This window comes from Cynocephalus volans, chromosome 10, assembly GCF_027409185.1.
Source record: "Cynocephalus volans isolate mCynVol1 chromosome 10, mCynVol1.pri, whole genome shotgun sequence".
NCBI lineage: Eukaryota > Metazoa > Chordata > Mammalia > Dermoptera > Cynocephalidae > Cynocephalus > Cynocephalus volans.
This window is the reverse complement of record NC_084469.1, coordinates 73107238-73179326: the sequence shown is the minus strand read 5'-3', so window position 1 is coordinate 73179326 and position 72089 is coordinate 73107238.

Below are 72089 nucleotides of genomic sequence, written 5' to 3'. Positions count from 1 at the left end.
AGAGATTACAAGGGCCTACACTGGGCATTGTGGCCAGGCTGTAGTGGATGAGGGTTTTACTTTGTCTACAGTAACTGGAAATAGGAAAATTTATGGGAAAATGAGGCATCATGGTTGGTAAAGAGATCTATGGGGACAGAAACATTGGTGTACAATAAAAGTCTGAGGACTCATGCAAGATTCTAAACAGAAAAGAGGTGCAAAAACGAAGCAAGAGGAGCATGATTCAGGACAAAACTTGAGGATGAGAAAAAGCTGCCAGAGATGCCTTCTTTTTAGGCCTTGTGATGTGGGAGTTACTCAGCAGGCTTAAAGGGACGAAGCTAGGCTCTGGTAGACAAGGTATAATCTGAAGAGGTGGCACATTTGGTATCATTCTGCAATAGTGACAGAAGGAGGCTCTTTAAATGCTTGAAGATCCAGCTCTAAGGGCCAAGACAGATGGTGAGCAGCAATGACCAAATGAATGGATAGGCAAATGTAAACTTCACAGAGCATTTTATCTCCCATCTGTTTCCCTCTACAGTTTCAACTTGGTGCCATAAATCCAAGTTCCACACTTTCCCTCTTCAGGCTACCCAGGTTGCCTCTGTTTTAGAAGTTGACAGGCAGTCAGGCTGTTTTGGAAGTGACCTATTCACCCAAGATGTTGAGCTTAGAATTTTCAAGGATGAGGTCCTCCTTTATGTTTTCGGATTGCATTAATATTTTCCTACACTGGGCTTTGATTTTTCACATACAGTACCTTCATAAAGAAGTAGAAAATAATTCATTCAATAGCTTTGTGTTCAAATGCTGTGCCTTAGCCATTCAAATACCTAACTTCACTGGTAGATTGATGTATGAATTTATTTATATCTCTGTCTAGGCATTGGCAATATAGATATAATTTGATGTGGTCTTTGCCCTTAAGGATCTCATGGTCTAATAGGAAAGAAAAAGAATGGATATTGTTTAGCTATCTATACAATAATTTATGGTTTCCCATAAACCCATGGGTTGGCCGTGAGTTTGCTGGGGCTCAGCTGGGAGGTTCTTCTGCTTGCCTTGCTTGGTGGTCTCTCAAGCAGATGCATTCAGCTGGCAGATGGGCTTGGCTGGAAGATCTAGTGTGGCTTCACTCATATGTCTGGCACCTCAGTGCTCCTCCATGTGGCCTCTTTCCTTCTGGTATCTCATCATTCAGTAGTCTAGTCCAAGTTTCTTCACCACAAGGTGATCAACTTCCCCAGGGAGAAAGTGGAAGCTGCCAGGCTTCTTAAAGGAGAGGACCAGAAATGGCATCACTTATGCTGCATTTTTATGGGTCAAGGAGAGTCACAATGCCAGTCCTGATTCAAGAGGAGGGGTTATGGACTTAATGGGTGAAGTGGCACACACTTATAGGGAGAGAGGGAGTGAGGGAATTGATGGTAACCCTTTTAGGGTCAGAATGGGTAGAGTTACAAATAAATAAGAACCATAGCTAAAATTTAGTAAGCTCTTCTGAGCCAGACAGCAGGCCAAGTACCTGACATGTATTATAACATAAAATCCAAACACATGAAATTCTCAGTGAAGTAGGAGTCATCCTCATTCCCATTTTATAAGCAAGCAAATGGAGGCCAGCAGAGGTTAAATAAATAACCCCAGGTCAAATATCTAATAAACGGCTGTGTCAGGATTCAAACCCCTTGGAGTTTGATTTGTTGTTGTGCAATGAGAAGGAGTGGAGTGAAATGGTTAAGAACCCAGTTTGCGGAGTTGTCACACTGTAGTAAATGCTATGAGAGAGGGTTCAGAGAAGAGAAATTCCTTCTGGCTGGGAGTTCAGGGATGTCTTCAGGAAAGGTGACATTTGAGGTGGACCTAGATGCTTAAGGATGATTTAGACATGAACAAGGATTTGTTGCAGGCAAGAAACATCATGAACATATACTTGAGGAGTGAAAGCAGGGGCATACACTGAAACTAACAGGATAGCTCTTGTGGACTCTAGAATTCAAAGAAGGAGACAGCAAGAACTGATGGAGGCAGGAAGTTTGGGGCCATATTATGAAAATACTTGAATGCCAGGCTGAGATATTTGAGTCTGGGGAGACATTTAGTGTTTTGGAACAACAGTATTATTTTTAAAGGGTTAAAATCACAGGGGCAGACTTGATACACTGACATAGAGACACTGAAGACAGAATGAATAAAGAGAATGCTTTCTCAGTGGGTTCACTGAGATGGGAAAAAGACCTTGGGCTTTTTGTTAACCATCCATTGGGATGGAGAAGGGATATGAAATAGTAGAGAAATTGAAGAGTTTGATGGTTGAGAAAGGAGTCAAAGAGATCTAGAATATCCAGCCAGAGTAACTAAAAGAATAGAGATGGGGCAGACTTGGGGAACATACAATTATTTAAATTTTGGGCTACTGAATTGACTTCAAACAATGCTATTGACTTGATGAGGGCCAAACTGGACTTGTGGGAATTCGTCCAAAGGTGAGCATCATTTATAATAAAAAGGAACATGCCACCTTTCCTTTTAATTAATTTTGCAAGTTGTAGACATGGTTTTCTCTTCTTCTCTTTGTTGCTCTCAACCAAACCCCAAAATAACCCAAACCCAGTTACTTTTCTGGCCTGCTCCATTGCTGTTGTTATCTCACACCCTATTTCTTCCCCTGACACCCTCGTGTTAACCTCATAAGAACTAGAGCCCTGTATCAAGGTATTAAGTGCTTGATGGGGCACTATGCCTTGACCGACTGTTTTACATGTACGAAAAATCAGATAGAGCAAAATTAAATGACCAGCACAACACAGAGCCAGGATATGTGTGCTGACCTGCATGCGAGTGGGGAGGAGGACATCTATGACCTACATTCACAGAGCGTGGGCAGGTGGAAGGCCAAGTCATACTCAGGTAAAGCACATCTACAGGGAAGAGGTGGGTACTGCTTTGTGGCCTGGCAGCATCAGGAATAAGCCTGGGATAGAGAGAGCTGTGAGCTGGTGGCTCGGTTTCTTTTTCAGAGGCTGGCAAATACAAGGTTTACTTTATAAGAGTCCTAATAGGTTCGGGGTAGAAGACTCTGTAATGATGCAGTGATTGAGGACTTTAATTCTGATTAGAATCACACACTGGCAAAGGAGTGGGAACCATCAGGACTTAAGTAGCTGCTCAACAGAACAAACGCAGTCATTTCTGAAGTGCGTTGTTAACTTAGTACTTGCTCTCTTGTTTTTCCTTTGCTTCAGATCTGGCTTTGTGGATTCTGGGGCCTTGGGAATGGAGCTGGGATTTGAATATTTAATGTGGAGTGCTTCCTACCACTCTGCCTCATTACAGACACTTACCCTCATTGTTCATCAGAAGATTGGTAGCCCCTTGAGGAGAAGTGGGAGGTTGGGCTTTGCCTCTTCACACGTGCTTTGTCAAGCCTCTGCTTATTTGTGTCAGTTGTCTGTATGCGGTCCCATGCTGAGGGAAAGGGACCTAGGTAGGAGCAGGTTTCCAAGAGCCCATACAATTCATTGAGGGCCTCCGAGGTCAATATATTATTACCTGTGCACATATGCTAAAACAATACTACCACTGTTACTACTACTAATATTCATAATAGTAACTGTGACAATAACTATCATTTATTTCACAATTTTCAACCTGTCTTACAATGGGCTGGGCCAAGTTATATTTATTATTTTGAGTCCTCATGGTAGCCCTTTTAACAGATGAGGAAACAGATTTCTCAGTTCCATAGCTTTAATGCTGGTTTGGACACCAAAGTTTATGCTTTGTCTTCTGCGATGGGAATTGAAATTGCTATTTTTTTCTGCCTTACATGATGAGGACTAGGAATATTAGGACAGGCCTTTGGATATCGTCTCGCATTGTTTCCATGCCATCTTTTGGTTATTTCAGTGAGTGTGGGCCGTATGTGTATATAGCTCCCAACATCACATTTCTTCCCCATCATCATGGTACAGCCAGATTAGGATGTTCATGGGGGTAATTTCGACTCGGACACGAGGAAAGACTGGGCCAGACACAAAATACACCACAAGGACAGAGCATGTAGATTCATTTTGGATCATCATCTCCTCTGAAGCTAGGCTGGCTTCTGCCAATGGGAGGTGAATATTTTGAAGCTATTCACGAATCAATACTTACCAGGCTTAGCTTAAGGTAATAGGTAGTATTGATCAGAAGAGAAATCTATTGCATGTGTAGGGAAATACAGAAGGCTAAGCAGGCAGCTTAGTTTAGTGAAAAGAAACAGATTCTGTAACCTAACAGACATTGGTTTGAATTTTGTCTCCACAAGCAACTTTGTGACTTCGAGCAATTTTCTCGATCATTCTGAGCCTCACTTTCCTTGACTGTAAAATGAACGTACCTCATAGGCTTGTTCTGAGAAAGCTATGACTACTAGTTGCAAAGGCTTTCTACTCCTCAGGCAGTATAATAACTGCTTTGAGTACTCTCTGTATGTATTTATGCTTTTATTGATGTTTGGAGGCTCACAAACCTTTACTTTGGAAATGTGACCATCAATTTCTGCTGTTATATTTTCCTTTATTTTTCTTTCCATTTTGGTGGTTATTAAAGCTGTTTTTGAACACACCAACCTCCTGCTCTACTTGACAGAGAAGACATGTTTGTTAACCATTGAGGAATTCTAAGGAGTAAGTAGGATGCTCCTGGAAGCTATTGTGGAATAAAGAGAAAGAACCCAAGCAGGAGGCAAAACACAGAGGGGTTGTGTGCAGGACTCCTCATGCAGCTGCCTTCTCTCTGGGAGAACACCCTCTGGAGCCCTAAACCCTTAAGAGTCCAAACTCACCTGTTTTGGTATACTGAATTTAAGAAAAGATATTAATCCTTTGTTATGTCCCTTAACCCTTTATTTACACTTTGTCTTCAGACTTTATCAAATGCTACTTCACACTATATATATTTTCTAAGAATCTTACCACTGTTTTTTATATTACAAAGTCATTCCCAATTCCATAGTACCTAGTTCAGAGGTGGCACAGGTAGGTGCTTACGTGTGGTTTTTTTTGTTTGTTTTTTTCTGTTGTTGTTTTTACTTTAGGAGAAAAATTAAAAAGAGGGACTTGCCATTTCAATTAACCCCCATAATACTTTATGAAGTTGTTGTTTATATTTGTTCAGTTAAATACGTATATGTGTCTGTTTCGTACGAAGCTAGATTCTGAGTATACAAAGAGAAATAAACATAATTCCTGCCCTTGAGATTCTCAGTTTGGTGTGCAAAACCATCACACACTCAGAATATTTCATGATCAAGCACTGGATGTTATGTAAAAAAAAAGAAGGGTGGAAAAAAGAAGAGTACAGTTTTCTGGGGTCTCAGGGAAAAGTCCTGGACATGGCACCTGTGTTGAACTTGAATAAATGGGCAGACGTCATCCAAGGGAAAAAAGAAGGTGGTACATTCCAGGCAAAGAAGACAGCATAAGCAAAGTGAGAAGATATAACAGGTACGTGGGAAATTTGGTGTCTTTCCAGAGTTTGTGGGAAGCAGTTTAGAGTTATCACACCAGAGTGCAAAGTGAAGCATTTTGGAGGTGAGGAAAGGAGAGTGGATAGGGGTCAGATCAGAACTGATAACTATATATAATGCTCAGATAAAGGCGCTATCTACGAATAAGGTGACATTGTGAGAACTGTCTTTAGCTAGATCAAAATAGCTACTGGGGGAGGATGAATTTGCATTTTGCAATAGTAGAAGAAGTTTGTTGAAATTATGAGTTTGTTGAAATAGTTCAAGTGACAGAAATTAAGGATCTAATTTAGGTCAGAGAGGAGGAAGATGGTAATGATGACCAGGAAAACACTAGTGCTACTATTACTACTGATAGCAGCAACATTAATTTTATTTATGTATTTAAACATGTTTTGTTTTGTTTTTATTGGCTATGAATATTCATGGAGTACAAAGCAAATTGTCGCAACTCGTGCCTAAGATGTGATGGCCAGATCCATACTGGCAGCATGTCCATTACCACAAATTGTGATTATAGCCCATGTCCCCCACCCAATTATCCTCTCAATTATCCCCGATCTCCCTCTGCATCCCCCTTTTCCCACTCCACTTTGTATCCCTACGTATGTTCTCTCCCTCGATAGCGGCAATATTTAAATAATGCTTGCTATATTACGGCTTCTTTTTAAGGAATTTTACTTGTACTAATTCATTTGTCGCATTGACCCTATGCAGTTGATATTAATATTATCCCCATCTTACAGATGAAGAAACTAAGAGTCAGAGCTTAAGTAGCTGGTCTGTGATTCCATAACCAGAAGTGGCCACGCCCAAGTTCAGATCCAGGCAGCCTGGCCTGAGCCCGTATCCTAACACTACTTCAGGCTACTTCTCTTGGTCTTGAAACAACAACAGGTTTGTTGTTCTGTTTCTATTTTCATCAAAGGAATCTATTCCTTAGTGAATTCCCATAATTAAAAATTAACTTTCTCATTTGCTTACTACTCATTATAGAAAATTTAGTAAGCATTGATAAGCAAAAAGAGAAAAATAAAAAACAACTGTTTCCAATATCCTTTAGGTAACTACTGAAAACAGTTTGGGATTTTTTTCTTTTGTTTTCCCTGCCTCCCTTTCTCTCTCTTCTTACCTTCCCTCTGTGTGTGTGAGTATGTGTGTGTGTGTATAAACATGTGCTTTTGGGGCATCATTCTAAGTCATTAGATATTTTGTAGTCTTATTTTTACTAATTACATAACACTCCTTTTTTGGGGTAAAGTTTTAGAATTATTTTTACTCTTTATTCTAATTTTTGTCTTTAAAATTTTTATTTTGTAACAACCAAATTTTGGGGGCATATAAGAATTGCATATATTTAAGGTGTACAACCTGATGTTTTGATATACATTGTGAAATGATCACCACATTTCTCGATCACCTTTACATAGCTACCATTTTTGTACCCTTTGACCAACATCACCCCATCCCCCTCTCCCCCAGGCCCTGGTAATCACCATCCTACTCTCTGCTTCTATGAGTTTGAATATTTTATATTCCACCTTTAAGTGAGATCATGCAGTATTTCTCTTTCTGATAACATTCTTTTTTAAATGGCAGGATTTGGTGACTGGATCAACTTGGGTGGGTAGGAAGAAGGGTGATATATTTGGTATGATCTCATATGTATGGCTATGTGTGTGATGATGCTATGAAGAACAGAGAACTTTGTTTTTTCTTTCTTTTTTTGCATCTGGCCAGCATGGGGATCTGAACCCTTGACCTCAGTGTTACAAGGCCGTGCTCTAACCAACTGAGCTGACCAGCCAGCCCAGAACAGAGAACTTTGGAAGGCCTGTAGGTTTGCAGATGAGAGAACATGGTTTAGACTTGCTGAGTTTGTGGGACTTATGGATTATTTAAGCGAGGATGCCCTCAGTGAGCTGAAGGTATGAATTTGAAGACCAGAGAAATTTATTATAGTTCCCATTTTACACTTGGTGAAACTGAGACTCAGAAGATGTCATCTTCACAAAGTTCAAAGACCTTATATAACTGACTAATGCTCATATGTTCTTTACACATTAAATTTACCATTTCACAGGTAAACAAATTAATGAACAAATTCATCAGTGAGATAAAAGTCTTTTTTTTTTTTTTGACTGGTAAGGGGATCACAACCCTTGCCACGGTGTGACCTGCACCATGCTCAGCCAGTGAGTGCACCAGCCATCCCTATATAGGATCAGCGCTACCAGCACCGCACTCTCCTGAGTGAGCCACGGGGCCGGCCCTAAAACAGTCTTTTTGATAATATTAAATGTTAAGCTCACTTCTCATTCTGGTCACCCTCACCTCTCACTTATTCCTCCAAGAATACAAGAATGGTCTTGTCCTAAGAAAGTTTAGAAGCTGTATTTGTTTAATATTGCTTTAGGGATCCAGCACTCTTTGGCTGTTTGTAATTATTTAGTTACTTTGTTGCTATTTGAACAGACAGGATTCCTTGAAATCAGGACAAAACAAACAAATAAGAAAACGGACAACAAATAAGAACACCAAAAACTTGATGAGACTTATAGGTAAGGAAATGGAAAGATTGAGATGTTCCTTGACTGTTAGTGATGTCTAATGGTTTTACTTTGCCCATCTGTCTAGTAGTTGTTGCTGCTGTTTTAAAGCTTTATTCCTGTGACTTACAGGAATAAGCAAGTGTAACTCATCTGTTTCATGGGGAGAGCTATGGGGATGAGGCAGTGTCTTCCAAATGAGAGGAGGCAGAAGGAAGAATGATCTGATAAGATGACCTGTGCTTAAGGGACAACCACAGTGTGTAGAACTCTGGCTTGGGCCCTCAGGGGAAAAGACCCTGGATTATCCCCATTGCATATCTAGCTTTTTTTCCAACATAGGTGGCCTGCCATTGCCCAAATCACTGCACACATGTGGAGTTCCACTCATGGGACTTAGTTTATCCCTCTAGAGCTACACAGAAAATGTTGTGCACCTCTTCCCCATGATATATCTTTAAATAAATCCAGGCATCACAAGACAGCTTCTATATCCCTCCTGACTTTCCTTCTTAAATATCTTAATTCCCTCAATTAATTCTCACCTGATAGTTTTCCACTTTGGTACCTTTTCTTTCAAGGCATAACATCCAAAATGTTGGTGCACTCAGAGTTTTAAAGAGTTTAGTACGGAATCTTAATATATAAGCATAGAGTGGAAGCTTGGTAAAACATATTGAAAGTCAAGAGGGCTTTGTTCCTGAATTGCCTGTGCAAATTACTGTGTGGAGTCTTGGGGACACTGGTTCTTTATTCTGAGCATCGGTTTTTCTATATGATCTATCTAAATTGAAGGTCTTGAATTCAGAGATCTCTGTGGTTCCTTCTCCCTCTGGATGGACCCAGTGACAGTGGAGGATAAATATTTTTAAAAATTAATTTATTATGGAAATTTAATACAGAGGATTATAGAAATGAGTATAAAAGGACCTTAAATCCAACACCTAGATATCCTCTGCTAATTTAAAAATGTTTTACCTGTAAAGAGTTAGAAAATTTTAAAAAATATTGTAAGGTATAAAGTAAAAAGTAAAAGCCTCCCTTCTATTTCTCCTCCTCTTCTCCCTCAAAACGACAGTATCAACTTTTAAAATAAGAGCATAGAATTTCAAAATGTCTGTTTCTTCTTTGTGGTCTTGAGGAAAGGGTTGCATGGGTCCATGTCAATTCTCCCATACAGTTTCTCTCCTGGCCTGTGCAATTAAATAGTTGACCTTAGTTAGGGCTAAGTCATAGAAATCTTCGGTAATTATTGCGGTTTGGTTTATAAACTTGAATGCCAAAAAAACAGAGTCTGAAGTAAGTGCTCAAAGATGAGTGAAATGGCTTATAGGAGATTTCACTGGGATGGCAGCTTTTAAGTAGACCCCAACACCTAGTGAAACTATTTATGAGAATTCTTATGATTGTCATGAACCTTCACTTGGTAATTGAATAAAGACACCTTACATGGAGCATTATATTGAAATAAGTTCTTTTTCCTTTCATCCCAAGTATGTGGGTGTATTAGTCTGTTTTGTGTTACTTTTAATGGAACACATGATACTGGGTAATTTATAAAGAAACAGAATTATTTCTTACAGTTTTGGAGGCTGGGAAGTCCAAAGTTAAGAGGTGCATCTGGTGAAGGCCTTCTTGGTGGGAACTCTCCGAAGAGTCCCAAGGCAGTGTTGGGTATCACATGGCGAGGGCTGAGCAGAAGCTCACACTAATGTGTTTTTTCCTCTCATTTTAAAGCCACTAGTGACTCTCTTGTGATAACCCATTCATCCATTATCCCATTAATCAACGAACAGGTTCATCCATTCATACGTACAAAGCCCTCATGGCCCAATCATCTCTTAAAGGCCCCACCTTTCAAATACCATATTGGGGATTAAGCTCCAACATGACTTTGGGGGGACATTAAAATCATAGCAGTGGGTCAATGTTGAAGGAGCCTTGTCTTATGTTTTATGGTCTCAAGAGGAGAAGAGTGCTTATATGGATGGTTGAAATAAACCTCCTGAAATCCCATTGATTTTCATTTTAGATTTTGTTCTGGCCCTTAAATACAATACTCAGATATTCCCTACTAACTTAAAAAAAAGTTTTACATGTAAACGATTAGAAAATTAAAAAAAAACACTGTAAGGTATTTTAGCCATATTGGACTTAGACTGATATCTTATAGGAACTGAAAATTCCACTTTACCTAAAATATCTCCCCCTAATATGGCAAGTGAAATTCTCACTACTTTAGATATTTTTTGGGTTTGCTAGGATATGTTTTAAGGGCTGTCCCCAAGGTCCAGGATTTGATCCCTGTATCAGCCAGTGGCCCCCCAAAATTTGTTTTAATGCTTTATGATTACAAAATATTATGTGCCCATTTTTATTGAGACATAATTGATATGCAACAAATGGCACATATTTAAAGTATGTATTCTAATACATTTTGAAAATGTGTTTACCTAAGCAGTTACCATTTCTGGTGCTCTTCATCCATTGTGTAGATCCATATTTCCATCTAGGATCATTTTCCTTCTGTTTGAAGGACTTAATATGCAGTTGGGTCTGCTGGTAATGACTTCTTTCAGCTTTTGTATTTCTGAATATGTCTTTCTCCTTTCATTTGAAAAAAGCTTTATTAGCTGCTATCACCACCCTGGGGCCCTGCCGGGGTCCTGAGGTATGGGGCTGGGGGAAGCCAAACCCAGCCACAACCAACCAGGTAAAAAGCACACCAAAAAAACCATTTTCACACAGGTAGCCCACCATAGCCACCGCCATTGCCATGGCTGCTGCAAAAGTGGCTAGTCTTTATAGCAGCAGTCACAGCTACCATGTGGATGGCACGCCAGACTCTCAACTGCATAGACACAAGGAGAAGCACCAGCAGAGACCAAAAAAAAAAAAAAAAAAAAAAAGAAAGAAAGAGGAGGTCTTCTCTCTACAAAGCACACTCCAGAGTAATAGAAGCATCTGATTTACAATAATAAGGGAGGACTTGATCATACCTGTCTCAGTAATGGACAGATCATCTAGGCAACTAACCAACAGATGAACAGTTAATCTATCAGATGGAAAGAACAAATCTATGGTTATTGGAGGGAGGAGGGGGAGGGAGGGAGGGAGAGAGATTGGATAAGGGGCATAAAAAATAAGTATGATTTATAACAGTGAATATGCTAATAAAAAATAAAAATAAAAAGTTTTATTGAACTATAATTTATAGATCATACAATTCACTTGTTTTAAGTGTACAATTCAATGGTTTTTAGTTTATTCACAGAATTGTGCAACCCACATCACAATTTTAGAACATTTTTATCACCTCAAAAAAAACCCCTGTACCCTTTAGTTATCACCACCCTATTACCCCAAATCCCTAGCTTAAAGAAACTGCTAATCTACTTCTGTCTGTAAAGCTTTGCCTATTTTGAACATTTCATACGAATAAAATAGTCACCTGTCCATATCCATGGGTTCTGCATTCGTGGATTCAACCAACTGTGAATAGAAAATATTTGGAAAAAAAAAACCAATAAAAATATTAATTCAATGATAGAAAATAATATAAATAAAAAAAGATACAGTCTAACAACTAGTTACGTAGCACTCCCATTGTGTTGGGTATTATAAGTAATGTAGAGATGATTTAAAGAATACAGGAGAATGTGTGTAGGTTATATGTCATTTTATACAAGGGACCTGAGCTTCCCCAGATTTTGGTATCCATAGGGGTCCTGGAACCAATCCCCCACAGATATGGAGGGATGACTGTAATAATGTTGCCTATTGTCACTGTCTGCTTTCACTTAACATGGTGTTTTCAAGGTTCATCCATGTTGATTTCTTTTCATTTTAGAAAGTTTTTTTTTTGCTAGGTATAGACTTCTAATTTGACAGCTTTTTCTTTTAGTATCTTAAAGGTGTTGCTCTACTGTTTTCTCTCACATTGATTCCAATGAGAAATCTGCTGTCATTCTTATCTTTGTTTCTCTCTACATAATGTGTCTTTTTTCCCCCTCTAGCTGAGTTTAAGATTTTTTTCTTTTTACCGTTGATGTGAACTATTTGATTATGGTGTGATGATATAATTTTTTTTTCATGTTTCCTGTTCTTGGAGTTCATTTAAGCTACTTGAATATGTGGGTTTATAATTTTTATTGAATTTGGAACTGTTTTGACCATCATTCTTCAAAGATCTTTTTTTTCTCCCTTTCTCCTCCTTTGGGATTCCAACTGCTCATATATTAGGCTGCTTGAAGTTCCCCCACATTTCACTGATGCTCTTTTAATTTTATTGTATTCTGTCACCTTGAGGAATTCATTAGACTCTTTCCTCTCCATACAGGATAAATGAGGAAAGTGCTCTTAACCGAATAGGAGAAAACCACAAGATAAATATGAACGGTATGGGTACTGTTGATTTTACTTAATAAATTTTACATTTATTTTAAAAAAATTTATTGGATTTTTTCCCCCTATGTTTCATTTTGAATAGTTTCTATTGCTTTACCTTCAACTCACTAGTCTTTTATTTGCAATGTCTAATCAGTCATTACTCCCATGCAGTATATTTTTCATCTGATATATTGTATTTTTTCATCTCTAGAAGCTTGATTTGAGTCTTTTTATATCTTTCATGCCTCTACTTCAAATTTTGAACACGTGGAATACAGGTATAATAATTATTTTAATGACCTTGTCTGCTAATTCTTTTTTTTAATAGTTGGCTGGTATGGGGATCCAAACCCTTGACCTTGGTGTTATAAAACCACACTCTGCCGGAGACCAGTTCCGCAGGATTCGTTGGACCTGAATAGGTGGTGTGGTGTTGGCGAGGAAAGAAAGAGACGGACCACAGATGTCTAGTGCAAGTGTGGACAACAACCACATGAATCTTGCTTTATTTATATTTTTTACTTAACCTTTACATGATGATTTATCTTTTAATCAAAACATTTATTATTTTATCTCTATAGAAAAAGAAAAATCAGAATGTTCCAAAGCATTCATGCTGTGATAAAAGCACCCTCTCATGCATCAATAGTTTACCCCAAAGCCTGTGGCTTGTGGCCAGGAAACTATACAATAGCAGCATGCTTGGCATTAGAGAGCGTCAGACTTATGGTCTGAATCACAATTCTTGACCTTTTAAACTTACACATAAACTTATATTCTAAATCCTTATAAAATCTTACTTATACTTATTTTTAACAATTTAATGTCTTATGTTTATATTTATTATTCTAATTTATGACCAAAATCACAATATATACAACATGATTTTATATAATGAAACTTGATTATAACGTTCTATTATATTTTATACTACTATTAAAAACAATTATACTATAAGCTAATCTAAACAAAATCTATTAATATCAAAAACCTTTTTATATATTTTTATTATTTTAGCTATTCATCTTATAGTAAAACTTTCTAATTTTTTTACCAATTGACTCTGGGAACAGTACAAGGAACAAAGTGAAAAGTTAAATGATCCTACTCAAACTAACAAAAACGCAATATATCATTGTTATTATTACTAGGGAAATAACATGTTCTTGGTGAATCAAGTGAAACTATGGGAGTGGGGAAAAACAAAGAAATCTGTAACTGGTTGATGATCAATTAGTTATAAACATTACTGCACTCGGACCCATCATCTCCCTGGGGGAATGTAAATAGAAACCTAACATAATAGCTTCATTCCACAGGTACAAGAGCATGACCACAGCCACAATGGGTCCATGCACACATCACTAACAAGGAAGATTAATGACAAAATTAAATGGAGCCAACCCATACTGGGAACATGCATCAAAAACACCTTTAGTACTGACAATATCTTTTAAATAAACCAGTTAATTTTGATGTATTTTAACACATCCTTTGAGAAACTCCAGGGAATTTCCCAAAGCCATACTAAGCAAAAGGTTAGGCTGTTAATTCTGGGAAGCCTTGTCAAGCAACCAAAGGTGAACAAACAAGAACTTCCATGGAGCCGCACCACACACATGGGACCCCCTTGTAGCCTGCAGAACTAGGGGTATCACTCAGGCTCCCACGCCGTTCCCTATAGCAGGATGGTTCACAGCAACACTCTAACCAACTGAGCTAACCTTCTAACCAGCTGCTTTGTCTGCTAATTTTAATATGTGCTCCAATCATGGGTCAGTTTTGATTGATTGATTTTTCTCTTCATTCTGGTTGTATTTTTTTTTAACCTTTTGTTTTCAATAATTTCTGATTGGAAACCAAATATTGTAAATTTTACCTTACTGAATATCTTAGTCCATTTGGGCTGCTATAACAAAATATATTAGCTTGGGTAATTTCTAAACAGTGGAAATGTACTGCTCCAAGTTCTGAAGCCTGGGAAGGCCAAATTCAAGGTGCCAGAAGATTCAGTACTGGAAAGAGCTCAGTCTCTGCTTCAAAGATGGTGTCTGTTGCTGTGTCCTCATATGGCAGAAGGGGCAAGGTGGCTCCTTTAAGCCTCTTTTGGAAGGGCACTAATCCTTATAAGGGTGATTTAATCATCTTTAAAGTCCCCACCTCTAAATACTATCCCACTAGGGATTATGTTCCAACATAAGAGTTTTCGAGGGACACAATATTCAGATCACAGCACTACCTTTTGGCCCCTCAAATTCATGTCCTCCTTACATGCAAAATATGTTTATTTCATATCAGTAGCCCCTAAACTCTTTGCTTTTTCTAGCATCAACTCAAAAGTCTAAAGTCTAGTTTCTCATCAAAATATCATCTAAATCACATGTGAGGGAGACTCAAGGTAAGATTCATCCTGAGGCAAATTGCTCTCCAGTTGTCAACCTGTGAAATCAAACATGTTTTGTGTTTCCAAAATACAATGGTGGAACAGGCAGAGGATAGGCATTTCCATTCTATTTTGGGGAGAAAATGGGAAGGAAAAAAGGAGTAAATGGCCCCAAGTTAAGTCCAAAACCCAACAGAGCAAACATTAAATCTTAAGACTTGAAGGTAATCTTCTTTAACTCCATGTTCTGCCCTCGTGACAACTGGGGCAGAGGTTGGGACTCCAAGGCTCCAGGCAGCCTGCCCCTATGGCTTTGGTGGGTGTAACCCATACAGCAGCTCTCATGGGTTGGAGTCTCAAGCCTGTATCTCCCCCAGGCTGAAGTTGCACATTGGTCACTCTGCAGTTCTGGAGTCTTGGGTCAGGCCCATTCCCATGGTTCCACTAGGCACTGCCCTAGTAGGGGCTCTTTGTGGTGGCCACACCTCTGTGCAAGTCTCTGCCTGGGCCCTGAGACTCTCCAGGGAATTCTTTGTAATCTAGGTGGAGGCAGTCATGCCTTCACAGCTCTTGCATTCTGTGCATCTGCAGAGTTAGCACCACATCGATGCTGCTAAGGTTTACTACCTGTACTTTCTGGAGGGAGAGCCACTGAAGGTTTTACCACACCTGCGCTCACTGGAGTCACACCTGGGATTGCTGAGGCATGCCCTGCTGGAATGCAGGGGGAACAGATTTGAAGTGGCACAGAACAGTGAGTGCTGAAGTCCCACAGGTGCCTGAAGCACCTCTTTTGATGAAATTTTGTCCTCCAGGTTTTGGCACTCTGCATCTGTTATGGGTGTGTATTTCCTATGATCTCTGAAATTCCTTTGGGGTCATTCTTCCACTGTGTTGATGGATAGCATCTGGCTTCCTTCTATCCATTCTAATCACCTTATAAAATATTTGTATGGCCACACCCTTGGTTTTCCTCCTGAACATGCTTTTTTATCCTTTACAACATGGATAGGCTTAGATTTTTCCAAATCTTCAAGTTTTGCTTCTCTTTTAATTATAAATTCTATCTTTAATTTGTTTCTCTCTTCTCACATTTTACTATAAGCCATTCTACACCCTCAACACTTTGCTTAGAGATTTCTTCCACTGATGGAGTTTGGGTGTGTTGTCCCCTCCAAAAGTCATGTGGAAATTTGATCCTCAATGTGGCAGTGTTGGAAACTCATTGAGTTATGGGGGCGGATCCCTCATGAATGGATTAATGCTCTCCTTGGGGGAGGGGGGATTAATGAGTGAGTTCTTGCTCCATTAGTTCCTGTGAGAGCTCGTTTCTTAAAAAGACCCTGGCACCTTTTCTCTCTCTCTTACTTCCTCTCACCATGTGATCTGCTTGTACCCACTGGCTGCCTGCCACTTTCCACCATGAGTAGAAGCAGTCTGAGGCCCATGCCAGATGCAGCTGTCCCAGAATCATAAGCCAAATAAACCTCTTTCCAGGCCAAGCCCGTGGCGCACTCGGTAGAGTGCTGCGCTGGGAGCGCAGTGATGCTCCCGCCGCAGGTTTGGATCCTATATAGGAATGACCGGTGCACTCACTGGCTGAGTGCTGGTCACGAAAAAACGACAAAAAAAAAAAAAATAAATAAAATAAAATAAATAAATAAATAAATAAACCTCTTTCCTTTATAAATTACCCAGTCTCAGGTATTTCTGTTATAGCAACACAAAATGAGATAATATATCCACCAAATATTATATTTCATTCCTTAGAAGTTTTATTTTTCACAAAACACTAGGGCATGAACACAATTTAGCCAAGTTCTTTGCCACTTCATAATGAAGATTACGTTTCCTCCATTTTCCAGTAACATGTTCCTCATTTTTGTCTGAGACTCATCAGAATGGCCTTTACTATCCATATTTCTACCAACATTCTGATCACAACCACTTTGGTTATCTCTAGGAAGACTGAGGTTTTCTCTATAGCTCTCTTCTGAGCCCTCACTGGAATCACTTTTAAGGTTCCTTTCATGGCAGTCTACCTCAAAATGCTTCCAGTATCTACCTGTAACTCAGTTTCAGAGTTTCTTCCACATTTTTAGGTATTTGTTATAGCAGGACCCCACTTCTCAGTACGAATTTCTGTCTTAATCTGTTCAGGCTGCTATAACAAAATACCTTGGACTAGATAATTTATAAACAGAAATTTATTGCTTACAGTTCTGGAGGCTGGGAAGTACAAGATGTGCTAGCAGATTCAATGTTTGGGGAGGGCTTGCTCGTCGCTTAAAGATGGCAACTTACTGCTTTGCCCTCACATGGTAGAAGGGGCAGAAAGGCTCCCTCCAGCCTATTTTATAGGGGCACTGATACTAAATCACCACTTAAAGACCTCACTTCTTAATACTATCATATTGGGGATTAAGTTCCAACATACGAATTTTGGAGGGACATAAACATTCAGACCACAGCACTGACTGCTGGATATTTTTGCATACCTGTAAATATTTTTGAAGTTTGTTCTGGGACACATTTAAGTTACTTGGAAGTAGTTTGATACTTTCTTTTAAGAATTATTTGATGGAACTGGAGCAGAGCTCAATCTATAGATAGTTATTTTTCACTACTGTGGCAAAAACCTACTGTGTACTCTTTCCAACAGTCTATGAGTCCTGTGGTTTTCTAATCTGGCTGGTGGGAATAGGCACTATTGCCAGCCCTGTTGGCACACTGGATACTTTAACCTTTTTTGGATAGTTCTTTCCCTGGGCCTGGGTAGTTCCCTGACACACATGCACTAATCAGTTATTAAATACTAATCACTCATTAAATACACAAGGGGTATCCTTGGCAGATCTCTGGAATTCTCTCTCTGTAGACTTCTCTCCTCTCTGATACTTTGTGTTATGAACTACTACTATGTTCTATGAGCTACTTTGGTCTCCCTGGACCTTTAGATTTGTCTCCTCAACTCAAGGAGTCTGCAAAATTCTGCCTGGTGTCCCCTCCCTGTGTAGATGTCTGGAAACTCTCTTAAGATAGTACACTGGGGCAATCACTTGGCTCACCTTGTTTGTTTCCCATCTGTTGGGGATCACTGCCTTTGTTGCCCTATGTCCAGTTTCATTAAAACTTTTGTTTCATATGTTTTGTCTGTTTTTTGTTGTTTCAGATGTGAGAGTAAATCCCATCTCTGTTACTTTATTGTGTGTGCCCAATTTTAAATATTGAAAAATATAGACAATAATTAAGAAGACATAAAATTAGCCATCACCTTATATTCTAGAAATAACTATTGCTAACTTTTATTTTTAGTGAATTTTCATCCACAAATCTTGTATGCTGTATAGTAAAAATGGTTTTTGTGGTCAAATAGACTTGGGACTAAACCTGCCACTTATTTTTTTGTGTTATCTTTTATAAGTTCCAAAAGTTTATAGCCTTGGATTTCTCATCTAAAATATAGAGGTAATAATATTTATTTCATGGGTTGCTGCAAGGACTAAATAAAACTGTATTTGTAAAACACCTAGTACAGTGCCAGGTACATTATGAATGTCTGAGAATGGGTAGTTAATGCTATGGTCATGAGTTAGGGAGAAAATAAGGCAGAGAGAAACAGATTTGAGCATGAAGATAGCAATTAGTGAGTCCTAGGAAAAATACTGCAAACTGCTATGGTGCATCCTTGCTATGGCAATTTTGGGCATTAGACCCTTGATACTTAGATTTGGTGACAATTCAGAAAATTTCATAGTTGGCTTGCATGGGAAATGCAGCTGGGGTGGGGGGATACAGGAGTCCATTCTGAAGATGTGAACAAATAGGTATCAGTGTGGCATAGTAATAACCATCATAGAAAAGGAAAATCAGAGTGATACAGCAGGGGGGAATGACTTAGGGGTTCACCCATGCAGCTCTAAATATAAAACCCATTTGGTTTTACATACAGATAAAAAATAAACCCATTTGGAAAGTCCAAGCTCCAGTGGATCAGTTCTTTGGTTCTGGAATTGCTTGTTCTTTGGACAGGAGAAGAAAGTGGAATGGTTGATTTTAGCATGAAAGGGCTTAGCTGAAGGCCAGTTGAGGCATTTTTAACTCTAAGAGCTCTATGAATAACATAATTTAGCTTTTTAAAATCCTCTCTTGATAGATTTCTTTATATCATCAAATTAATCATTTGCTGTTGCTACTAGTTAAAGCTTTTACGTCCCTATCTTGGTTGGGCCAGACATGGTGTGGAAGGTGACTCAAGGTCAGTAATTTGGTCTCTGGCTTCTAAGTTATCACTCTGTTGTCTTTCTTTAGTAGATAAAAGGGACCCATGAGCACTGTAGTCTGTTGAGTGACTTTCATTTATAACTTTAAAAGAGGTTGTCTGAAGGCTTAAAAAATTTCCCAAGGTGGGAGTTTTAATATTCAGAGATGCAGCCTTCTTTTGGAAGCTGAAGTCTTTTGTTGCTGACAAAAATCAGAAAAGCTCTAGACGTAGGGGAAAAGACTCTTGTTTTTAAAATTATTTCTGAAATCACTGTGTTATTGTTAGGAAAACGTTCTCTTTGTGGATAACGGGGACATACTGGTCCCCATGCCTGCCCTGCCCAAGGGGCTCAGTGCTTCATGCTGTTTGATGCCTTTTTTTTTTTTTTTTTTAAAAGATGACCGGTAAGGGGATCTTAACCCTTGACTTGGTGTTGTCAGCACCACGCTCACCCATTGAGCAAACCGGCCATCCCTATATGGGATCCGAACCCATGGCCTTGGTGTTATCAGCACCACACTCTCCCGAGTGAGCCACAGGCCGGCCCCTGCTTGATGCCTTTTGAGCTGAGGTCAGACATTCCAAAATCTCTCTTTCAGTTCAACACAGCCATTTTGTGTTGTATCTTAAAAAATTACCTGAGTATCACCTCAACCTTCTTTTTTCGTAAATGGCAGAAATCAGACACATGGTGACCCCAGGCTTATATCTTTAATACTGGGAAAGGACCAAGATAATGGTCTATGAAAGGAGGCCCCGCTGAAGCAAAATAGTGCCTAAACTCGAAACCTTTCTTCCGTACCTCCCAAGCATGGCATAGTGCAGGGTTACTTAAGCTTGGCATTGTTGACATTTTGTGCTTTGTTGTGGGGAGCTGTCCTGCAGATTGTAGGATGTTTAGCAGCATCCCTGGCTTCTACCCACTAGATGTCAGTAGCACCCCTTCCTCTGCTCAGTGTGACAATAAAAAAAGTGGTTTTCATAGAAGTAGAGAGAATAATGGTTAGCAGAGGCTGGGAAGGGAGAAATGGTGGGTGGGGGGAAGAGAAGCGGTGGACTAATGGGTACAAAATGATGCTATCTACACTAAGTGAATCATTGTGCAGTACATGCATGCATTAAAACAACATACTGTACCCTACAAATATATACAAGTAAATGTTAAAATAAAACAAATGTCTTCAGATATTGTCAAATGCCCCCTGAATAGGGATGTGGATTGGGGTCCAAAATCACCCTTGGTTGAGAATTACTGGCACAGCAGTTAGAAGCCTGAGCTTTGGAAGCAGGCACTTCCTAGTGAAATGTGGCTATTATTTATCAGCTATATGGCTTTCCTCTTTTAGGTCTCAGTAGCTCCACCTGTAAAACAGGGATGTGATCACCTACTTCATATACTTGTTCTAAGTTCTAAGAGAAACAATGCCTGTACCAACAGCATGATGCCTACTAAGGCTCTTCCTCGGTTGCCTCTATTTCCTCCCTGGATTCCTGGTGTCTTACTTCCCTGTCATCTTCTGCTGGCTCTGGTCTTAGAGTGATCAAAATATTTTGATTTTCTTACTGGGATATGATGTTGTCTCTTTGGCTTGTTTACGGACTTGTGACCCAATGGTGACTCTTTTTATCTTAACATTAGTAGGCTTTGGTGATGAGAAGGCCTGGGGTAGCATCTGTGCGGTCATGCTTCAGTTATCTGAACTACCATCTCAATTTCTGTTAGGTCACTGAATTCAGAGGATCAGGCAGGTACATATATGACAAACATCAGGAAGAATTTCAGGTTACCCAAAGAAAGAAGTTTGGAACATCATGGTGGGAACCTGCTGGAGGGGTTATTGAGAGAAGATAATATTCACTTTCCTTGGAAATGGATGACAAATGAGTACATAGCTCCTGCTTGAGGTTGTTTTGATACAGTCTGCTTTTGGAAGAGCAAAAATTAAATCTGTCCTCTAATATTGCTAAGAGGAAATATGTCTAGAGTGAATTCTAAAAAGCAGTAATGCGTTTTACCACAAAATCAATAACATTAAAACCTGATATAGGGACTTAAACAAAGAACAGTGAAATCAGGATTGTTAAGATAAAATTGAAGCCATTTTGCTCCATCTCCTCTGAAAAATAGACATACACTCACCTTCCATACAGCATTCCTGATTTGTGGCCATTCAATCTCTTCTTGAACACCTTGAATGATGGGGCTATTACCATGTCCTCAGACACTACATTCCATATTGAATGCTTGTGAGAAAAAAACGCAAATGCAATATGAGACCAAAATCTGTTACCTTGAAACCACCACCCACTTGTTCTTGTTATGGTTTCTTTTCTTTTTTTTTTTTTTTTAGTTTTTTATTTTTTATTTTTATTTTATTTTATTTATTTATTTATTTATTTTTAAATTTTATTTTGTCGATATACATTGTGGCTGATTATTGCTCCCCATCACCAAAACCTCCCTCCCTTCTCCCTCCCCCCCTCCCCACCAACAATGTCCTTTCTGTTTGCTTGTCGTATCAACTTCAAGTAATTGTGGTTGTTATATCTTCTTCCCCCCCCGGTTTTTTTTTTTTTTTTTTTTGTGTGTGTGTGTGTGTGTGTGTGTGTGAATTTATATATATATATATATATTTTAATTTTTTAATTTTTTTAATTTTATTTTGTCGATATACATTGTGGCTGATTATTGCTCCCCATCACCAAAACCTCCCTCCCTTCTCCCTCCCCCACTCCCCCCCAACAATGTCCTTTCTGTTTGCTTGTCGTATCAACTTCAAGTAATTGTGGTTGTTATATCTTCTTCCCCCCCCCGGTTTTGTGTGTGTGTGTGTGTGTGTGTGTGTGTGTGTGTGAATTTATATATATATGTATATTCTTAAATTTTTTTATTTTTTTAATTTTATTTTGTCGATATACATTGTGGCTGATTATTGCTCCCCATCACCAAAACCTCCCTCCCTTCTCCCTCCCCCCCTCCCCCCAACAATGTCTTTTCTGTTTGCTTGTCGTATCAACTTCAAATAATTGTGGTTGTTATATCTTCTCCCCCCCCCCGGTTTGTGTGTGTGTGTGTGTGTGTGTGTGTGTGTGTGAATTTATAAATTAATTTTTAGCTCCCACCAATAAGTGAGAACATGTGGTATTTCTCTTTCTGTGCCTGACTTGTTTCACTTAATATAATTCTCTCAAGGTCCATCCATGTTGTTGCAAATGGCAGTATTTCATTCGTTTTTATAGCTGAGTAGTATTCCATTGTGTAGATGTACCACATTTTCCGTATCCACTCATCTGATGATGGACATTTGGGCTGGTTCCAAATCTTGGCTATTGTAAAGAGTGCTGCGATGAACATTGGGGAACAGGTATACCTTCGACTTGATGATTTCCATTCCTCTGGGTATATTCCCAACAGTGGGATAGCTGGGTCGTATGGTAGATCTATCTGCAATTGTTTGAGGAACCTCCATACCATTTTCCATTTTGCAGTCCCACCAAGAATGAATGAGAGTTCCTTTTTCTCCACAACCTCACCAGCATTTATCGTTCAGAGTCTTTTGGATTTTAGCCATCCTAACTGGGGTTAGATGGTATCTCAATGTGGTTTTGATTTGCATTTCCCGGATGCTGAGTGATGTTGAGCATTTTTTCATATGTCTGTTGGCCATTTGTATATCTTCCTTAGAGAAATGCCTACTTAGCTCTTTTGCCCATTTTTTAATTGGGTTGCTTGTTTTTTTCTTGTAAAGTTGTTTGAGTTCCTTATATATTCTGGATATTAATCCTCTGTCAGATGTATATTTTGCAAATATTTTCTCCCACTCTGTTGGTTGTCTTTTAACTCTGTTAAATGTTTCTTTTGCTGTGCAGTAGATCTTTAGTTTGATATAATCCCATTTGTTTATTTTTCCTTTGGTTGCCCATGCTTTTGGGGTCATATGCATGAAGTCTGTGTCCAGTCCTATTTCCTGAAGTGTCTCTCCTATGTTTTCTTTAAGAAGTTTTATTGTTTCAGGGTGTATATTTAAATCTTTAATCCATTTTGAGTTGACTTTAGTGTATGGTGAAAGGTATGGGTCTAGTTTCATTCTCCTGCATATTGATATCCAGTTCTCCCAGCACCATTTGCTAAAGAGAGGCAGTCTCTTCCCCAGTGTATAGGCTTGGTGCCTTTGTCAAAGATCAGATGGCAGTAAGTGTATGGGTTGATTTCTGGATTCTCTACTCTATTCCATTGGTTAGTGTGTCTGTTTTTATGCCAGTACCATACTGTTTTGGTTATTATAGCTTTGTAGTATAGTTTAAAGTCAGGTAGTGTTATGCCTCCAGCTTTATTTTTTTGCTCAGCGTTGCTTTGGCTATGCGTGGTCTTTTCTTATTCCATATAAATGTCTGGATAGTTCTTTCCATTACTGAGAAAAATGTCATTGGAATTTTGATGGGGATTGCATTGAATTTGTATATCACTTTGGGTAGTATGGACATTTTCACTATGTTGATTCTTCCAATCCAAGAGCATGGGATATCTTTCCATCTTCTTGTATCCTCTCTAATTTCTCTCAGCAGTGGTTTGTAGTTCTCATTATAGAGATTTTTCACCTCCTTGGTTAACTCAATTCCTAAGTATTTTATTTTTTTGGTTGCTGTTGTAAATGGGCAGGCTTTCTTGATTTCTGTTTCTGCATGTTCACTATTGGAGAATAGAAATGCTACTGATTTTTGTGTGTTGATTTCATGTCCTGCTACTGTGCTGAAATCATTTATCACCTCCAAGAGTTTTTTTGTAGAGGCTTTAGGCTGTTTGATGTATAGGATCAAGTCATCTGCAAACAGGGACAGTTTGACTTCATCTTTTCCGATCTGGGTGCCCTTTATTTCCTTCTCTTCTCTGATTGCTCTGGCTAGTACTTCCAACACTATGTTGAATAGGAGTGGTGAGAGTGAGCATCCTTGTCTAGTTCCTGTTCTTAAAGGAAAAGCTTTCAGCTTTTCCCCATTCAGGATGATATTGGCATTGGGTTTATCATATATGGCTTTAATTATGTTGAGATACTTTCCCTCCATACCTAACTTAAAGAGGGTCTTTGTCATGAATGAGTGTTGAATTTTATCAAATGCTTTTTCAGCATCTATAGAGATGATCATATGGTCCTTGTGTTTGAGTTTATTAATATGGTGTATCACATTTATTGATTTCCCTGTGTTGAACCAACCTTGCATCCGTGGAATGAATCCCACTTGATCGTGGTGATAATTTTATATATGTGTTGCTGTATTCTGTTTGCTAGTATTTTAGTGAGGATTTTTACATCTATATTCATCAAGGATATCGGCCTGTAGTTTTCTATTTTGGTTATATCTTTACCTGGTTTTGGTATCAGGATGATGTTTGCTTCATAGAATGAGTTTGGGAGATTTGCGTCTGTTTCAATCTTTTGGAATAGTTTGTAAAGAATCGGTGTCAATTCCTCTTTGAATGTTTGGTAAAATTCTGCTGTGAATCCATCTGGTCCTGGGCTTTTCTTTGTTGGGAGCTTTCTGATAACAGCTTCAATCTCCTTTATTGTTATTGGTCTGTTCAGATTTTCTACATCTTCATGGCTCAGTTTTGGGAGCTTGTGTGTGTCCAGAAATTTATCCATTTCCTCCAGATTATCAAACTTGTTGGTGTATAGTTGTTTATAGTAGTCTTGAATGATTCCTTGTATTTCAGATGAATCAGTTGTAATATCACCTTTTTCATTTCTAACTTTTGTTATTTGAATCGCTCTCTCCTTTTTTTTTGTTAGCCATGCTAATGGTTTGTCAATTTTATTTATCTTTTCTAAAAACCAACTTTTTGATTCATTGATCTTTTGAATTGTTTTTTGGTTTTCAATTTCATTTAGTTCTGCTCTTATCTTAATGATTTCTTTCCGTCTGCTAACTTTAGGTTTGGATTGTTCTTGTTTTTCTAGATCTTTAAGGTGAAGTGTTAGGTTGTTCACTTGCCATCTTTCCATTCTTCTGAGGTGAGCATTTAATGCAATAAATTTCCCCCTTAATACTGCTTTTGCAGTATCCCACAGGTTTAGGTATCATGTATCATTATTTTCATTAGTTTCAATAAATTTTTTGATTTCTTGCTTGATTTCTTCTTGGACCCATATGTCATTAAGTAGAATGCTGTTTAATTTCCATGTGTTTGTATAGTTTCCAGAGTTTTCCTTGTTATTAATTTCTAGTTTTAATCCATTGTGGTCTGAGAAAATACATGGGATAATTCCATTTTTTTTGAATTTACTGAGACTTGATTTGTGACTTAATATGTGATCTCTCCTGGAGAATGATCCATGTGCTGATGAGAAGAATGAATATTCTGAGGTTGTTGGATGGAATGTTCTGTAGATATCTGCCAATTCCAATTGGTCTAGAGTATTGTTTAGATCTTGTGTTTCTCTACTGATTCTTTGCCTAGACGATCTGCCTAATATTGACAGTGGTGTGTTCAGGTCCCCTGCTATTATGGTATTAGTGTCTATTTCCTTCTTTAGGTCTAATAGAGTTTGTTTTATAAATCTGGCTGCTCCAACATTGGGTGCATACATGTTTATGATTGTTATGTCTTCTTGATGGATCAGTCCTTTTATCATTATGTAGTGTCCCTCATTGTCTCTCTTTATGGTTTTTAGTTTAAAGTCTATTTTGTCAGATATAAGAATAGCTACTCCAGCTCGTTTTTCTTTTCTGTTTGCATGGTAAATCTTTTTCCATCCTTTCACTCTTAGTCTGTGTGAATCTTTATGGGTGAGGTAGGTATCTTGTAGGCAGCATATAGTTGGGTCCTCCTTTTTGATCCAGTCAGCCAGTCTGTGTCTTTTGATTGAGGAATTTAAGCCTTTTACATGAAGAGTTGTTATTGAAAGGTGTTGATTTATTCCTAGCATTTTATTGGTTGTTTGGTTGTCTTAGGTGTCTTTTGTTCCTTGCTTTCTGATTTACTGTTTGTTTTCTGTGTTTGTTGGTTCCTTAGGTTGTAGATAGCCTTTTTGTTTGCATGTTTTCTCTTCATGAATGCCATTTTTATTATACTAGTGGGTTTTGATTTTTCTTGGGTTTTTATGGCAGTGGTAGTTATTTTTCAGGAACCAAACCCAGTACTCCCTTGAAGATTTCTTGTAAGGGTGGTTATGTGGTAGTGAACTCCCACAGTTTTTGTTTGTCTGAGAAATATACTATTTGCCCTTCATTTCGGAAGGATAGCCTTTCAGGGTAGAGTATTCTTGGCTGGCAATCTTTGTCTTTTAGTATTTTGAATATATCATCCCATTCCTTTCTAGCTTTTAGGGTTTGTGATGAAAAGTCTGATGTTAGGCTGATTGGGGCTCCCTTATAGGTGATTTGATGCTTCTCTCTTGCAGCTTTTAAGATTCTCTCTTTGTCTCTGAGTTTTGCCAATTTGACTATAACATGTCTTGGAGAAGAACTTTTTGGGTTGAATATGTTTGGTGATCATTGAGCTTCCTGGATCTGAAGATCTGTGATTTTTCCTATACCTGGGAAGTTTTCTGCCACTATTTTGTTGAATATGTTTTCAGTGCAATCTCCGTTTTCCTCCCCTTCTGGAATACCCATGACTCGGATATTTGAGTGCTTAAGGTTGTCTGATATCTCTCTCAGATTTTCTTCAATGCCTTTGATTCTTTTTTCTTTTCTTTTTGTCTGCTTGTGTTATTTCAAACAGCCCATCTTCAAGTTCAGAGGTTCTCTCTTCAACTTCGACAAGCCTGCTGGTTAAACTCTCCGTTGTGTTTTTTATTTCACTGAATAACTTCTTTAGTTCGGCAAGTTCTGCTACATTTTTTTTTCAGGGCATTGATTTCCTTGTACATTTCCTCTTTCAGGTCCTGTATACTTTTCCTCATTTCATCATGATGTCTAGCTGAGTTTTCTTGCATCTCATTCAGTTTCCTTAGAATTATCACTCGAAATTCCCTGTCAGTCATTTCAAGGGCTTCTTGTTCTATAGGATCTAGAGCTTGAGATTTATTATCTTTTGGTGGTGTAGTTTCTTGATTTTTCGTATTTCTGGTATCTTCTTTGATGTTTATTCATTGTGGCAGGGGGTTTCACAGTTCACAGATCAGATGAAATGAGCAGAGTATCTTCTGTTCCACTGGGCAGTCTGATGTACACAGCAGGCAGACCGGCTCTTTTAGGGCGAGTTGGTGGGAGCAGCTGGCTGGTAAATGTCCTTCAGTCAGGTCAGGTCCAGAGGAGGAGTTGGGTGGGAGGGTGTGCAAATGCAGTCCTTGGGGTCCTGGGGCTTTGGCTTGAGGAGATATTGTTGGGGCGCCTGGGTCTGGAGAGCCCTGATGTTCAGGTGAGGAGGGGCCGCCGCTGCCGCCGCCAGGTGAGGAGGTGGTACCACTCAAAGGATGCAGCTCTTTAAGCTCCTGATATTGACATTAGTTTCTTAGGTCTCCTGTGCATTCTCTTTTCTATAGCAAACAACAGTACTTTCATCTCCTGGCTGTCTTCCAGGTGAGTTTGGCCAACAGAAGGCAACAGCAGGACTGGAAAAAGAGGCTGGGGTCTTTTTTCTCTGCTTTTATACAGCACCCCTGGCAGCGGCTGTGTCCCTCCACAACGACAGATTCTGCTGGGAGCCTTCTCTCCAGCTGGCTCAGCTCCCCCAGATCCTGGAACATGGAGGTTCCAGGTCTCCGGGGACGATGCGGTCCTCAGTGAATCAGACTGGTCCCCGAGTGACTCATCTGTCTCCCACTTCGTGAGAAACTTTTTGTGGTCACCCCCTCCCTGTCGATGCAGCTCGTTTCCACAATTGTCTCTTCACTTTCCTCTAATCCCACCTCAGTGGGGACTGTCAGCGTCATGCGGGCCCTGCCCACACTCTGCCTCCCAAATTAGACTTTTAGAGATGAACACTATAATGTCTGGCCGGTTTGGCGTCGCCTTAGTAACTGACATTTCTGAAATCTATGATACAGACAAGTATTAGGTGATCTACCTGTTGATTCCCTAATTCTGTAGTGGAAAAGGAGATTAATCATTTTTAGGTAATTAATAGGAGCACTGAACCTTTTGTTCACATGTATACAAATCATTAACAGAGCAAGGCACCAGCTGGAGGCGGGTGATTTTCCATCTCCTCCAGAGAAGTCTTTGGGGATGAATATTTTTCAGATTTTCAAGCTTCATTGTTACTAAAAAAGAGAAGTAAATTTTTAATACCCATGTTTAGCTACCTCTGTTGTTACACCGGTGTTTTAGTAGCGTGCCCCAATTGATCTATTCCATGGATTATGTGAGTTTATTCATTCTTCAGGACCATTTCAATTCCTTATCTGCCTAATTCTGCATTCAGTTTTTCCTCTCTATTAGGTTTCCTTTCTATTTCCGTCAAATACGAAATGTATGGCTAGATTGACTGGCCAGCCCCAGTCCTTCGCATCTGCCCATATCATATTCAATCCCCCAGTGACTGGGTAACCCTTTGGGAATAGATGTGTCACTGACCCAAAATTTGGACCCTCTTTACTTTTTCAAACGTTCCTGCTGGTTTTCAGGTTGCAAAGTGAACTCCTCTATGGAATACTTGAGTGGTTTGGAAAAAACTGACATTCAGTGGGCTTAAGAAGTCCCATTAATGAAAATTAGTCTTTGTAAAAAATCTTTCTTTCTGTCCTTGTTTCCTTCCATTCTTCCTTCCCCTTTGTCAGCTGAGTATCCACTATGTACTAAGTTTAATAACCACTTGGTTTTAAGGAGTGAATACTCTTCAAGCTTGGTTAAAGTATAATAGAGAAAGGTGGAAAAATATCAAGAAAATAAAAACCAAGCTTTATGAATGTCTGGAATCAGTATGCTGAAAAGCCCCTGAGAACCATGGCAACTTTTTCTACTCCTTTTTCTTCCTTTCCTTCCCTTCTCTCTTTTCTCCTTTTCTTCTCTGTGAAACATTTGCTAATCTCTTGTCTAAGACTCTGTATGGTAAATCAAGTGGTAGGGAATGCATGTAGGTGGAATCAACTGGCTATTTTCTGGAGATGTTACCTGCCTTTTTCAGAATGAAAAGATACTTTCTCTAGCTCTTTCCTTCTTTTTCCCCATTCTCAAGGAGCCCTGTTTACAAGCTTGGATTCTTTTTCAGCAGTTTTTTAAATTCATGAAACTAGGACAGAGATTTATTCTAACGTTAGTTAATTGCTTAATTCAACAAACATTTCCTGAATGCCCAGGTTCTGATGATAGAGATGGATAAGAAAATGCCTACCCTAGAGGAGCTATGAGTTAGTAGGAAAACTTACAGTGAACTTATTTAGTAGGAGCTTTTTGCTCAGATTTATGGAGTAAAACAACCCTCCCCTTTTTTAAAAATTCAAACTTTGTTCCTATAAGTGTCATAAAGGTCCTACTTGAATCAAAAATGTCACAGCTCTTGGTAGGGCATGTTGTTTGCTAGTTGTATTGAGTTTTCTTGGTGGTATTCTAAATACTCTTTAATTCAAGAAAACTGAACTCATTCATCATCTACCACTTCCTCCCACTTCTTAACACACACTGGCATGCAATCACATGCAGAAAAAGGCATCACAATTTACCCAGCTGTCCAAGTTAGAAATTTAGAAGATATTCTCAACTAATGCCTCATCTCCATATCCAATTGATTTTGTTCATCTAGTCCTTTTTATTTTTATTTTTGATTTTTTAAAAATTTTAAGTTCTCAATATACATTGTAGTTGATTTTCATGACTTTTTACCCATTCTTCTTCCCATCTAGTCCTTTTTAAATTTTACTAATACATAATATCTCAAATCTGCTTCCTCTACTTCACCCCTTTTGGTATCACTTGCAGACAATTCATTATCTCTCCCTTTAATCACTGCTGTAGCCATCTAATTGGTTTTGCAGTTTCCAATTCATCCTCCTTCCATCCATTCTCCAGGAGTAGTGTCTGACAAACAGTGGTTATTGTTAAAGTTGGAAAAAGAAAAGAAAATTTGATTGGTGTGTTAGTTACCTTGCCCCAAATTATCTTGATCTTAAAAAATCTTCCCAGGAAGACTCCAAGTCTCTGTTTATTTCGTGTTTGGCCATCTCTAGATCTCTTTTTAGTGCTAAGATGGTGGTAGTATTTATATTCTCTATTGATTGAGAAACAATTGTTAAACACCTTTAAATGAATTGTTTTGTTTATTAAAACCTCATATATAGATATTACAAATATGTACAAAACATTATTCATTTGTAATCTATACACTACATCTTGTAGATAGAGATTCACATACTATGTGTAATACCTAGTAGGCCTCTCCATGAACTTGTGGTCTAAATTATAGAAATCACTGTTTTGGACAATGTCTTCTCCATGATAAAGCAAAATGCAGCCTTTCTCTGGTAAATAATAAAATCTAAGTCATCCTCCAGCAGTGACCTGGTAATTGCACTTGATGATAAGCAGATCCCCATCCATAAGATTCAATTATTTAATTCATCTAAAACTTTCTTTCTAGCTTATTTTTCTCTTGTTCCCTGATGAGTATTCTAAATTCTCATCATACTTTAATTTTTTTAACAAAGAACAGAAATTTATTCCTCACAGTTCTGGAGGCTGGGAAATCCAAGATCAAGGCATTGGCAGGTTTGGTGTCTGGTGAGGGCCGAGTCTCCACTTCCAAGATGGTGCCTTGAATGCTGTCTCCTCCAGAGGAGAGGAACACTGTTCCTCACATGGCGGAAGAACTGGAGAGCTAAGAGACAAAAAGGGGTGAAACTCACCTTTTTAAAACAGAAGTAATCCCACCCACAATGGTGAAGCTAATCCCTCTTAAAGGTCCTACCTCTCACACTGTTACAATGGTAGCTGAATTTCAACATGAGTTTTGGAGGGAACAAACATTCAAGTCATAACAAAACTCTTTTATGATCCTTTTCTAGAGTATCATATTCTCTTTCCTCTGAAACAACTGAGTTAAATTTTTTTTCATTTCTTCTTCTACTAACATTTATTAGGAGCCTACTGCATGCCAAAGGGAAAACAAACATGAATTAGTTCCTTCCCTAAAGGATTGTACTGTCTTCTAAAGAAGACAGACACATTTACACACAATCCTTGTAGTTAAAGGCATTTAATATTATCTTCTCTGTGAGATCATAGTGATCTCGAGATCATAAATCATATTTTAATCACCTTTGTGTCCTTCCTCAACACTTAATACATCAATTATCTTAGAGTGGGTACTTAAATATTTGATGAATGAGTGAACACAGTAGCTAATGCTTATTGTCTACTTACTAAGTGAAGGTTACAAGGTTAGGTACGGGGTGGGGGTAGCAAAAGGAAGATAAGATGTGGTCTTTGGTGTTACATTACTCCTCTATTTGTGTTGTTGCATATACCCACAAATGAAACAAAAATTATTTTTTGTCTTCAAATGCATTAAAAGTAATAGGCCAACTCTGTATTGTTCCCAAAATGCATGCGTGGTGTGGGGGTGAGCATGTGGAGAGATGAATTGTGTGTCAGGGTGGCATGATAAGACTTTAAAGAATTTGTATGGTACAGGATAGGGGTTAGTTGGGGACAGAATTTATACAAATAATGAAATTTTAGTACTTCAGATAAGAATGCTATATAAAGTCTGAGAAACAAAGCAGAATTATAGAATAAGGTGAGCACAATGCCTGAAGCACAGTTAGGGCTCAATACATATATGTTAGGAAGGAAGAAAGGAAATAAGCCAAGGCAACTATCATGTGTCTGAATAAACAGAAGATACTGAGTAAGAGCAAGACCAAAATGGAGTCAATAAATGTGAACCAAAACTAGAGACCAATGGAGCAAATGAGATATTAGTCTTATAATTATTATTTTATAAACAATACTATAACAACTTAATGTGTTTTTCTCCTTGCACTAGGCATCTCACATATATGAACGCATTTATTATTAGAAGAGCACTTAATTATAATATATTATAATTACTTTATGAATGAAGAAATTAAGGTTCAAGGGAAAAGAAGCTTGCCAAAGCTCACACAGCTAGCAAATGGCAAATGTAGTACCCCGTGCTCTACAGAACGAGGCTTCCTTAAATTACTCGCGGTGACACTCTTCCTGGAAGACACAGATGCTTGTCGTGCCTAGACCCCATCACTGCGCCCACCTTTTTCAGCTCAACGGAGGTGGACAGTTCCTCTTCCTGCTCCCATCCCACCTCGAGCATGCGTGCCATGGTCTCTTTCTGGTTTTCTGCCTCAGGACTTTTTCTAAAGCCACCGCAGGACAGTCAGCTACTCACAAGCTTAGATCAGATGTGTGAGAGAGCAGTCTGTCACCAACAGGGAAGAAGAGTTGGCAGAAAAAATGCACCAGATTTCCTCCCTTTAGCCGGACAATCCCAAGGTGCTTTCTACATGGATTCTTAGAAGTTCCTCAGTGGGACTGAACTCCAGGTGACCCAGAACTAAACAGCTCAATAACCCCTCTCCGATTTTCCCTCCTTTCTTCTCTTACTCGTCCCCTTCCACACTCCTGCTTCTGGCATCACCTTCACTCAACCCTGTGCCTCGGATTCTGCTTTCAGGGCAACCTGCATCAAGACACTAATGAGCCCCATATGTCATATCAAGTTCATACTCTCTAGGGCCTCTTAAGGGAGCACCAGGTATCTGAATCTGTGAAGCCGTCAACATCTTTGCTTGAGAATTCTCCCTGTGTGATAGGGAACGATGTGTTTTTTAAAAGCCCACTTTTTGATCTGACGGTGGTGGTGAAAGTCATCTGGAGAGTTCTCATTTCTTCATTTTTCTATGTTCCTGTGATGGAGACCCGTGGGGTTGATTTTTGGAAAATGACACTTATTTCAGAAAAAAAAAAAAAAAAAAAGGAAATACAGGCAGCTGCGCGTGCTGCAACGTTAAAAAGCTGGTTTTGGATTGCGGGGCGGCTCATGGACGCTGGTGGACGCGAGGGGGCGGCCTCTCGCCGGCCTCCGCTCCCGGACGCTTCTTTTTTCCTCCTTCCGTGCACAGTCAGTAAAACGCTCCAGATTCGTGGAAGCAGATTGATTTTTTTCCCCCTTTTTCTTTATGAAGGACTTGAATGAGGGACCAGGGTTCACGCTGCAGAATATCACAGAAAGTGTGTGTCCTCGCGTCTCACCTCTGAGGGCCTTTTGATTACGAGGACGAGGCACCAGCTCCAAACACGCTGCTGGTCTAAGGACGCCCGTCGCCTCCCTTGCTTTGTTGTTTTCAAGCACTGTCAAAGAACTGCTGTGTGCGCGAGAAAAAGAGCACAGAGCTCCTCCTGGAAAGGAGCAAGGTGGACTGCTCCTGTGGAAAAACTCTCCCTTGTGCCTGGGTGACCTCGTCCAATCCCGTGACTTTAAATAACAGGGTGTTATTTAAGGGGTGGCAGCTCCCGATTTGATGCTTCTGTTCCAAACATCTACTCAGAATCCCAGATTTGTATATTTCTATATCCAACCATCTAGCTGGTGTCTCACGTGGGTAGCTAATAGGCAACCAAATTTGGCCAAAAAGAATAATTTCTAGCCCCTTATTTTTTTTTTTCCCAGGGCCTATTTTTCTCATCCCCCATAACAGTTATCACCACTCATGTGATTGCTGAAGCCAAAACCCTACCAGTGATGCTTCCCTCCTCTCTTTTCTCACCTCCTCCCACTTTTAACCCATTCATATGCAAGTTCTGTTGACCCGACTTCCCAAACACATCTCCATCTCTACCGACACCTCCACTCTCCTCTCTCACCTCCTTGCCTGCTGCAACCTCCTTTCTAAACTCTACATTTTCCCTCCTACGCATCTGCCAGGATGATCTTTTAAAGGGAATTGAGATCACTCCTCTGCTTAAAACCCTCTGGTGGATTCTTTTTCACCTGTAATAAAATTCATACCCCCTGTCAAGGACGTGTAAAGTCTGTATTATCTACCCACAGCCTGCTGCTTCTACCTTATCTCATACCACTCTCCTTCTCACCCCCTTGGTTATAGACACCTTAGTCTTCTTGCTGTTCTTAGCAGCCTTAGGCCTTGGCACCAACTTTCGCTTCTGCATTTATGCTTTCCCCTCTGGTCTTCACATGAATAGCCCTCCCTGTCATTCACGTGTCAGTTGAAGTGTCACCTCTCAGGGAGAGCTTCCCTGGTCATTCCAACCACAATAACTGCCCAGTTACTGTCACATCCCTCTATTTTAATCCTCTGTAAGCTCTGATACTAGACTCATTATCCTTGCTTATTTATTTGTTGGTTATTTTCTGTCTTCCTCCACCAGCATACAAGCTTTGTGAAAGGTAGGATCATGTCTGCTTTGGACATTCAATCATGTCCTGGTGACTAAACAAGGCCCAACACATGCAAGATGCTCAATTAATAAAGTTTTTGGATAAATAAATGATTAAATGGGTGTAAATACTACATCTAACCCTGCTGACGGTGGGCTGCAGGGTCCTCTACTATCAGCTTTCTCTTTGACCTTCAGTGAACCATTTCTTCTCTCTGGGCACCAGTTCCTTCTTTCAGATTAATGATATTCTGTGATATGTTTATTCTAATCCATGAATATGCATCTCACTCAAGAACTTCTGAAGAAGTGTTTGAGACACTGTGAGTGGAAAAACCTCTTGCTTAGTAAAAGTTTTTAACACTATTGAAACTGGTGGTAAGCACTAAGATTAAATGGTTGCTGTCATTCCATCCATTCACTTTCATGGAATGAATGAAAACCTGAAGTTCCCAGAGTTTTAGAAGTCTCCTGTGAAACTGGTCCTAGGTCATAAAACAGACCAAGCTTACCCTCCCAAGATGGCGGCTCCCTGAGTGAATGAGTTCAGGCTGCTTTTTCTCTCAGTCTTTGGTTAGTGGTACCTGGTTTGAAATTCTGGCCCTGCTATTTCAGAAACAATTTAAGCACAGCATAACCATTCTGTCTTATTGTACTTTAGGTTTTATCTAAATGAGGCAGCAATTACAGACTCAGATTCTTCAGGATGTTAAAGTGCTATTCATAACTAGCCAGGAAAGGTCACCGAATAAATACTTGGACATCTTCTAGGAAGGGAGATTAGTGAAAGTCTTGACTCTCTGTTCACCCAAATCCCAGGATGTGGGGGAGTTTTTATTCCCTTTCAATTCTTTTGTTGCTCTGGGATTCTGATGTGTTCCTAAGCTTTAATTTCTTGAAAAGCCCTTTCATCAACCCTGTTGACTGTGCGCTGAGATTCCCTCCTTCCCCCTCCCCTACATTTGGGTCAGCCTGTACCAAAGGAGAAGGTTATCTGGGCTGTTAAACCTTTGACTCGGTGTCTTTTGAAGAGTGTATTTTGCATTTTGTTATGTCAGGATTGTAATTAGATCCGTTAATTAAGGGAAGAATGAACTTTTCCCAAACTCTGCACCTCTTTGAATTTTTGATAAGTTTGCTTAGGTTGTTGCTGACCTTTGCTAAGGGGTATGACACTGCTCATTAATTGGCAAATTTTAATGAGGAGAGCTGATGAATGAGCTGGCCTTGACCGTAAATAAAGCTGGATACTTCAGGCCTTCCCACCTTCGGTTGCTTCAAAGGATGTAGTGTTTCTTGACTAGTGACCATTAAACTTGAAACACTCAGTTGACATTCTACTACATGACTGAGTTAGGGCCTCCCTTCCCAGACATTATCCTGGATGATTCCTCATCCACTGTCTCATTTTATTCTTGTAATAATCTCATTATACCTGTTTTATAGAAGGGAATACTAAGGCATAGGGAAAGTAGCAACTTGCATAGGGACATGTAACTAGTTAATAATGATGATGATCACAGACAATATTTAATTTAGATTTAATTATGTGCTAGGCACTTTCCCAAGCTCTTTACATGTGTTGTATCACTTAATACTCAGAACAGCCCTATGAGATAGGCATTATTTTTGCCCCATTTTACAATGAAGTACTAGGGACAAGGCGAGCTAGGGTAATTTGTCCAAAGTCACACAGCTTACAAATAGTAGAATCAGTATTTAAACCTAGGAGCAGGATGCTAGAAACAAGACTCTCATCCATACTAAGTGGGTAGCAAGTCAGATTTCCAACTGGGGTCTGCTTTATTTTAAGGCCTATGCTCTGTCCTCTTTGCCCATTTTCCTCATTGATTTAGACGCACTGGGTGTTTGTGTGTGCACATGTGCGCTTGTGTATGTTTCTGTGCATGAACTTAAATTGTTTTAGTTCTCTGGGCATAATTAATTCTTCTGGAGTTATAACAACATCTAGAATATTCTCTGGTGATTCTAGGTATTTAGAATACAAAGAAGAATAAAATTCAGATTTTCTGACTCTGTCACCGTCTCCATCTCTCTCTCTCTCTCTCACACACACTCACAGTCACAGATTTCTCTCAGATGTGAATTTCCACTGCCCCTTGAAACCTAATGAGCTGTGACACTTGAGGATATAATTAGAGGTACAATACTTAACAGACAGAATTGAATGATGAAAGATTTACTTAGTGATCAAAGTCTGGGATGTAAATTTTGGCTTTATAGCCATATTCACTATGACTTGCAGTGAGTGAGAGGGTATCTTCTGTTTGGGGGGCATTGGTAGGGAATAGAATAAGCCTGAGGGGTAGTCATAAGCAACTCTTCAGAGTTCCTTTTAAAGGTCTTCCAAAATACTATAACTTTTGGTAATATAATATATAGTGCTGATGTCACTTTGCCCCTTGCACTCCTTCTAATAGTCTACAATCATAATAACCCTAAAAAATAGTAACTAAATGCTCAACGGTTTAAAACACACCAGCATCCACAGTTGCCACAGGCATTCCTCATTTTTTTTGCTAAAGATATCTTCTCTTGCTAATGTCACCATCTTTAGAATTTCTGTCTCTGAACATTGCCCTAAATGACTTCTTAGAAATTTCTTCCAGCTGTTGGTGAAGATAATTTGACATTGCTGGGTAGCTGGTTCATTTGGGAAATGCCGTTCACATTTTATTCTCATCATGTTCTATTATGCCTGTTTTATAAAGGGGAGACATTGAGGCAGAGAGAATGTTAATGTCTTGCCCGGGGTACCACTTAGCAAATACTTTATTAAAGTGTACTGATTATGAATCTCAAAATAAACCCATGTGTTTGAATATATGTCCTATGATATGCTAGTAAGGTGAAAGCTCTTATTACCCTTAGAGCCATGTATGTAGGCTGCCAGATCTGGAAGGGAATTCATTTCACATACCGAGAGGAGGAAGAACTTGCTCAAAGTAACATTTTAAGTTAATTTATGAGATATTTCTGGAACTCATCATCTAAATCTCAGAAAATAGGAATTTTGATTAAAAAATATCTCTTAAGCTCATGAAAAAAACTGGAATTGCAGGAAGCAGTGAAATCAAATTTCCCTTTCACCAGGCATGGCCTTGCTCCTTTGTTGGGATAGTGAAAGAGTTTGTTATAAAAGTGAGAAAAGAGTGCTGGGATTGTCAAGGGGGGATCTAAGAAGATTTTACAGTGAGGGCAGTGTCTGAATGGAGCCTTGGAAAATGGATTAGATTTCTGTTTCTAGATGTGTGTTTTCTATCCCATCAAAGGCCTATTTCCTCTCTACCATGTGAATGAAAAGAGGGTAACACATCTTCAGGAAACCAGGGTTATAAGACCTTCATGGCATTCTATTTTCTTCTGAACTCCTGCAGAGGGAAGAAATAAGAGCATTTCCTTTTCTACAAATTCTGAAACAAGCAAAGCCTTATAAATGTGTTAAAAATAAAGTAAAACAACCAAATCTATGATTGCGTACTGTAAAGATGAATAAGCCAACTATACTGATCTAACCAACACATATTCTACACAATTATTGAAAATCAACTTTGTACCCCACATGTATGTATAATTTTAAAAAAAGTCTAGAAAATTTATGAATATCTCATTCCAGTTCTGGAGACTGAATGAATCAGTAAATTGGTAATATTAGGCTCCACAGTGTTTGCAAGGAGGTGAACTGTTTTCCCTGGAGTTCTCAAGTTTAAACCCAGGACAGTCATGAAACCGCATGGTTATTACAATTGGAACACAGCAGCCCCATCTTACAGGACAAGAACCAAAACTTTTTACGAGCATTGTATCAAGAGGTAAGGGCCAACTTTTCAAGTAGCTGAAATGGTGCAAATTAGAGTTATTAAAAACAGAGAAACAAAAAGCCTAGTCTTCCTTATTCATGCTCTCTCCTTCGAATTCCTTTCCAGAGCCATCATCTAGACCTACAAACCCCTTTTCATCCTAGCCAGTATTTCAACTGAATTAATATGAGTAACACATATGGCATTGTCTCTTGAAAATATGTGTTTCTTGGAACTGGTTCTGGCATTTATCAGGGATTGTGTAGTTTGGATTCTCCCAACAGAGGCTCAGACATGAACTTGGGCAGTTAGTTTATTTGGGAAGTAACATCAGGAAGCAGGAATGAGGGCGTTGGGGGGGAAAGACATAGGTAGGGAACGAGGAAAATCAATGCAAGTGTTATTAAGGTTAGTGCTGTGGGTGATGAAGGTTCAAATCTTCCAGGAACCCCTGAGAAGGTTCCAGAATGCCTCTCGGAATTTTTCATGTGAAGAAAGGGTTGCTGGAGCCTTTATCCACAGACCTCATTCCCCATTGGTTGAGTTTTGTCTTGCGAGCTGGGGAACACTAACTTACCTGCATTTTTATTTAGGTCAACAAGTGACCCGAGGATCAGAGAACCTCAAGGGCAGACAGAGAACATAGTGCATTTTGAGGCAAGATGCTGCTAGTTAGCCTGAGCCCACATGGAACTGTCTGCTGTGGCCACCACTGAATCACAGATAGGCCAAGAGAATGTGACTGCTGTAGTCTGTGGCCACAAATGAGATATATATCTGCTAGCATAATGTCAGCCTTGGCATGAATGGACTCAGTTACAGATACTGTCTCAGTTTGTTTTTGTGCTGCTATAACAGAATACCATAGACTGGGTAATTTATAAAGAATAGAAATTTATTTCTCACAGTTCTGGAGGCTGAGAAATCCAAGATCAAGGTGCTGGCAGGTTCAGTTGTCTGATGAGGGCTGTATCCTCCGGAGGAGAAGAATGCTTTGTCTTCACATGAAGGAAGATGGAAACGCAAGCTAACCAAACACTGCATAAACACTTTTTTTTATAAGGACCTTAATGCCATTTACAAGGGAGGAGCCCTCATGGTCTAATCACCTCTTAAATGCCCCACCTCTTAATACTATCACATTGACAACACCAACATTTTGGAGAGGACAAGTTCAAACCCTAGCAGATACTATGGGTAAGTCAAATCCTGTAGCTGAAGAGATCTCAAGAGCAGATCCCAGGTGAGATACAGGCAGGGAGTCCAAGAGCAAAAACAGGTAGGGGGAAGGAGGTAGAAGTCAGGAGGGGTCTCTGGGGAGACTGTCAGCAGAGAGTCAGTATGTTTGGGTCAGTCCCTGGACTGTTGTTTATCTTCTTATTGAGTTCTTTATATATCTTGGCTACAAATCCTTTGTATGATGTATGTGTTATGAATATTTTGTCACAGTTTGTGGCTTGCTATTTCATTTTCTTAAGTGTCTTTTGAAGGGCAAAAATTTTTAATTTTCATGAAGTACAATTTGTTTTTTATTGAAAAATAATTGACTATACATATTTGTGGGGTGGAGTTGAATATCAATACCTGTGTACAATGTATGATGATCGAATCAGGATAATTAGCATGTTCATCATTACAAAATGTAATAATTCTTTGTGCCCGTTAACCAATTTCTTACTAACCCCCCTTCCATCCTCCTTTTCCACTTCTAGTAACCACAGTTCTGTTCTCACCTTCTGAAAGTTTAATGCATTATTGTGATTGTTGTTTCTCTCTCTCTCTCTCTCTCTCTCTCTCTCTTTCTTTTGCTCCCACTTATGAGTGAGGACATGTGGAATTTCTTTTTCTGTGCTTGGCATGTTTCACTTAGCAATTTTCTCCAAGCTCATCCATGTTGCTGTGGATGGCAGAATTTCATTCTTTTTTTATGGTAGAGTAGTATTCCATTGTGTATATGTACCACATTTTGTAAATAGACCTGTGATAAATGTGGGAGTGCAGGTATCCCTTCGACATGATGATTTCCATTCCTCTGGGTGTATACCCAGCAGTGGGATAGCTGGGTCATATGGCAGTTCTATCTGTAGTTGTTTGAGAAACCTCCATACCGTTTTCCATAGTGGCTGCACTAATTTACAGTCCCACCAACAGTGTAGGGGGGTTCCCCTTTCTCTACATCCTCACCAGCACTTTTTATTCTCTTTTTGATAATAGCCAGTCTAACTGGGGTGAGGTGCTATCTCAGTGTGGTTTTGATTTGCATTTCCCTGATGCTTAGTGATGCTGAGCATTTTTTCATATACTTGTTGGCCATTTGTATGTCTTCCTTTGAGAAATGTCTATTCAGCTCTTTTGCGCATTTTTCAATCTGATTATTTGTGTTTTTACTATTAAGTTGAGTTCCTTGTATATTCTTTAATCCCTTGTCAGATGTATAGCTTGCAAGTATTTTCTCCTGTTATGTAGAACGAGCAGGAGAAGGAATTTCTGAACTAGAAGACAGGCTTTTTGAATTAAGACACGGTTGGACCAAAAAAAAAAAAAAGAAAGAAAAGAAAAAATGAAGAAAACCTCTGAGATCTTTCTGATAACCTTAAGCATACAAACATCTGTATTATAGATGGATTTGAACAGCCAGTCTTTGTTTTTATTTGTCTGGGAAAGATACTGTTTCTCCTTTATTTCTGAAGGAAAGCTTTGCTGGTTATAATATTCTTGGTTGGCACATTTTCTCGTAGCGCTCTGAATATGTCATCCCACTCCTCCCTGGCCTGTAGTACTTCTGTTGAGAAGTCTGCTGTTAGCCTGATGGAGATTCCCTTACAGGTGATCTGAAGCTTTTCTCTTGCTGTTTTTAGAATTCTTTCTTTATCTTTGACTTTAGACAATTTGACTATAATGTGTCTTGGGGAGGTTCTTTTTGGGTTTAATCTCTTTGGGGATCTTTGAGCTTCTTGGATCTGTAAGACTGTATATCTCCCAATAGTTGGGAAGTTTTCAGCTGTTATTTCACTAAATAGGCTTTCAATGTCTTTTTCTTTCTCTCCTCCTTCTAGTACATCCATAATATGGATGTTTATATGTTTAAATTTATTAGAAAGTTCTCATAGGTTTTCTTCATTTTTTAAAATTCTTTTTTCTTTTTCTTTTTTTGGCCCAATTATGTTAATTCAAAAAGGCTGTTTTCTAGTTCAGAAATTCTGCTTTTTCTAGCCTGCTGCTTATGCGTGGTTGCATTTTTATTTCACTGAATGAATTCTTCAGTTCCAGGATTTCTGCCGGGCTCTTTTTTATTGTTTCTATCTCTTTGTTGAATTTCTCACACATGTCCTGGATTGTTTTTTAACTTCATTGTAATTTCTATCTATTTTTTCATCAATCATATTGAGTTTCCTTAGCATTGAGATTCTTCTTCAGGCAATTTGCCAATTTCCTGTTGTTTGGGATCTGGTATTGGAGAATTGTAGTCTTCTTTTGAGGGAGTCTTGTTTCCCTGTTTTTTCATGCTTCTCATATTTCTGCATTGATGTTGGGGCATCTGGTGGTATAGTAACTTCTTTTAACTCTAGGAGTCATTTTTGAAGGCAGAGATTCTTTCCTGTAGAAGCGTTCTATATTGACAGTCAGGTTAAGTGTCTTAAGTTTGGATCTAGATGAATGTGGCAGTGCAGACTTTGTGTGGTTTCTTCAACTGTATTCAATCTTGCAGTTGTCTGTGGGTGCCTTTGTGGCTCAGGCTGTGGCACCCTCACAGCAGTTTCTTGTTGGGTGGTTGTCCCTGTGGAGTAGTGTTGTGGCTATGAGTCCAGCAATTCTGTAGAGGCCCACTTTGGAGGGTCAGAGCCCCAGTTTGGAGGGTCAGCGCCCCTGTCTGATCTGCTATCAGTCAGTGAGCAGGTGTACACTGGTGTAAAAGGTCCTTGCAGCTCTGTAGATGGCTGCTGGATCAGCTGTTGAGCCTGGAGTAAGCCTGCATGGATGCTGCAGGACCCAGTAGCTCTCTAGAGGCATGCTGTGGGGAGGGAAAGCTGCTTCTCAATCAGCTGTTGATCCAGGGGTAGGTGTACACAGGTGCTGGAGGGCCTAACATTTCTGCAGGTGGCTACCTGATCATCTGTTGAGACTGGTGCAAGCCTGCAAGGGTGTAGATGAGCCCAGCTGCTCTGTAGAGGTCTGCCTTGGAGAGTTAAAGCCCCTGCCCAGTGCTTTCAGGCTGGGAGCAGGTGTACTCTGGCATAACAGGTCCTGGCAGCTCTGTAGAGGACCACTGGATCAGTTGTTGAGCCTGTAGCAAACCTACAAGGAAGCAGCAAGCCCCAATGGCTCTGTGGAGGGCTGCAGGGGGAGGAGGGAACACTGCTGGGCTGGCTGCTGGCGTGGGCACCTATGGGGTCAGCAGGTCCATGGGTTGTGCAGGTTGAGTGCATGTGGACATAGAGAATAGCCGCTTACTGGAGGCTTCCCGGCCCAGCTGGCCTGCCTGCCTATGGGGGAGGGGGAGAGGAGGGAGCATCATATGGACTCAGATGGTGGGGTCTCGGTCCCTCTGTCTGGCCTAGGCTCCAGGCAGCTGTGGTTGTGGTCCTGCCAGCACCCATATGAATGTGTGGAGGGTCATGGGTGGAGGCACGGCTACTGCTGGGCTGGCTGTGGGCTGGTGCAGGCACCTGTGGGCTCAGCGAGTCTGCAGGCTGTGCAGGGCGACACATGAGAATGTAGGGAACCACCACACTTGGGCCACTTTTCCACTCAGCTGGTCTGCCTGCTCACCTGGGGGAAGTGGGGGTGCTGCTTGGGCTTAGACACTGGGGTCTTTGTCTGTCTGTCTATCCTAGGCTCCAGGTAACTGGGGCTATGGTCTCACCGGTGCTCATGTGAACCTAGTAGAATACACAGCCTCCAGAGAAAGGGAGTCAGTCTGACCGGGGCCAGGGCAGGGCACACTCCAGCCATAGGTTTGACTCCAAGACTGCTGCATCGCAGCTGCTCAGGGCAGGAGCGGGTTTCCTCTCCCTGGGCTTCCACTGCTAACTCCCAGCTACTCTCCACAGGTTCTGGGTCCTGAAAAGACTGGGGGACTCTCTTGTGGTGGGCATTGATGGCATTTGTGGTGACAGTGGAAGCAGCTGGGGTCTTTTCCAACTTACCTTCGCTCCACCTCATTCTGAGCTGGTCTCTGTGGCAGGGCAGAGGCTTAGATGCCCTGCTCTGCCCTCTCTGATGCTGTTCCCTTCTTCTGTGCTTCACAAGGATCTAGTCACTCTCCTGGTGCTCTGCATGTATCCCCTCAGTTGGTCCAGTCAAAATGTATTTGTTTGTCTGTTGTTTTGGTCTGTTTTTCATTAGGGGGGCTGGGGGGACTAGCACCAGATCTCTCTAGTCAGCCATCTTGGAGGGCAAAATAAACCAAATTAAAAAAAAATAGTTCAATCATTTGGGCAGCAAATCAACAGAGTAACCATTATTCTTTCAGAAGGAGAGAAGAAATCTAGGGTAATTTGAGGGGAGAGGGGGAGGGAAAGGGGGATGGGGAGAGATTGGACAGGGGCCATAAAGAATAATTACAATTTGTAACAATATATATGCTGTTAATATTGATTTGATGAACATGTCTCAATGTTGAACCCCCAAAATATGTATAATCAGTTTTGATTCAATAAATAAAATAAATAATATCATAAATAACATATAAAAAAATAGTTCAAGCTTTTGTTGTTCTATATAAGATATCTTATCTCAATAGAAGGCCACTGTGATTTTCTCCTATGTTTTCTTTTAGAAGTCGTATAGGTTAATATTAGGTCTGTGGTACATTTAAATTTAATTTTTCTATGTTCTAACAATGAATTCAGAAAAAAAGGAACAAACTGTTGCTATGTTTAGCAACATGGTTTAATCTCAAAATTATTGATGTCGAATTACAGAAGCCAGACCAAAAAAAAAAAAAAAAAAAAACCAAAAGAAAGAAATACATACTATATGATTTCATTTCTGTGCATTTCTAGAAATTGCAAACAAAAAGCAGGTTTGGCTCAGAGGAGGCCAAGGCGCAGCTTTCTTTGGTCATCCGTTGCATACCAGCCGCCTTCACCACGGCACCCAAGTTCAAACCCAGTGAGATCAAAATAATGTACCTGTATCAGTCCTTTCCTGTTGCTTATAACAAAATGCCAGGTTTAGGTAATTTATAAGGAAAATGAAATTTATTGCTTACAGTTTCTGAGGCTGGGAAGTCCAAAGTCCAGGGAAAACAGCTGGTGAGAGCCTTGGTGGTGATGACTGTGATGGCAGAGTATCACATTGCAAGAATGGTGGGGCAGGGAGAGACACTAACTTCCTTTTAAAGCCCTCCAAACCATGCCCATGACCACCATTATTAATTCATTTACTACAGCACAGTTCTACAATCTGATCACCTCTTCAAGTTCCCACCTTTTACTTACCATAATAGGATTTCCCACCCTCAACAGTTAACAGTGGGGATTAAGTTTTAGGGGGACATTCAACCCACGGCAGTACCTGACATGCACCAATAGGGAGTTCTGTGCCACATCTGCCTGGCTGCAAAGATGAGACCTCTGGGGCTGTCTCCAAAAAAGGCTGGTGATGATGTTGCAAAGGCAACCGGTGACTGAAAGGGTATAGAGATTACAGTGCAACTGACCATTCAGAACAGAGAGGCCCAGACTGAGGTGCACCATCTACCTCTTCCCTGATCATCGAAGCCCTCAAGGAACCAGGAGACAGAAAGAAAAAGAAAAACATTAAGCACAGTAGAAATATCACTTTTGATGAGATTGTCAACATTGGCTGACAGATGTGGCATTCATCTTTAATTAAGGAAATCCTAGGGACCGCCTCGTGTAAGGGTTGCAATGTTGACAGCTACCAACCTCATGACTTCATAGACGACCTCAACAGTGGTGCAGTCAAATGCCCATCTAGTTAAGAACTACAAAGGAAAATATCTCAAGAAAGGGTCATTTGACAACCAGAAGAACAAAACAAAACAAAACAAAACAAAAAGCAGATTAGTGGTGGGCTGAGGACAGAGCTGGAGAGGAAGAGAATTACCAACAGGCGATAGGAAACTTTTGGACATTATGGAAATGTTTATTATCTCAATTGTCATGATGGTTTCATTAGCATATACATATATCAACAGTGGTCAAATTTTACCCCTTGAATATGTGCAGTTTATTGTACCAATCATACCTCAATAATGGTATAAAATTAATTAATTGAATTGAAATCGCTCTTCTGAGGAGCCTTACAATTTAGCTACCCCAAACAACTTCTAAATCAGAACCAAATATTAATTTTCCTAAGTCATGTTTGACTTAAAAAAACGATTTTTAAAAACTATTAAATTTTATCAATCTGCTTTTTCTAGTATGGTCAATTGTCCTTAGATAGCAAAGGAGCACAATGAACACATTTTTGGTTTCATTGCAATGTGCTGTTCTTTTTTAAAATTGGTATCTTATCTTTTACATCTGCAGTTAGTTGGAGCTGGCAACTTCAAGTATAAATCCTGCGCTCAAACATGTTGGCACTTAAATCTGTACTACTGACAGGCAGCAGCTAAAATCCAGACTTTTCTTTTAGAGCAGGAACTTCGTTTGGGATTATTCGAAACATGTGCACCCTGAGATCAGGTGCAAAATCTACACCTGTTCAAAAAGAGTGCCAATCTCTGAAAACTAACATTTGATCCTCTTAAAAGAAACAATCCCCATTTCTGCTTCTCAAAAGGAGTCTAATATCCAGCTTAAAGAAATGGCAGAACAAAATCTACATTAATGACCTTAAGCATGCCACCTGACTTCTTAGGCCTCAGTTTTCTAGCCTAAAATATTGGTTTATTGGGTTAGACAATTTTTAGTAGTGTTTCTTATACTAGTGCACTTCTAGAATTGGTTGCTAGAAGCCATTTTCTGGCTCACCCTTAACCTACTAAATGCAGCTGTATTTTTGTTCCAAATGTTAAATATTTAATCAACTCTAAGGTGAAACCCAAATGTAATTCATTAAGCGACTTGGTGTTGAGTCAAATGTAACAGACATGAAAAATGCCTTTTCATTAGTGCCCATTGGCTTCTTTGGTTCAAGAATTCTGGGTGATGCAATGAATAGAAAATGATTCTCTGTTCAAATAAACTGTATGTGTCTGAGTAAAAATAAAATAAAATAAAAGCCAAAAGACTTTCCTATTGCCTTTTACTAATTGTGATGCATTGAGTTTCTATGCTACATTAATGTCTACAAGGCTCTCCTTTGGCTAATCCAAAAGATGAATGAATTTAATGAAAGTTTTTATTTCAAAGTGTGCATAAAAGTAAAGGTTGGAGAAAGACACACATGCTTGTGAGCGTGCACATGCACACACAGAAGTATACACAGAATGGGGGGAAAAGACACACATGTTATGATTTTTGTATGGGGGAGCGGTAGAGCCCAACATCAAATAATCTTTTGTATACTGTCTTATTTTATTTTTGTCCCTCGGCTATAGGTCTTGAAAAATTTAATCTCTCAAAAACAATAATAATTGATTTTTAATAACTGTATGTTGTAAAGAAAAGGGATTTGGCTCTTCTATTTTTCTATTAGACAGGAAAAAACACAAGAGTTCAGGTATGAATTAAGCATAATTATAATGAGTTTATGAAGTTAAATTCAGTGAAAGAAAAAAAGGAAGAAAGGATGGAAAGAAGGAAGGAATTAAGTATCATCAGAGCATGTTCTATGTACCAGGCACATCACTGGTGCTTTATATCTATAAAAACCAATTTTCAGCAGTTCAGAGGATATTATTGCCCTTATGTTGACATCTTAAAATTTCGTTACTGTGGCTGTAAGTTGGAGGAAATTCAGCATTCCACAGAATGTGGCTGTCTTCTGAAGGTTGCAGTAAGTTTCCATCCTCAAGTCCTCAGAAAAGGACATACTTCTTTCTCTTTTATTTCCTTACTTCCAGAAGGACATGCCCCCTGTTTAATTTCCTAGAGAAGGAGTTGGCAGACTGCAATTCATGGTTCAGATCTGTCTCGATGCTTGTTTTTGTACTAAGAATGGATTTTACATTTTTAAATTGTTGAAAAAATATTTTATCACATATGAAAATTATATTAAATTAAAATTTTAGTGTATACAAGCCACACATTCATTTTTGTATTTATGGGCACTTTTGTGCTACAATGGCAGAGTTAAGTGGTGGTGACAGAGACAGCATGGCCACAAAACCTAAAATATTTACTATCTGGCCCTTTACAGAAAATGTTTGCTGAACTTTGCCCTAGATCATAGCAGAGATTTTACCAAAGGTTGATAATAAGGAAAGAGAAGTAAAACATGCAGTAATTTACAGCTATGGCTCAGCCTCAGGTCTTTCCAACCAGATTGGCTTCTTGCTTCTTTTTGGAATTGTGTCACCGTGGCCAGGAGTAGCTAACACCTGGGTCCTTAGACTGAAGGGAAGGGATATAATTTCCTCCATCTAATACAGCTCTTCTGAATCCTTTTTTATTGCCACAGAAGGACCTCTTCCTAGGATGGCTGACAGTGAAAATATTGTTTCACTTTACGAAATCTCTATTCTCATCTGTCGGGGTGTAGTCTGGACCTGGGATCCTTCCAAGACAATTAGAATAAACTCATATCAGTACAATAGTCACCCCTTATCCACGGTTTCACTTTTCTCTGTTTCAGTTACCCACGGTCAACCATGGCCCCAAAATATTACATACAATAAGATTTTTTGCAGGGGAGGGGAGGAGAATGAATGAATGCATTTGTATAACTTTTACTACAGTATATTATTACGATTGTTCTTTTTTATTATTGGTGCAAATCTCTTACTGTTCCTAATTTAGAAATTAAACTTTATCATAGGTATGCACGTACAGGAAAAAACATAGGATATGTAGGGTTTGATTCACTGGGGGTATTGGAATGTGTCCCCTGTGGATAAGGGGGTACTACTGTATAGTCCCCAAAGTATGACTTATCAATCTTGTGATCTAGATTAGACTGAGTAAAATTTTGCATCACATTTTTTTGGTCTCTCTAAAAAAAGGGATCAACAACGTTGGAATATGGTCACACCTAAGGTTGCTTTTAACCAGCGTGTTTATCTGAAAAATGGGGATAATATCATTCACCTCACTGAGTTTATCATAATCATAGTGAAGTGTTAAATAACTTGCCCAAGGTTATACAGGGCATAAGTGACAGAGCCAGGATGTGAACCTAATTCTTTCAACTCCAAACTTTCTTGTGTGGGAGTTTCTTCATGACTAATTGTATAATTTTGACTGGACTTTTGGAAAATTTTCTGATCTTATAGGTTTCTTTATATGACACATAGGGACTTTGGACGGTGCTTACAATCTTATACTCTGGAACCAGAGTGACACGGGTTTGAATCATTTTGCCACCTACTAAATGATAATGGTACTTACAGGAAAGTTGCAAAAATTAAATGATAACAAATGTAAAGTATTTGTTACAGTCTGACTCTCAGCAGGTGTTCTATCACTATTACCCATTATGTTGTTCCAACTGGATAAAAATGGAACTCCCATACAGTAATAGCTTACTCTTTCCACTGTGAAATGCCCATTTCTCAAATATTATTTCAGGTTTAATTTTTTTTCTTAAAGCTCAAATGTGCACTGCTGACTTCCCCTTGAAATTTGCTGCCTGTTTTCAAAAGCTTTCAAATGTATTTGAAGGTTGCATTGGGGAAGGAGCACTTGGGGAATATCATCGTGGCAACCACTGGTGCTTTTTGACAAGGTCTTGAGAGTCAATGACGTTCAGGGAAAAGGGGGCTTCAAAATGCTCTTCATGATTCATTAGGCATGGATCATTAGCACCACTCAGAAGTACAATGAGACATTTGTAGGAGTCTGTACTATCAGCAGCCCACAATGAGCCCATCCCTGTCACCACAGACTCAACATGTCAGTTCTAAGAATTGCAGTGATGGTTGACACTTCATTTCAAAGAACAGGCTGAATACACTGCTTTCTATGAAGACATTAGCAGCTGTACTTTAAAAATTTTTAAGTGTTTCCATGTGGGACAGTTATGTTAAAAAGGCACTGTGTGCATTAGTGTACTAAGAATATAAGAAGTGAGATATCTTCTGTTAATTTCATAATGTTAATTTCATATTTTCACAAAGCTGTGCCCAAATATCTACATCTATATCCACATACCTAAGTATCTAATTTACCAATAAGGTCTATTTGTACCATATTACATTGAATAAACAACACATCAGTGAATCATGTAAATGTATTCTTGTACTATTTTCAACCATTTTTCTCCAGTGGGGTCATTTTCATATAATTTCCTTCTTGTTGAACACTTTCCTTTGATAAACTCTAGGTGGGGTTATCATTCTATCTCAGGATATAAGTGAAGGAAAAAAATGTAAGAGAATTTAACTAACTTTTCTTTCTCAGTCAAACTTTTCTGCGTAGAATAAAATCATGTTCATAACAATTGAACAATGTATGTAGATGTTTATACAGTTAATTTGATGGGAAATGCTGAGGATGGGGTGGAAAACTCATTTACTTTCTTAACTAACAGTTTTAGCCAGTCAGCCAGATTGTTGGTTACTGTTCTTAAAATGGAATCAACTCCAAAAGCAAACTATTTGTATCTTGTCTCTCAAACTGTCAAGAAAAAAATATCATTAAATAGTACATGAAGACTTCCTTTATCTGTTTTTTTCCCCCTCTATTTAGTGTGGACAAATTTCACCAAAGATAGAGTCTGTTTGCGTTTTATGAGCAGTGCTACCATACTGTCTTCCAAATCTCAGTGTTTTCATTGGTTCCAGTTCTATGGGGTCATTACTTAACCTGAATCTTTAGGTTTTGACCTGGATAATTAACATGTTCTCTTAGTTTGCATTTGGACTATGAAGTGAAGTATCTCTGAATACAGAACATTTTAGTCTCACAAACAAGTGCTAATGACTCCAGTCTTTTTATTTCCATGTTCACATTGATGCAATATGAACGGCTGGGGCTAGGTATGAGGGTAAATGTGACTCAGGCATTTCAAATTCAGCAGGGCCAAATTAGATTGCCCCTTGCTCAGCCTGACCCCCCTTAATCTGTCTTGCTTTTTCCCCAAGTTTCCTTTTTTTGGAAATGACATATCCTCCCCACACCCCCTACCCCCAATTTCATATTGTTAATGACTTGCCTTTGACAGCTCTCTTCACTCCTTGCCTATATCCAATGATAAATCCTGTAATTTCTGGTTCCAAAATATTTCTCTCTCATTATCCCACCACTTTAGTTTAAGACATTCTCATTTCATGCTTCCTATACTTCAATGGCCTGTCCTCCCCAGATGGACTCTTTCCCCCTTCTGTTTCATTTTCTGCACTGCAACCAGAAAGACCTTTGAACTAGGCAGTTTTGATCACATCACCACTCTGCTAAAAAGCCTCCAAGGGCTTCTTCATGCTGTTAAAACAAAACTGAAATCCTTAACGTCCCAGAAGACCCCACATGGTCTGGTCCCACCTATTTCTGCGGACACATTTCTTGCCCTTGGTACCTCACTTACCATATTCTGTCCACACTGGCTTTCTCTCTTTCACCTTGCCAGATTCCCCCAATCCTCCCTCAGTGCTTTTCTGGCACATGCATACTCAAGCTTTAGGCCTCAGAATCTAAGAGGCCTTCTCTACTTCTCTACACCACAACTATACTCCAAGGTAAAGAAGTTCCCCTTGTTTACTCTCTCATTACACCTGTTGGAAGAGTATTATTGGATGTCTTTTTCATACTATCTGGGGCTCTATCAAGAAAACAGCACTCTTGTTTTTTCAATGTCTTTTCCTCAGTGCTTTGGTAAGAGGTTGGCAAAATATGGGACCTCAATTGCAGGAATTTTCAGATAATTAAACACAAAACAGATTAACTCAAGAAAGACATACCAAATTATACAATGAGAAAAGCTCACTATTTTTTGGCCCCTAATATACACTTTATAAAAATCAGATGCTATCACCATCATCACCATCACCAGGATCTCAGTGTACCTCCTGGATCCTATCAAAGGGCTAAGGGGTTGCTAGGGTTGGGCTACTAGCCTGGGTTGCCAGATAAAAAGCAGAATTTTTTTGAATCCCAGTTAAATTCGCATTTCAGATAAATAACAAATAATTTTGTACTGTAAGAATGTTCCATGCAGTACTTAAGACATACTTACACTAAACAATTATATTATTTATCTGAGTTCAAATTTAAATGAGCATCCTGCTTTTTAATTTGCTAAATTTGGCAACCCTACTACAAGGAAAGGGCCTTTTTGATTTTTTCAGACGGTTCAGTTTAGTGAGGTTGTAGAGGATTGAGTTATGTACCCCCAGAACTCATTGGAGCTTGAACTGTGTTCCCCAAATTTTATGCATTAGAAACTTAGCCCCCACTGTGACTGTTAAGAGGGTAGGAAATCCTATTATATTAGTTGAAAGGTGGAGTCTTGAAGAGGTGATTGGATTGTTGGATCATGCAGTAGTGAATGGATTACAAATGGTGGTCAGGGGCGTGGTTCTGAGGGCTTTAAAAGAGGAGAGTCTGTCTCTCACGCTCTGCTTCCACCATCTGGAAATGTGAGACCCCTGGGTCACTGTCACCACCACTGGATGGACTTTGGACTTCCCAGTCTCAGCAACTAACTAAAGTCTCAGTAAGCAATATATTTCATTTTCTTTATAAATCACCCAGTTCAGTATACTTTGTTGTAAGCAACAAAAACGGACTAATACAGAGGTTTATAGATATACCAAAGGGAGAGGCATAGAAGATAATGAAACCTCAGAAGACTTTATGATGAGAATATGAACCCAATTTTTTAAAAAATTGAAGCATAATTGATTATACATATTTGTGGGGTTCAGAGTTGACTACCAGTACCTGTGTACAATATGTGATGATCAAATCAGGATAATTAGCATACTCATCATTGCAATCAACCCAGTTTTTAATTCATTGCTATTGTATGAGAGAGTTAGGACAATGGCTTAAATGGAATGGCAATGCTTTGTTGATTGCTACAGAAACAGTTGAAGCAGAATGGAAAGTTAGTCATGCAAATCCCCTAATTGGGAGTCCATTCTAACTCTCAGAATCAGCCATGGTAATGCTTATCTTATCACTAGCTTGTTAGAACCAAGACTCACTTCAAATAATTAAGAATGTGTAACTATATATGTAGTTTTGCCATATAAAAATTTTATGCATTTATGTTCTTTTTAACATGTGAACTTATCATTGTGGGATAAATTAATAATTTTCCGTAAAATTAACTAAATGGTAAAAACCATATTTCCTCATTATCTGTCTTCATTAAGTCAAACTTAACACTGATTTTTAAGATTATATATTAATTTTAAGACTTTTTCCCAGGAATATACTTGGGTATTCCCTTAAGAGCCTACAATGTCTGTTTAGAATATAATGTTTTGATATAATTTGCTACACATGGCAATACAAATGATAATCACTTAAAATGTAATTTGTTAGCATATTGAACATTTACCTCAAAGATTAAATGTCGTCAGGCAGATACTGTGATGTCACTATTTAAAGAAAGAGAAGGTCTGGCTATACATGTAAACACTCCAAAGCTGTACTTGGTGTAGGCAAGGGGTAGCTGTGTATAAATGACATAATTCCTATGTCCCTGGAATTGTGGAGCTGGACAAAAACAGATCATCAGGTTCCAGAATTTCATTTTACAGATTGGAAATATCTGCACAGAAAGGTTGAGTGACATCCACGGGCACACAAGACATCAGTGTTCACCCGGGAGTAGATGCAGCATCTTTGCAGTGTGCTCGCTCTACCTCAGCTTAGCTGCAGCTTCTCTGGTTGTAGAATCTTCTGAGGCAGCCTAAATCCGAGACTAGTTGCGGTGGGCCCTAGAGCCCTTTTTATGCCATCTATTCTATGTGCATGTGTGTTCTCATTGAATATAAACTTATGGGGTAATTGGTTTCAGAATACCATGGAGGAAGATCCAGGATGATTACTTTTATGGGAAAGAACTTCAAACCAGATAAAAGTCACTCTGAGGGGCTGGATTAACCCTGTGATGAAAGTGTCATTATCCCTGTCTTATAGATGAAGAAGCTGAGGATCAGAGAGGCTAGTAACTTGGAGGAGCAGGGTTTCAATAGAAAACCAGCTTATCCAAAATGTAAAATCTATACATTTTCCTGCTCAAACTGTCTTGTTATTTATTTATTTATTTATATGAGTTATGAGTATTCATGGGGTACAAAACAAATTGTCACCACTCGTGCCTAAGATGTGATGGCCAAATCCATACTGGCAGCATGCCCATTACCACAAAATGTGATTATACCGTGTGCCCCCCACCCAATCATCCCTCCAGTTATCCCCAACCTCCCTCCCCATCCCCCTTTCCCCACTCCATTTTGTATCCCTAGGTATGTTCTTTCCCTCTGCAAGTCCAACACACCACTGTGGCCTTTCTTTCCTTCCTTCTTTTTCTCTTAGTTCCCACTTATGAGTGAGTACATATGGTATTTATCCCTATGTGCTTTGCTTATTTCACTCAGTATAAGTTTCTCCAAGCTCATCCATGTTGTTGCAAATGGGCGAATTTCATTCTTTTTTATGGCAGAGTAGTATTCCATGGTGTATATATGCTACAGTTTCCTTATCCAATCATCCATTGATGGACATTTATGTTGGTTCCATGTCTTGGCTATTGTGAACAGAGCTGCAATGAACATGGGAGTGCAAGTCTCCCTTCAACATGATGATTTCCATTCCTTTGGTTACATACACAGAAGTGGGATTGCTGGATCATATGGAAGATCTATCTGTAGTTGTTTGAGGAATCTCCATACTGTTTTCCATAGTGGCTGTACTAATTTACAGTCACACCAACAGTCCCACCAAAGTTCCCTTCTCTCCATATCCTTGCCAGCATTTGTTATTCTCTGTCTTTTTGATTATAGCCAGTTTAACTAGGGTGAGATGATATCTCAGTGTGGTTTTAATTTGCATTTCCCTTATGACTAGTGATGTCGAGCATTTTTTCATGTACCTGTTGGCCATTTGTATGTCTTCCTTTGAAAAATATCTATTCAGCTCTTGCCCGTTTATAATGGAGTTTTTTTTGCTGTGTAATTGCTTGAGTACCTTGTATATTATGGATATTAATCCCTTGTCAGATGAATAGTTAGCAAAAATTATTTCCCACTCTGTAGGCTGTCATTTCACTCTGCTGATTGTTTCCTTTGCTGTGCAGAAGCTTTTTAGTTTGATATAGTCCCATTTGTTTATTTTTTCTTTTGCTGCTTGTGCTTTTAGGCTCATGTTCATAACGTCTATGCCCAGACCTAGTTCCTGAAGTGTTTCACCTATATTTTCCATTAGGAATTTTACAGTTTCAGGTCTTATGTTTAAGTCTTTAATCCATTTTGAGGTGATTTTAGTATATGGTGAGATGTACATACCTAGTTTCATTCTTCTACATATGGATATTCAAGTTTCCCAGCACCACTTATTGAAGAGGCCGTCATTTCCCCAATGTATGTTTTTGTTGCCCTTTGTCAAATATCAGATGGCCCTAAGCCTGAGAGATGATTTCTGGGTTCTCTATTCTGCTCCACTGGTCTGAGTGTCTATTTTTATGCCCGGGCCATGCTGTTTTGGTTACTATAGCTTTGTAGTATAATTTGAAGTCAGGTAGTGTTATGCCTCCAGCTTTATATTTTTTGCTCAGAATTGCTTTGGCTATCCAGGGTCTTTTGTTGTTCCATATGAATGTTGAGATTGTTTTTTCTATTTCTGTGAAGAATGTCTTCGGTATTTTGATGGATATTGCATTGAATCTGTAAATTGCTTTGGGTAGTATAGACATTTTTACAATGTTAATTCTTCCAATCCAAGAGCATGGAATGTCTTTTCATCTTTTTGAGTCCTCTTTAATTTCTTTCAATAGTGGTTTGTAGTTCTCATTTTAGAGATCTTTCACCTCCTTGGTTAAATTGATTACTAAGTATTTTATTCTTTTTGTGACTGCTGTAAATGGGCTTACTTTCTTGATTTCTCTTTCTGTTAGCTCATTATTGGAGAATATAAATTCAACTGATTTGGGGGCATTTATTTTGTATCCTGCAATGTTACTGAAATTATTAACCAGCTCTAGGAGTTTTTTGATAGAGTCTTTAGGTTTTTCTATATATAGTATCATAGCATCTGCAAATAGGGACAGTTTGACTTCGTCTTTTCCAATCTGGATGCCCTTTATTTCTTTCTCTTGCCTGATTGCTCTGGCTAGTACCTCCAGTACTATGTTAAATAGAAGTGGTGAGAGTGGGCATCCTTGTCTGGTTCCTGGTCTCAAGGGAAAAGCTTTCAGTTTTTCCCCATTCAGAATGATACTGTCTGCTCAAATTTTTAATATCCCTCCTTCCTTCTTTCTTAGCTTATGACCTCTCTTTTTATTTCACTGAAACTAACTGAAGCAATCAGAAGAAAATTGTTCCAGCTTTTCCATGATAAATCTGCCAAATGCCTACATCTTCTGCTCGTCCCTCTTTCATAGAGGAGGAAATGTTGAGCTCCCATCTTGTTTCCCCTCCCCACACACCTTCTATGCTAGAACTCACACCTGTGCACTGCTCCAGAGCTTCAAGCCTGCATTCATCCCTTTCTCTTCTGAATCACCCATTTTTCTCTGCTTGCTAGGTTATTCTCATCAGCATCAGCACATAGCCTAATATATCTCACCTTTAAAAAGTCCTGCTCCAGATGCTATCAATTTTGTGCACTTTTCTTTATAGCAAACTCCTCAAAAGTATTATCTGTATTCTCTATTTATGTAGCTTCACTATACATCCTCTCCTCAGTCCATTTCTGCCATCCCTACTCCCTGAAACCACACTTGCCATGGTTACTGGTGCCTTTATCTTCCTGACTCCATTGGCCACTTCTCAGTCTTCATCTCAAATGGCCTTTCATTAGCTTTGGAATGGTTGATCATTTCTTCCTTGTTGAAATATTTTTTCCCCCATGAAATTTTAAGACACTCCACTCTCCTGTTTTTCCTCCTATATCATAGGCTACTTTTTCTAAGGTTTTCTTTCAGCCCATCCTCTTCTTTCCTGCCTCTGTATTGGATCATACTAGGGCTCAGACCTCATACAACTGTTCTCTTCTTTAACTCTGTTTTAGCCTATGTGATGTCATTTGATTCAGAGGCTTTAATTCCGATCTGTACTCTGAAGCCTCCTAATTGCATATATCCCTGGACCTCCCCTGAGTTCCAGGATGTGCATATGAATGAATGAAAGATACCATGTTTCTCTTTGTGCAGAAATGACACAGCAAGCCCAGAGGAGGGCCTGAAGGAATCTTACTTTTAGTTCCGATCGTCTTGTACCACTCTCATCACTTTTCTTCTTTGTGGTTAGAAAGATGTCCTTTTTTAGGACTCAAAGTCTGACAGACTGTTTTGGTAGATATGCAGAATATATTTTACATATAGATGTCCCTCCCAAAAGGGCCCCTTATGAGCTACAGTGGAATGCCAGTGCTAGTGCCAAGACTTCAAACAATTTTATGAAGGTTTGAATTAAGAGTAGCAAATGAAAGCTGCTCATTGCAAATTGGCTTCTCTGCCTTCCCAGGAGTCAATTTCTACTTTCAAACAGTTAGGAAAATCATGAGTATTATGGTTTTTTTTTTTTTTTTTGGTTATTGAATGTATGACTGACACTGAAATTTCAGGTTGTGTTTTACTGAGGTTTGTGATTTAAAGTCTCATGTACTTATTATGATATGCATGGTTGTTTAAGATGGATAAATATTTGAAGAATTATTTATCTCTTGGGAACAGTAAATCAGATAAATTAGTATGTATCAAAACACAATATGGCCAGGTTTTTGTGGATCATCTACAAGATTGATAGAAATGCTTCATCTCTTTTTATTATGTGGTAAATTTTTACAGGTTGTTTATATTTGTCCTTTTCAAACTTCAGTGGTGAGATCTGCAGTGGTTTAATATATTAGTGATTTATAAGGGTGCTAAAATTCAAATGTTAAACAGGGCATATTGTCCTAGAGTGTCTATTTTAACTGACAATTATGAAGGGAAATATTTTAAATATTAAAATGGGCATGATTATATTATTAAGCATACCTTTACTGCTACACAATCTTAAAGGACATTTCACACTGGGGGTGAACCACTTAAGACTTCCCTGACACCCCCCCTCTCCTCAGGGTTATGAGTTTCCTCTTCCCTGGAATTAGGGCTGCATTGGTGAGAAATTTGAACAGCACATATACTTCTGGGGGTCACATAAGTAATATCATGTTTTTTTTCTAGTAGACTCCAAGCCCCCCCAAATTAGGAACTATATCTTCCTTTGCTCTATAGTCCAGCAAGCAGCACAGTGCTTGGCGCATATACGGAACTCTAATAAAACTTATTGACTGGAACTGAACCTGATAGAATATAGTATTTTCTAAAATAATTTATAAGGCCATAACAGAATGTCTGCAAACATAGAAAGATTGTATTATTCTCAGGAAAAATGAGTTTTCTGATTCTCACATGAGGCTGTGGTTGGTTGGACCTAGGAGATGGAATTTGGGAATCACTGGCATGGACAGGGGATGACAAGGCAGTTCTGCAGTTACTGTCAGAGGGTCATTAGAGCATTGCTAGAAACCTAAGGAACAATGACTTGACATGCACTCACGGACCCAAATATGATGGACTAATTGTAAATAGATGGGTACCTGCATCTACAGTAAAATAGACAAATCGTGGTATATTCATATTACACAGCAATGAGAGTGAACAAATTGTAGTTACGTAGAACAATATAGATGAATCTCATGAATTACATAAAGTTCAAAAAAAAAGAGGCAAAAATAATGTATGATGTTAGAAGTCAGCATAATTGGTCTGATAGTTACTCTTGGCAGGGTAATTTGAAAGAGGCACAGAGGGCTTTGAGAGGGGTGGTAATGCTGCTTTTCTCTGGGTGCTGGTTAGGCAGAAATATTCACTTTATGAAAACTCATCAATTTGTACAATTATAATTTGCTTGCTTTTTTGTATGTATGGTACACATCAATAAAAAGCTAAATCAACTAAAATAAACTGTGGTCATGGGTTAGAGACCACCTGGGATGCTAGAATCCACCCAGAAGTACAGAAACAATATCATAGGGGAGACCGACTTGGAGAAAGATGAAGACATGAGGATAACGGGGGTGGGGGGGAATTTCATCTCACTTATATCTGAGACTCCTGAGTTTTATCCTTTTTCATCAAGCTCTAAGGATTCTGGATATCAGTCCAATAATAAGAGTTAGGCTGTTAGAGGGCCACATTAATGAGGAAGATTTAAAAGTGATTTGGAATTTCCCACCCAAGAAAGCAGCTGTGCAGACTTTTAATTTTTTCTCATTCTTCCAGTGTATTCAGCAGGAAGGGACACAAGACTGGAACTGGCTTTGGGACTCCTTCCTCTGCTGTACTCAGTTTTCAGGAATATCAGGAACTGCTGCTAGCAATTTTTTTGAGAAATCATTTTAATAATTATATAAAAGCCTGATACTAATTGGAAGCAGTTCAAAATTATTTATACTTGAGCCTTATCTTGGGTTCTGCCCAAGTTACTCCAGGTGGAAGATGAATGTTGATCCCTTAATCCCTTTTATTTCTAGCCACATGAAATAGAACCAATCACTCTTTATGTTAGGTGGCATTCAAAGGGGAGAAAATGTACTTTTTCTCATCCTTAACATGGAACCAAAATAATGTATGATTTCTGATATTGGTGTGGGGCAAATTAGAAAAGTCACAGGTTATTAGACAAAAATCACCCTTCCTACTTTGTGTGCTTACATGCTTGTGTGCAAGCTCACTTGTGTGAGTGTTATATGGTCTCCTATGGAGATGTCAGAGGTGGCATTTAAGGGATAACAAATTTTATCACATAAAAGTTTTGCTTTTTTTAATGAAAAAAATTTTAATTGTAGTAAAATGCACATAGCATAAAATTTGCCATCTTACCCATTTTTAAGTGTACAATTCAGTAGTGTTAACATATTCACATTGTTGTGCAGCCAATCTCCAGTATGTTTTCATCTTGCAAAACTGCAACTCTATATCCATTAAACAACTCTTCACTTTTCCCTCCCTCCGCTCCCTGGAAACCGCCATTGTACTTTCTTTTTTTATGAGTTTGACAAGTCTAGATACCTTATATAAGTGGAATCATACAATAAAACTTTATTTTAACTTTTCACCCTGAGCCTTAGGTCAAGACTATGACTAAAATAATTTTACTGATCACATAATGTTGAGTTTAGAAGGCTGACTTGGCTGTCCTGTAAGTTATAGCAGAAGCCATAATAGATCAAGACCACAGGTGAAACAAAATGTGATTATCAGATGGCCTATAAAAACCATGCATTAGAAGTGCTATTAATATCTTCTTAAATCTTTGACTGACTGTATTTGCAACAGGAAAAGGAAGAGTAGGATAATCAGAGACCCCACCTAGAGGGCTTGATGCATTACCTTACATGGGTGCTCCTACCTGAAATGGAACAGGTGGGCATTGGCAGTGGTCCCAGAGTGGGCAGAGCTAAGCATTTGAATGCCTATGTGTGATACACTGGGTGCTTTTTCATATGAGTCATCTGATTTTAATCCTCACATTAATATTATGAAGTTGGTTATTATTGTACCTGTTTTACAAAATGAGGAAACTGGAACTAAGAAGATGTACTGCTTCTCCCGGAATCTCAAAGTTAATCAGTGACAGACGGTATTTGACCTTGGTTTCTTCTATCCTTTTTTACTTTCTGTCATGCAGAGGTATCTGTGATAATATATTCATGATATACATTATCTTTATTTTATTTTATTTTTTTTTAAAATTTTATTTTGTCGATATACATTGTAGCTGATTAATGCTCCCCATCACCAAAACCTCCCTCCCTTCTCCCTCCCCCCCTCCCCCCCAACAATGTCCTTTCTGTTTGCTTGTTGTATCAACTTCAAATAATTGTGGTTGTTTTTTTTTTTTTTTTTTTAAATTTTATTTTGTCGATATACATTGTAGCTGATTAATGCTCCCCATCACCAAAACCTCCCTCCCTTCTCCCTCCCCCCTCCCCCCCAACAATGTCCTTTCTGTTTGCTTGTTGTATCAACTTCAAATAATTGTGGTTGTTATATCTTCTTCCCCCCCCCCCGGTTTGTGTGTGTGTGTGTGTATGTGTGTGTGTGTGAATTTATATATTAATTTTTAGCTCCCTCCAATAAGTGAGAACATGTGGTATTTCTCTTTCTGTGCCTGACTTGTTTCACTTAATATAATTCTCTCAAGGTCCATCCATGTTGTTGCAAATGGCAGTATTTCATTCGTTTTTATAGCTGAGTAGTATTCCATTGTGTAGATGTACCACATTTTCCGTATCCACTCATCTGATGATGGGCATTTGGGCTGGTTCCAACTCTTGGCTATTGTAAAGAGTGCTGCGATGAACATTGGGGAACAGGTATACCTTCGACTTGATGATTTCCATTCCTCTGGGTATATTCCCAGCAGTGGGATGGCTGGGTCGTATGGTAGATCTATTTGCAATTGTTTAAGGAACCTCCATACCATTTTCCATAGAGGCTGCACCATTTTGCAGTCCCACCAACAATGTATGAGAGTTCCTTTTTCTCCGCAGCCTCGCCAGCATTTATCGTTCATAGTCTTTTGGATTTTAGCCATCCTAACTGGGGTTAGGTGGTATCTCAATGTGGTTTTGATTTGCATTTCCCGGATGCTGAGTGATGTTGAGCATTTTTTCATATGTCTGTTGGCCATTTGGATATCTTCCTTAGAGAAATGCCTACTTAGCTCTTTTGCCCATTTTTTAATTGGGTTGCTTGTTTTCTTCTTGTAAAGTTGTTTGAATTCCTTATATATTCTGGATATTAATCCTTTGTCAGATGTATATTTTGCAAATATTTTCTCCCACTCTGTTGGTTGTCTTTTAACTCTTTTAATTGTTTCTTTTGCTGTGCAGAAGCTTTTTAGTTTGATATAATCCCATTTGTTTATTTTTCCTTTGGTTGCCCGTGCTTTTGGGGTCGTATTCATGAAGTCTGTGCCCAGTCCTATTTCCTGAAGTGTTTCCCCTATGTTTTCTTTAAGAAGTTTTATTGTCTCAGGGTGTATATTTAAATCCTTAATCCATTTTGAGTTGATTTTAGTATACGGTGAGAGGTATGGATCTAGTTTCATTCTCCTGCATATCGATATCCTGTTATCCCAGCACCACTTGCTGAAGAGGCAGTCCCTTCCCCAGTGAATAGGCTTGGTGCCTTTGTCGAAGATCAGATGGCAGTAAGTGTGTGGGTTGATTTCTGGATTCTCTATTCTATTCCATTGGTCAGTGTGTCTGTTTTTATGCCAGTACCATACTGTTTTGGTTATTATAGCTTTGTAGTATAGCTTAAAGTCAGGTAGTGTTATGCCTCCAGCTTTATTTTTTTTGCTGAGCATTGCTTTGGCTATTCGTGGTCTTTTATTGTTCCATATAAATGTCTGAATAGTTTTTTCCATTTCTGAGAAAAATGTCTTTGGAATTTTGATGGGGATTGCATTGAATTTGTATATCACTTTGGGTAGTATGGACATTTTCACTATGTTGATTCTTCCAATCCAAGAGCATGGGATATCTTTCCATCTTCTTGTATCCTCTCTAATTTCTCTCAGCAGTGGTTTGTAGTTCTCATTATAGAGATTTTTCACCTCCTTGGTTAACTCAATTCCTAAGTATTTTATTTTTTTGGTGGCTATTGTAAATGGGCAGGCTTTCTTGATTTCTCCTTCTGCATGTTCACTATTGGAGAAAATAAATGCTACTGATTTTTGTGTGTTGATTTCATGTCCTGCTACTGTGCTGAAATCATTTATCACCTCCAAGAGTTTTTTTGTAGAGGCTTTAGGCTGTTTGATGTATAGGATCAAGTCATCTGCAAACAGGGACAGTTTGACTTCATCTTTTCCGATCTGGGTGCCCTTTATTTCCTTCTCTTCTCTGATTGCTCTGGCTAGTACTTCCAACACTATGTTGAATAGGAGTGGTGAGAGTGGGCATCCTTGTCTAGTTCCTGTTCTTAAATGAAAAGCTTTCAGCTTTTCCCCATTCAGGATGATATTGGCAGTGGGTTTGGCATATATGGCTTTAATTATGTTGAGATACTTTCCCTCTATACCTAACTTATAGAGGGTCTTTGTCATGAATGAGTGCTGAACTTTATCAAATGCTTTTTCAGCATCTATAGAGATGATCATATGGTCCTTGTGTTTGAGTTTATTAATATGGTGTATCACATTTATTGATTTGCGTATGTTGAACCAACCTTGCATCCCTGGGATGAATCCCACTTGATCGTGATGAATAATTTTTCGTATGTGTTGCTGTATTCTGTTTGCTAGTATTTTAGTGAGGATTTTTGCATCTATATTCATCAAGGATATCGGCCTGTAGTTTTCTTTTTTGGTTATATCTTTACCTGGTTTTGGTATCAGGATGATGTTTGCTTCATAGAATGAGTTTGGGAGATTTGCGTCCGTTTCAATCTTTTGGAATAGTTTGTAAAGAATCGGTGTCAATTCCTCTTTGAATGTTTGGTAAAATTCTGCTGTGAATCCATCTGGTCCTGGGCTTTTCTTTGTTGGGAGCCTTCTGATAACAGCTTCAATCTCCTTTATTGTTATTGGTCTGTTCAAATTTTCTACGTCTTCACGGTTCAGTTTTGGGAGCTTGTGTGTGTCCAGAAATTTATCCATTTCCTCCAGATTTTCAAATTTGTTGGCGTATAGTTGTTTATAGTAGTCTCGAATGATTCCTTGTATTTCAGATGAATCAGTTGTAATATCGCCTTTTTCATTTCTAATTTTTGTTATTTGAGTCTTCTCTCTTCTTTTTTTTGTTAGCCATGCTAATGGTTTGTCAATTTTATTTATCTTTTCAAAAAACCAACTTTTTGATTCGTTGATCTTTTGAATTGTTTTTTGGTTTTCAATTTCATTCAGTTCTGCTCTGATCTTAATGATTTCTTTCCGTCTGCTAACTTTAGGATTGGATTGTTCTTGTTTTTCTAGTTCTTTAAGGTGAAGTGTTAGGTTGTTCACTTGCCATCTTTCCATTCTTCTGAAGTGAGCATTTAATGCAATAAATTTTCCCCTCAATACTGCTTTTGCAGTATCCCACAGGTTTTGGTATGATGTATCATTGTTTTCATTAGTTTCAATAAACTTTTTGATTTCCTGCTTGATTTCTTCTTGGACCCATATGTCATTAAGTAGAATGCTGTTTAATTTCCATGTGTTTGTATAGTTTCCAGAGTTTTGTTTGTTATTAATTTCTAGTTTTAATCCATTGTGGTCTGAGAAGATACATGGGATAATTCCAATTTTTTTGAATTTATTGAGACTTGATTTGTGACCTAATATGTGATCTATCCTGGAGAATGATCCATGTGCTGATGAGAAGAATGAATATTCTGAGGTTGTTGGGTGGAATGTTCTGTAGATATCTGCCAATTCCAATTGGTCTAGAGTCTTGTTTAGATCTTGTGTTTCTCTACTGATTCTTTGCCTAGATGATCTGTCTAATATTGACAGTGGAGTGTTCAGGTCCCCTGCTATTATGGTATTAGTGTCTATTTCCTTCTTTAGGTCTAATAGAGTTTGTTTTATAAATCTGGCTGCTCCAACATTGGGTGCGTACATATTTATGATTGTTATGTCTTCTTGATGGATCAGTCCTTTTATCATTAAGTAGTGTCCCCCATTGTCTCTTTTTATGGTTTTTAGTTTAAAGTCTATTTTGTCAGATATAAGAATAGCCACTCCAGCTCGTTTTTCTTTTCTGTTTGCATGGTAAATCTTTTTCCATCCTTTCACTCTTAGTCTGTGTGAATCTTTATGGGTGAGGTGGGTCTCTTGTAGGCAGCATATAGTTGGGTCCTGCTTTTTGATCCAGTCAGCCAGTCTGTGTCTTTTAATTGGGGAATTTAAGCCTTTAACATTAAGAGTTGTTATTGAAAGGTGTTGATTTATTCCTAGCATTTTATTGGTTGTTTGGTTGTCTTAGGTGTCTTTTGTTCCTTGCTTTCTGATTTACTGTTTGGTTTCTTTGTTTGTTGGTTCCTTAGGTTGTAGATAGTGTTTTTGTTAGCTTGTTTTCTCTTCATGAATGCCATTTTTATTATACTAGCGGGTTTTGATTTTTCTTGGGTTTTTATGGCAGTGGTAGTTATTTTTCAGGAACCAAACCCAGTACTCCCTTGAGGATTTCTTGTAAGGGTGGTCGTGTGGTAGTGAACTCCCGCAGTTTTTGTTTGTCTGAGAAATATACTATTTGCCCCTCATTTCGGAAGGATAGCCTTGCAGGGTAGAGTATTCTTGGCTGGCAATCTTTGTCTTTTAGTATTTTGAAAATATCATCCCATTCCTTTCTAGCTTTTAGGGTTTGTGATGAAAAGTCTGATGTTAACCTGATTGGGGCTCCCTTATAGGTGATTTGATGCTTCTCTCTTGCAGCTTTTAAGATTCTCTCTTTGTCTCTGAGTTTTGCCAATTTGACTATGACATGTCTTGGAGAAGGCCTTTTTGGGTTGAATACGTTTGGAGATCGTTGAGCTTCCTGGATCTGAAGATCAGTGATTTTTCCTATACCTGGGAAGTTTTCTGCCACTATTTTGTTGAATATGTTTTCAATGGAATCTCCATTTTCCTCCCCTTCTGGAATACCCATGACTCGGATATTTGAGCACTTGAGGTTGTCTGATATCTCTCTCAGATTTTCTTCCATGTCCTTGATTCTTTTTTCTTTCTTTTTGTCTGCTTGTGTTATTTCAAACAGCCCATCTTCAAGTTCAGAGGTTCTCTCTTCAACTTCGACAAGCCTACTGGTTAAACTCTCCGTTGTGTTTTTTATTTCGCTGAATAACTTCTTCAGTTCAGCAAGTTCTGCTACATTTTTTTTCAGGAAATTGATTTCCTTGTATATTTCCTCTTTCAGATCCTGTATACTTTTCCTCATTTCATCATGATGTCTAGCTGAGTTTTCTTGTATCTCATTCAGTTTCCTTAGAATTATCACTCGAAATTCCTTGTCAGTTATTTCAAGGGCTTCTTGTTCTATAGGATCTAGAGTATGAGATTTATTAACTTTTGGCGGTGTACTTTCTTGATTTTTTGTATTTCTGGTGTCTTTTTTTTGGTGTTTATTCATTGTGGCAGGGGGTTTCACAGTCCACCAGTTTAAGACTAATGACTAACTGGGATGTTGCTGTGGTTGCCAATTTGGTATGGCTCCCGCCGTGACTGCTCAGTTGGCCTCTAGTGTCTTGTGTGTGTGGTTGCCTCGGGTCTTGGGCTTCTCCTGGGAGCCACCTTTCTGGTCAGCTTGTACTCTGCTGGGCTGGTGGATCACGTACCACAGGGTGTGTGATCTCTGTTGAGCTTTCACTTTCTGTACAGGACTTCTCCCCGTTCCGTGTGCTCTGGCCCAGGCTGTTAGATCATGCAGTGGCGACCCCACCGGGTGTGTGGTTCCTGTCGAGTCTCCGCCTCCCTGGCCGCACGTCTCCCCCCTCTGTGCACACTGTGCTGGGCTGGGGTGTGTCTTCTGCACCCCTCGTCTATCAGCTGGGCCTTCAAGACCCTGCTCAGCACCGCCTCGCCCAGGAAGTCTACCAGGTTTCTGCTAGGCACAGACGACCGGTCTCTCTGGGTGCCTTTGTAGCACTGTGTAGATCTTTCTCGGGTCTTGTTCACCTTTGTATCCCCCCGGTATAAACCGAGTCTAGTGCCCGCCTGCAGCCTGCTCTCCGGCAGGTTCAAGCGGACCTGGGAACTCTCCTACCACACTATTCCCAACCAGAAATTCGTTAGGCTTTTTTCCAAACTGGTGGTCGCAGAGATGGTATCTGCCTCCCAGTAACAGGAAGTTTACCGGGGCGGAGTCCAGGGTGTGGCGGAGTGACAGTCGGCCCGCCCGTACTTCCTAGCCCTCCCAAAACTGGTCGGGACGCTCCACACCCCCAGCCCTGCCAGAGAACCGCGGAGGGAGTGGGAGAGGAGGTCGGCCCGCAGGGTCCGGAAAGCCCCGCGCCAGGCCAAGCAAATGGGCTCAGTGATGGCCGAGCAGGGCGGAGCTGCCCGCACCTGGGAAAATGGAGGCAGCACCGTGGCAGTGAGTGGCCTGGTGGTGCAGGCGGAAGCCGCGTGGGCATCCACCCCCCCGAACAGAGCTGTGCCAGGGATCACTCACAGTGCTGTGCCAGGTCGGGCGCTCGCTCTGTCTCTGATTTGTTGCCTTCCGTGTTCTCGGCGCTGCCGCCTAGGGCTGTTCAGTCGCGGCGCCGCTCGGGCGCTCCCAGGAATCTTCTTTAATGCCGGCCTGAAACCTCGAATCCTGAATAGGGCAGCTGGCCGCCTTCTTCAGCGCGGCCCCGGTCTCCGGGATCCTGGCTGCATCCACAGCAGCCCTGGTGCCGTGTTCCCTGTTTCAAGACTCACTTTTGCAGCTAAGAATCAGTTCTTTTCCTGCTCCACACTTCAAAGCTGTTGCCTGTAAATGAGGCAGCCTCTCCTGCCGGGGGCAAAGTGGCGTTGAGCCCCCACGACCGGCCAGCAGCAGCAGTCCTCCCTTAAGAGATGGCCAGAGGAAGGTCCACAAGTTTCCCGGCTGCCTGAGGCCCAGTGGCCACCTTTTCCACCTCAGCTACTCCGCGCCAGCCGCCGCAGCCGCCGCCATCTTGCGAGGACCTACATTATCTTTATATTGAGTATGCAAACTGAGTTAAGTTAGGCTAAATAATTTTCCCAAAATTATATGTTTAGCAAGTGGTGCAAATAGGACTTGAAATCAAGAGATTATTAGAAATAAGCTGCAAGCTCTTCCCAGATTTGGGGCAGTCTTTACACAGAGGTTTGCAAAATTCCAGCAGTTGAAAAAAGAAATTGGTAGATGGGAAGTCTGCATGTGCAGAAATAGTACTAGTGTTGTGACAGCAATGCCTTCTTCACAGGAAATGATGGTCGGGGCTGGAGTGGGGGTCATTTAATGGAAGTCCTTGAATGACCCACCTAAGAATTTGTTCTTAATTTGGTAGGCAATCAGGGGTTTTGAAGAACCTTGATTGAAGGTGATCAGAGCTTGTGCTTTTAGAAAAATCAATGCATACATTAGAAGGTAAAGCAACTGAATGTAAGCACTCTCTTTCAACACTACTAAAAGTGGAATGACTTTATTGCCTCTCTGAACTCTCTGCATTCCCTTGACCTTTTCCCAATATCAGTTGGGAAAACTACTGTTATTTAACAAGGCATTCTTTTTCCACAAAGACATTTGAATAGTAAGGCTAAGATTTCAAACTTTTGCTTAGATACAAAAGAAGACATTTTAATACTAAGTAAGTCAGAACAGTCAGTGTTTCAGTGATGACTGAAGTGTAAAATCCTACATGTTGTTTCTTAGGTGACTTTTAAATGGATGGAAATAATTATGTTGTAGTGAAGTTTATATTTATATTTATATTTATATTTATATATGTACTTAGGATTCTGCACCATGAGCTATTTTCTATTTCTTACTTACCTCATATTCTTCTCAGTAACACTAGAGGTCACTCAGACCCTGCCTTTAATTTAGTTTTGCCATTGTTCATCTTCATTTAAGCTACATCTGAATTCCTGTTGTGGACTTGCGTTTCTCTTTATGCATTATACAGCTTGCTTCTCTTAACCTGCTAATGTTAGTTTGTAACATTCCCTATTACACTGATAGTTTAATTGACAAATTAACTTGTGTTAGTTTGCCAGATACTGGCACTAGTGAGATTTTTCTTCATCTCCTCAATGATTTATGTTAGCAATAGAGAGGCAGGTTGATAGGATGCAGAATGGTTCTAATTTCAGAAAAATCAATGCGATAGCCATAGCGTTCAGACTGCATTTCTTCACATATTATATGTTCAGTCATATAAAATGGGCTTTAATATTTTGTCTGTTTTAAAAACATTTTTGTTTGTCTTTTACAGACATACACTGAAAACATTAGTTTATTCTTTGTATTAATTAGGTTGTCTATTCAAACTACGTATTGAGAACAAGGAGGCAAATGATACTAAAAATGGCTCAATAGATTTTTTATTCATATTTATTCCCTCAAACTCTAAAATGTTGTGATACTGGGAATGGGCTTACTTAAGTTCTTTAAGTATAAATCTAGTAAAATCTAGGGAAAAGATGTGACCATCTTCTTCCATTTCTTATAGTTTTCTTTTGCCCATCTCATTTCTTCCAGCAGGTATACTGTGTGCACCTGGTCTTGGGTCTCCATGTAGTTAGCACCTAAATTACATCTGAAGGCAAATGATTTTCCCAGCTACCTGAACCTGTTGTGGCTCTGAAGAAGGTATTGGCCATCAAAGGACTTGCCAAAATGGAACGTTTTCATACAGCTTTCACAAAGTACTTGATTGATAAAGTTTTGTTACGAACCTATGGCTGTTTTCTGAATGTGGCCGAAAAGAAGCAGTCTTTCTTTTCCTTTAGTTTCCTCCATGAAAACTCCCTGGGAATGTGAAGACCACAACATGGTCAAGAGCAGAAATTCTCAAATTTTAGTGCAATTCAGAATCAACTGGAAGGCTTTTAAAATCATACATTTCTGGGCTGCATCCTCAGAGTTTCTGACTCAGTAGGTCTGGGGTAAAGCCTGAGAATGAGTATTTCTAACCATTTGCCAGGTAATGCTTAAGCTGTTGGTCCTGGGACCTATTTTTTATAAACTACTGGTCTAGAGGTGGAGCACCACATTTGGAGTTTGGAGACTCAGCTTCTAGTTTTAGTTTTGTCAGTAGTTACGTAAAAACAGAAGTGATCTAACCTTATGTGTCATTACTATTTCATACAAGTTTGCTTATAATTCCATTATGATTATTTCAAAATAATTTCAACCTAACACTTACAAGAATTGTTTTTCTTCATCTCTTCTCCTCATTTTCCTCATCTATTCTGGCTCCAGTCTTATCTAACAACTTGGAGTTATCTGAAGACACTATGCTCTTCCATGACTCCTTGCTTTTCTGGAACCCTTTTCTCCCACTGATAAACTTGTGTACTGAAATTCATTCTTCATATACCAGTTTAACAGTCATAACTGAGAAGCTTTAAACTTGCCCCCATTTCCAACTCCCCTTAATAGAGCTGGTCATTCTTTTTAAAGTCTTCTCATATTACCTTGAACATAATATTTATCATATCAATATAAGGCTCTTATTTGTTCATTGGATTGCTGCTTACCCCAGAGGAGATAGAGTCTTGTTCATCTTTGTGTCCTTGTTACCTAGTGCTGGTCTAGTAAAAAGCCAACATTCAATAAATGTTAAGTGCATGATTAAATCTATACATGTATCTGCTTTCCTTTCTATATTGTGAATATTTAGATGGATATTACTTTTGCTTTTTTGACAAATTCATCTCTTTACACATTACAGTTCAATTTTAATGAAGGTTAAATGGCCTAAAAAATGAAAGGGTTAGAATGGGAAGAATTTATATGTCTTTTAGTTAAAGTGCTTTCAGATTCTAAGTGCAATACTGACGTATTTTTGCATTGTGATGTTATTATGATTGGATCTTATAATAATAATAATATTTAACATTTAGAAGTGCTTTTGTGCCAGGTACTGCACTAGACACATTTCAGGGATTTTTGCAATTGTTACAACAACCTGTAATGTGAGTTTTCTTGTTACCTGAATTTTACAGAAGAAAATACTGAGGTTTGACTGAGCAAGGTCACATAGTTAGTGATGAATCTGGGATTCATACTCATTAGATTATATTAACAGCAACTTTGAGAGGAAAAAAACATTTAACCAATAAATATGAGTTGCCAAACAAGTGTCAACATTTATAATATTCAGAGAAGTTGATGAAAGCAGGATACAGTGAATGTCTTAGTCCCAGAAATAAGATGGAAACAAGTTGTCTAAAGATAGAGTGACTTTATGAAGCTTTGATAATATGTCACAGCTTTGTGGGAGGAAAAGCAAACATACATATTATATGTCATTGGTCCTGTGGCAGAGCTCATGCTGAGCAAGAAAGCTGAGATAATTCCTGTTTTGTTGTCAGGCTGTCAAAAATTCAGGCTAAAAGGAGATAGTTACTGTCGAATGAATTGAGTCTTCCATACTGGTTCTTCAAGGCCAAGGGTTAGAAAAGGAATGGGTTTTGCCCATGGCTGGTGAAAGCATTTGCTTATTTTGTCTCAGTGCCTGTGCTTTGTACTAATGGAACATTCAAACAGAAAGGAATTTTGTTCCAGTCCTATCTTATCTGAAGGTTGCTTACAATGTCAATTTAATTTGGGCCAGATTCTAATAAGTAAAATCTATCCTGCAGTTGTCATTAGTGACCTTGTTGTAATTAGTGACTTTAAGACTCTTTTTAACCTAGGAATTTATAATTATAATATCTTAGTCTGAGTGCCTTTACCACTTAAAGTTGACTCTGAGACAAGGACTTGATGCAGGGTGCTTTGGACTGAATGTGTGTTTAACACCAAAATCATATATTGAAGCCCCAATCCCCATCCCCAATGTGATGTGGCATTTGGAGGTGGAGCCTTTGGGGGACAATTAGGGTTAGATCAGGTCACGATGAGATTAATGCCCTTATAAAAAGAAGAAGAGACATGAGATCTCCCCCCCTTCCCCTCCCTCCCTCCCATGTGAGGATACAGTGAGAAGGCAGCCATCTATAAGCCAGGAAGCAGGCCCTCATGAAGAACCCGACCATGCTGGCACTCTAATCTTGGACTTCTAACCTCTTTTCTACTTATTTCTACTTTAAGAAATAAATGTTTGTTGTTTAAGTAACCAGTCTATGGTATTCTGTTATAGCAGCCTGAACTGACTTAAGACACATGAAGTTTATTTTGAGGTGATCAGAAAAACCCCGAAGTGTGGAAATAAGGAGAGGGAGACGTGAAAGAAGAAAAACAACCAAGTATGTGTTAATGAGCTGGTTACTTAGAATTGTCCCACTGGAGGACAAGGAAATTGGGACATTTACCCATGGACTTTCATCTCCCATAAGATGAGGGCTACCTTGGGGGGTTTAGACTCCCCCACATTTCTGTGTTGCACCTGGATGTTGCTCAGCTGCTTTCCCCAGCTTTTGAGAAAGCAGTAAAGAGAGGAACATGGCAAAGATACACGGAACTGTCCATCGCACTAGTGCTGAAACAGGGGGACTGAACTGTATGGCACAGTTCATCACAAGTGTTTGTTACAGATGACAAAAAGGGCTTCCTAGGAATAATGGCCAAAATGATGAAACAAATTGTATATGCTCTGATAATTCTTTAATATGTTTCTATATGTTTTTTTTTGTGTGTGTGTTTTGAGAGATTATAACCATGTCAAGTGGTATTCAGTTTAAGGTTGGTGTTAGTACCAACCTCTCTTCATTAAAAAATCAGAAAAATGCCAATTTCAAATGGCAAGTTTTCTAATGAATAAAACAGAGAACTAAAAACCTTAGTTTTTAAGCTCATTAATGAATGACTTTTACTAGACAGTCAAGTCATTGGATGGGAATAGGTGAGTATAAAACTAGAAAATGATGTGCATTTAATATAATAGTATCCAGAATTTTTGATTTGGAAAATCATTTTATTTCTTATTTCTCATTAAATAAAATGTGAAAAACCCAAACAATAATATAAAGAAG